Source organism: Lutjanus erythropterus, chromosome 9 (assembly GCF_056507025.1).
Source record: "Lutjanus erythropterus isolate fLutEry1 chromosome 9, fLutEry1.hap2, whole genome shotgun sequence".
Lineage (NCBI taxonomy): Eukaryota > Metazoa > Chordata > Actinopteri > Lutjaniformes > Lutjanidae > Lutjanus > Lutjanus erythropterus.
In genome coordinates, this window is record NC_139325.1 from 34028523 (window position 1) to 34086661 (window position 58139).

At 41.5% G+C, this 58139-nt stretch overlaps 3 protein-coding genes across 7 annotated transcripts; 1 reads left to right on the forward strand and 2 right to left on the reverse strand.

The window, feature by feature from the left end:
* Positions 1 to 1106: 1106 nt before the first annotated feature.
* chd4b (chromodomain helicase DNA binding protein 4b) lies at positions 1107 to 29585 on the reverse strand. 5 transcript variants are annotated; one of them, XM_084727265.1, is made up of 40 exons: positions 29337 to 29585; positions 28830 to 29041; positions 28238 to 28368; positions 26329 to 26583; positions 26098 to 26213; positions 25881 to 25980; positions 24779 to 24995; positions 24027 to 24148; positions 23334 to 23457; positions 23040 to 23212; positions 22263 to 22508; positions 20543 to 20746; positions 20202 to 20413; positions 19455 to 19586; positions 19254 to 19353; positions 18843 to 19034; positions 17703 to 17903; positions 17265 to 17402; positions 16950 to 17071; positions 16662 to 16835; positions 15303 to 15444; positions 14920 to 15169; positions 14536 to 14660; positions 14344 to 14436; positions 14097 to 14238; positions 12821 to 12990; positions 12451 to 12640; positions 10659 to 10745; positions 9585 to 9676; positions 9304 to 9437; positions 8923 to 9067; positions 8647 to 8803; positions 7283 to 7365; positions 6904 to 7162; positions 6764 to 6820; positions 5385 to 5555; positions 5167 to 5275; positions 4516 to 4648; positions 4209 to 4404; positions 1107 to 2351 (listed from the first exon to the last, which is right to left on the reverse strand). In XM_084727265.1, the coding sequence occupies exons 2-40, from the start codon at positions 28891 to 28893 to the stop codon at positions 2149 to 2151; spliced, it is 5961 nt and encodes a 1986-aa protein (XP_084583391.1). In that variant the 5' UTR covers positions 28894 to 29041; positions 29337 to 29585; the 3' UTR covers positions 1107 to 2148. The 5 variants fall into 5 exon arrangements, with proteins under 5 accessions (XP_084583391.1, XP_084583392.1, XP_084583390.1 ...); XM_084727266.1 differs by having other exon boundaries at positions 12463 to 12640; positions 28238 to 28371; XM_084727264.1 differs by having other exon boundaries at positions 28238 to 28371.
* Positions 29586 to 39570: 9985 nt separating this feature from the next.
* On the forward strand, positions 39571 to 46548 carry wnt4b (wingless-type MMTV integration site family, member 4b). The gene is made up of 9 exons (XM_084727269.1): positions 39571 to 40815; positions 40954 to 41199; positions 41597 to 41750; positions 43198 to 43282; positions 43382 to 43513; positions 44719 to 44861; positions 44947 to 45087; positions 45428 to 45590; positions 45685 to 46548. Exons 2-9 carry the CDS (start codon positions 41111 to 41113, stop codon positions 45852 to 45854), a joined length of 1077 nt encoding a protein of 358 aa, XP_084583395.1. The 5' UTR covers positions 39571 to 40815; positions 40954 to 41110; the 3' UTR covers positions 45855 to 46548.
* Positions 46549 to 49843: 3295 nt separating this feature from the next.
* Positions 49844 to 55973, reverse strand: cdc42l (cell division cycle 42, like). Its single transcript, XM_084727270.1, has 6 exons — positions 55859 to 55973; positions 53549 to 53653; positions 53311 to 53383; positions 53097 to 53206; positions 51676 to 51873; positions 49844 to 50894 (listed from the first exon to the last, which is right to left on the reverse strand). Exons 2-6 carry the CDS (start codon positions 53651 to 53653, stop codon positions 50805 to 50807), a joined length of 576 nt encoding a protein of 191 aa, XP_084583396.1. The 5' UTR covers positions 55859 to 55973; the 3' UTR covers positions 49844 to 50804.
* Between the last annotated feature and the right edge of the window lie 2166 nt (positions 55974 to 58139).

Here is a 58139-nt window from a genome sequence, read left to right on the forward strand (position 1 = left end):
GTTTAGCACTGTTGACGCATGATAGCATGCTGACCTTTGCTAATCTGCAAGTACAGCTGGGGCTGATTGGACTGAAATTATTTTTAAAGATGTTTGATCATAAACTTAACTTTAATAAACTTAAGTAGCATAGACTGCATAAATCAAGTAGGTTTAAGCACCTAAATTACTTGGAAAAAGTGCTAGGAAAAGAAGTGAAGTGGGCGTGTCATGTCATAAAGTGGGTCTGTGAGACTGCAGATGGACCCTTCTTGTACAGATGGGGGCATTGCTGCTCAGCCTTGCCTCCAATTTTTCCCAGTGTCAAAAAAATTCAACCCCAAAAGCCCACATATCCCCATACTTTTCAACTGTTTTGCAATTGTAAAACATTCCTTAAGCAAAGAAAAGCAACTGGACAGTCAGTGGCGTCATAACTGTCATGTAAAACTTGTGGGAACTCACGGTTAGGGCCAGCAGGAGAAACACTACTGTGCATATTAAGCCTGAAAACTTTTTTAGCATACTGAATGGTCCAGATCATAACAATAGATCCACGAGCCAATGCCTTCAACCTGCTTTATTTCTAATGGCCAGCAGGGGGGTCTCCACTGTTTGCAAAAAGTTGCATGCAATCCTATGAGAAAATGACCAAACTTCTCAGTTGATTTATGACCTCAGCAAACAGTTCTCCAATTAATTTATTTGATAACCATCAAATCTGCATTTATTTTTAAGCGTGTAGTATAGCCAAACTTTTTAACATTTTGGTGACATCTTGGCACACAGGACTTCACTATGACACACACCGTGTGGGTTGCAGCTGCTGTGGTAGGGGGCCAATCAGATGTTGCATTAAACGGACGAACGCTGGCAGCGTTTGGCTGCAAGCAAAACCATATGAATACTAATTTTTTTTCTGGATTGGGATACAAAAGGATCCAGTTCAGTTTGGGAATAATTGACAGGACTGGTCTGGGGTTTTTTTGGTTGATACCTTTAAGGTATCGATTACCAATATCCAGCCCTAGTCTGGACCAAAGTGGTGGGCTACCTGATTGAAACTGCTGCTAGCCTGACTGAGTATAGATTCAGAATTCCTTAATAAATTTACAAAAGTCTTGAAAAACTGTTGACTTTTTATTGTAGTCCATAAAAACAAACAGCCATGATAAAAACAACAAGGTGGTAACCATAATAATAATATTCAATAATGCAAAACAACATAACAATAGACAGTAAGAAATTAAATTAACTTAAGATTGCCATCGTTCTAAAAACCATCCCATGTACCTAAGAGCTGTGGAGCTATTGCATGTCCGTATTCTGGGAGAGTTTCCAGGGATCAAATCTGTGGCGCGGTCAGGAATGTCGAGGTGCTGGTTGGGGCGTGAGCACAGACAGCCGATCCTGGATGAGGTCACCTGACGAGAGAGGCGGAGGTTTGGGATGGAGAGCGAGGACGCAGGAGGAGGTAACAGATCTGACTGACTGATAGAAAAGTGACAGTAACAGTCTCTCAGTGTCAGGGGCCTTCTGCAGTAGAGGTGCACATTAATATGCCCTATTTTATACATACTTACCCACACACACACTCTCTCTCTCTCTCTCTACACACACACAGACATACAGGTGAGGACATTAGAGTTGAATGACTTTTAAAAAAAAGTTTCACAAGTTTCTAAAGGTGAAAATGAGCACAATAAAATCCCTTGAATTCTTTAATAATCCAAAAGTTACTACAAAGCACCAGTAAACTCCAAACATGCTGCTTCTTCTCCTCCTTCTTGTTACATATAGTTACACACACACGTTTGATCCTGCTGCAGAGACAGGAACAGGACAGGTCAGTGGAGCTTCGCGCAGGTCGACAGTGCTCAGGTTAAACGAGTTAAAACTGAATCCCAGTGGAGGAGAACGACTCCTCTCTGGTCTGATCCTTCCATTGACTCCCATCGATCCTACATCTACAGTTCCAGTTCAAATCAAAGTCCAGCAGCACAGCTGATGCTCTTCTGGGTCCGGAGATGGGTTGTGGGTGCAGAACGAGGAGGACTAACCTGACTGTGCTGTACATGGTGGTTGAGGGGGGAGGACGTCTGCTACATGGCGGTGAGGTGACAGCGACTGGCCTCAGTCAGTGACAGTGAAAATGTGCGAGGTGATCGGTCAGCGCGGCACCTGCATCTGCTGTGAGGTCTGTGACTGGTTCTGAGAGGTGACCTCGGGGCCCCGGCTGGCCAATCGGCTGAGGATGTTCCTCTCGGACATTTGCAGCCGCACGGCGACAGGGGGTATCCTGGCGATGGTTGCCGGGAGACGGGTGACGTCAGCCTTCATGTCGCTCAGCAGTTCCTCGAGCTGTTTGAGAACTGGAAATACAACACATAAATAAACCATGAGCACCACAGTGATAATCTAAATGAAGCACTGTTTTAGTTTTTTAGTCAGTTTTGTGTCTGGTGAAATTAAAAGATTCAAAATTACCATATTTTAACAGTAAGTTGCAGTCAGAATGGTTTCAAATGTGTTTTAAAAGTGTTAGAAGTGTTTTGCGATGAGTTAACAAGGCACTTAAACTCTTTTTAATTTAGAAAAACACAGAAACCTGAATTCAGAATGTGTATTTTTATGATTAATAAGGTAAATTGGTGTAAGAATATTTCCTTTCTTGACACTATAAGAGTTTATTTTGTTTATTGGATGTAGCAAATGTAGCATACATAACACAACAAACATGCTAACTTGTACAGATCCTCCAGCTGAAGCTCAGAAGGACGTGCGGTGGGACACACACACACACACACACACACACACACACACACACACACACACACACACACTGTGTGAATATATGTGGCTAACAGGCCAACAACAGCAGGCCACAAAGCTGTAAAAGATACAACTACTACTATCAACTGCCATTTTACTGGTATTACTAGTATTGTCATTGTCCATTAACTACAGCTAAGCAGCATCTCTCCTTCTCTACAGCTTGTAAACTAGTTATTAACTGGCACCTATTTTGACCATTGATTAATCGTTTGAGTCACAAAAATACCAAATATTTAGTGGTTTCAGCTTTTCAGATGTGCTCTGACAAAGCTAAACATCTGAAAGTGTTAGTGATGTGTGGACTGCAGTGCCTGTGGATAATTGCACATGAGGCACAGCAGTTTAACGTCTAACAAGATTTAGTGTTAATTAATGTTCTGTATTCTATACATCCAAAAGGTCACACAAACAGTCCGTGTTCACACAGTGAAATCATTTGGTGTAAAGCAGGCATCCTGATAAATACTTCATTTCAGAAACTGAAACTTTACATCTGTACCCTCTGGAGTTTCCTCTGTCCTGTCAAGTTTGTAACTACAGTTTTTAGTTTTGCTGCAGTGATATTATCGTGAGAATGTTAACATTTAAAATTACTGACATCAGCCTCTCTAATTATGAAAGTAAATTCTTAAAAAACACTCATACATCAACACAACACATAATAAAGACATTAACTGGAATGCTTGACATAACTTAAAAGGCAATAAATCCTACAGGGATCAAAAGAGGAGTGGGTGCAGGTCTCTAAATCAGAGAAAGTAATACATTTGAGTGGGTGGCAGGTGGACGGTTTATGCATATATGCACATTCAGATGAACTCAGAGCTCATCCACACATCACTTTTACTATTTTCTGACACTTTATAGGTTACAAGGTCATTAGATGTATTGTGAAAGTAAGGAGCAGATTAATTTGTAATTACAGAAATAGCTACTTGCATTTGTAGTGACAGCAGTCAACTCTACAGAACTACCCGGTGGTTTTACTGTTTATTTCCTGATGAGGTAATGAAAAGCTGTCTTTGTTCAAACATGGAAGTTGGTGTATTTCTAACCACAGGGCTTCACCCAATGTTTGTTGCTGGTTACGTTAGCAGCTATTATTAGGGGCTACAACATTTAAATACTCGTGTTTACATATTAGCTCTGACTTCTGATAATATCACAATGACGCGATAGTCAGTGATGTTCTGTCTCGGCCTCACAAACACAAGCTCCTCCTCTTACAGAAGCTATTCACAGCAAAGCAAACTGTTGCCTCAGATAAAATACATTAAGTCAAGCTAAAGGAATATTATAGTGAGACAACAGCACAGAATATTTAAAACAAGTGGGACAAAGACCTATTTTTTCCAGGTCACTGTACGTATTGCTTTGAATCCTCCATGTTTTACCTTTATGCAGAACTGCGTTGGCAGGCTTGTTTCCAGACATGGACTCCTTGCTGAGGTGCTGGTGGGACTCGGCGAGACACTCCACCTCACTGAAGCGAGTGTTGAGGGCCATGGAGGGGTGGGCCGGGTCCTCTGTCATGTTCAGGTAGGCCGCCCTGCGCAACTGCTCCTCGATCACCAGCGCCTGCTCCAATAACTGTACAGCAAAGAAACACATGTCCAGTGAGGTCTGACTGGCAGAAACACAGACAGAGAGAAACACACACACACAGGGGAAACACGTTAACAGTGAGCACGCTCTGTTCACCTTGAACCTGCGGGCCAGAAACTTGTTCTTGATCTCCAGGAAGTTTCCTCTGCTCATCTCCCCTTTGAAGGGCTCGTTGAGGATGGCGAACCTCACATCATTCTGCACATCCTGCCACCGTGCGTAGCCGTGTCTGAGAGACGCTGAGGTCAAGCCTAACAACAATACTGTCCTGGGAGAGTCTCATGAGGATTACAGTATGTCATGCTGATTATTGTACATGGACAACTTTACAGTTGGACTGTAAAAACAGATATTTTATTTATTTTACCGATTTTGCAAATAAACTACTAAAATATTCCTAAACATAAAAATTTAAATTAATTTTATTCTCTTCTTTTGAGAAGATTACTCAGTGCACAACCTGACTTCAATACTTGGTCCGTCAAATTTTGAAAGGACCAAAATAAACATACCAAAACACATACAGACCCCTTCAAATACATGTTTGGTCCAGCTAACAGTAAATATTTTCTACTTTTTATTATTATGGCCTAACAAAGTCAGCAAATACAAATAATTGCAAGGAACAGTTGCCAATGAACCAACTAATCAACTGGTCAACTTCATAATTTCAGCTCTCCTGTGATGAGAAAACAGCAATCACACATGAGAATTTAACAGGATCTGTGTGTTTGCTTCAAAGGATACTGTATGATTCCAGCCAGCAGCCAGTAGTCATGGCGACGGTGCCAAATCTCAAAGGTCTTCTTGGTGACGGTGGCGGCCCTCTCTTCATTCTGCCACAGAGAGTGAAGCTCTGGAAACGAGGACAGAAAGGTCAACAGAGAGAAACTAAAAAGCGAAAAGAGAAGAGAAAGAGAGTGGGGAAAAAAAATGTGTGTGTGTGTGTGTGTGTGTGTGTCCACCTGTGAATCCTCCGTCAGCAATGTTGAACATGAACCTCTGCTTGGTGGCTTTTTTCTTCTCTTCGCTGACGTTAACCACCGGCGCAGCTGTTGCTCCTTCTTTGGTGTTCTCCCCGTTCTGCAGTTTGCCAGACTCGTCTGTTTTCACACCATCTTTCTCCTCTTTTTGTTCTGAGAGCAAACGACAGAATCACGTCAGCAACAAAGTTTAAACTCAAGCCATCCTCTCAGTAAGGAGACATGGGTAAAATTTAACTGAATTTGTATTAAATCAAGTCTGTTAACATTTATACATTTAGCTTTATCTTATTAAATGGGGAGATATGATTATCTGAAGTGGGATTATATGAAGTACTTCTCAATAGTCAGAAGCACTTTTTACACAGAGATCCTGCAATATCGCTCTAACGAAAGCTCGCCTCTACACCACCTTTGTGTATTTACACTGAACCAAGCAGCACCGGCATAAAGCTGTCACAGCCCAATTTACACTGTCAGCACTGGAGAAAGTGTCCTCTTGTCTCTGTCCCCCTCTCTCTGCATAAACACAGGTGACAAATACGTGGAATAAATTTGTAATTTAACACAAACAGCAGTGAATGTGCCACTCAAAGGCGTCCTGTCCCACCGAGCAGGCTTACCCTTTTACACAGACCTCAACTCTGCTGTTATGGATGGACAACGAGGCGGAATAAAGATGTCACGAGATTTGATTGACAGAAACACAGACAGACAGGAAGACACACACATGCAGGGGAAACATGTTAACAGTGAGCACGCTCAGTTCACCTTGAACCTACAGGCCAGAAGCTTGTTCTTGATCTCCAGGAAGTTTCTTCTGCTCATCTCCCCTTTGAAGGGTTTGTTGAGGATGGCGAACCTCACATCGTTCTGCACATCCTGCCACCGTGCGCAGCCGTGTCTGAGAGACACTGAGGTCAAGTCTACAGTAGATGGTGGCCGACATGCAGCTAGCTTGGAGAAGCAGCAGGAGTGCCAGTGTAGGAAGCTAAAAAATGCACTGCTGTGGAGGCGGTCAATTAAGTCTGGTTGAGCAGGAAAGAGTGATATTTGGCTCACATAACAGTGTTTTCACTTAAACCTTTCTCTGCCTTTTTTATGTGGCTAAAATATGTTTTACTGCTGCTTAGCTTCTGTGCTGGTTTTCCTCTCTGCTTCTCCAAACTGCGGGCATGTTGACCACCATCTACTGTAGGTAACAATCTGACTCGGGAAGGTACCTCATACAACCCCACTTCAAATAATCCTAGATTGCTCTTTAATTAATTGAGGATGTCTCCATGTCTCAACATTTTGAAAAGTGTCCAATGAAATGTATTTTCATTGCAAAGTGTGTGTGAATGTTGACATGGACACACCTTTCTTCTCCTCTGTTGGTGAACTGGTGTCCATCTTCTCATCTTTTCCCTCCTCGCCTGAAACAAGAGAAGCACTGTGAGGATGACAGAAAACAAGGGAAACAAGACACAATTGAAAAGAGCTTGAACACCTGCCTCACCTTTAGACTTGTCCTCTTCTGAATCTGTCTTGCCCTCAGAACCTTCACCCTTGACCTCAGCAGGGCTGTCCTTCTCTGTCTCTGAAGCCTTGTCCTTCTCTTCTCTCTCCTTGTTTGCGTCTTCAGCCTCCTTCTCCTTGACATCATCTCCATTTCCTGCCTCCTTCTCTTTCTCCTCCTTCCCCACAGCAGAGTCTAATTCTCCTTCTTTCTTTTCAAGGGCGGGGGACTTTTCAGACTCATCTGGGATTTCAATAATCTGGAGGAGAGAGAGGATAGCCAGTTTGAAATCTAAAAAAAATCTGCAAATACAAGCTCAAAACTTATCAGACTGTACTGACAACAGAAGTGTGTGAGATGGATAAAAAGCAGAATTTACCTCATCATCTGCCCTCTTGGCTCCTTTGCCATCCTCACCCTCCTTCTTCATGTCTTCCTTGTCCTCGGATTTAGACAAATCTTCTGATAAAACAGAAAACACATGTAAACAACAGGTATGCAAAGAGAGAATTTGTACAATGCCTCTGTTCTAGCTGTCACAAAAAAAACAAATCAAACTTTTGAAGCTTCATAGCTGAATAATCCAGGAAACTGTGTCTCATGGACAGGTGTTAGTTGTTTCATGTTTTTTTGACCTGCAAACAAGCTGGTGGTTGATGTATTTGGGCCCAAACAAATGTTCTCACCGCTTCCAGGGTTATTTCATCGTTACGATGATTATGATTTAAACTTATAGTTTGAGTTCAGCATGTGGTGGTAGGGTGGAGAAGAAAAGGAAATACGTGTCATTTGTCAAAGGATACCCTTAAGGACAGTGTTGCAACATACAGTATACAGTATGCGTCTATGAAAGTCGTCATTGCAAAAGACTTCTCCATTTTTGAGTCGTGAGCGTGCAGGGGTTTCACAAGGTAGTCCACTATCAAGGCCGCTAGCAGACACTGCGCATCACTGGCGAAAACTGTTCATCTGTGGTCAGTAATAGGGCAGTGTCAATGCCTCTACACCGGATGTGTAGAATCTGTCACAGGGCACTAAAGCAGCAGACACGAGTCAAGAACAAGAGATGGACAAGAAACATGGTGACCAAAGATAGACATAACTTTGGTTGTTGTTTGTCCATCATTTTCTACATTATGCCATGTTTAATAAACAGAATTTATGTTTTTTAAAGAGGGAAAGACTCCAACTATCCCTGCAAGAAAGCAACAGTATTGGCAGCTGAGGAGTTGAGGATCACAGCGCTTTTGTAAACAGCCTCTCAGAGCCAATCGAGGACCCTATTTCACCTACTCCCAGGTTTAGGGCTGGTTATCACTAAAAACCCAGTACTAAAACTAGTACCATTAAAGTGATACCAATACTGATGGAGTACTTCATTCAATACCTTTTTCTGAAGGTGATTGCAGTGACTGACTGCGAGCAAAACCATAATGAATAGTAATTTTTTCTAGATCTTGGTGCTAAAATTATTGACTGCAGGTATCGTTTGACTGGACTGGTCTTGGTACTTTCAATCGATACCTGAAGGGTATTGAGTACCAATAATCTGCCCTACCCTGGTTGGTCCCACCCACATTAGTTAACCCTGTACTGTATTGTATTTTAGACCTTTTTGACAAGTATTAATCACTGTTATTGGGTGAAAAAAGTATATATCTCCCGCTACTAGTTGACTACTTTTTGAGAGTAGCTGATGAAAACTAAAATGCAATAGTTGTGAATGCCCTTGTGTATTTGTACCTGGCACAGGAGTGTTGGGCTGCGTGTCAGCAGGGGTCCCAGTAGAAGGAGTTTTAGGGTCTTCACCTGCAGCCAGAGCTGCAGCCCTTTTGTTCTCCTCCAGCTCTGCCATCCAGGGCATCGACCACTGACCATTCACATGCTCAAACTCCTGCACCTGTTAATCACCATGTCCACATGTAACCCGAACCGATCAGCCATAACTCAGTGAGTCCTTGTATTATCTCAACATGCAGTAATTTGTAAGATTTCTTTTCTAACTGGTCGAAAGCATACCTTTTTCCTTATAAGTGACATCACACCAATACGGGTGAGCACGTGTTGCCTCGACAGACCTTCGCGAGGGACGCCATCTGCAAAGGTCTCAGCTCCATCAGCCCCCGGCTCACAGAGGTGACGCATGAACAGAGAAACATAGGCCCTGCAAACACATGAAGAAGAAGGTGGAGGAGGAATATCACCATAAATACATTTAGAAAATGTCAAAAATCTCTGTGAGACACAAAAAAAGAACTGCAAATCAAACAAGTGAAGACTATACCATATTTATAACTGCTAATAAATAAATAAATTGTTTAAACTGGCAGAATTTAGATTTAAATCAGGAACTCGCTAACTGAATCCAAGCAAGCAGAAAGATATCACACTAAGACTCACTTGAATTCTTTCTCAGATTTCCCTCGGAGGTCCCTGACCAGCCACTGGTTGGTGAAAGCATCCTGAGGAGGCATCCCATAACGCATCACTGCATTCAGGAAAGCCTTCCTTTGTCGTGCATTGAATCCCAAAACCTGACAGGTGAAAAAACACAAAGGACAAGATGTTTGCAAATCAAGAACAAGTACAAGAAAGGGGATATTGGGTAAGAAGTCACTATCAAGGCATTTATCCTTGTTTCTCTTTTTGTACCAACTCATTTTTCATCTGCAGGAACTCACCTCGATGTTCCCGCCCACTCTGGCCAACAGCGGAGGCAGAGGTTTGTCCCGGTCGTTCCTCAGCCCTTTGCGGTTTGGTCTGCGGGCATTGGCTAAAAACAAGATGATCAAAGTTAGCTTATCTGAGATTCAGTGCACATTTCAAACTCTAACGTTTCACTGAAGCCATAAAAGCTAAAAGTAAAAAAAACTGAACTCAAACTGAATTTTGATGTAATGTCATGTGTGTTCTGAAACGTCCAAAAGTCGCTCCACTTACGGCTCATCATGGCTGAAGCTGTCCCTCCTCACAATCTCTCTTCACTTTTAAATTTTAATACTTTCAGAACATTTACAACTGAAAGCAGTGCTGTGGTTTACTTCATATACATACTTTAATGAAACTCAATTAACAAAACCATAATTAAATGAAACCAAAATACAATCAATACAAAATATTCACTTAGTACTGCACTTGCAAATTAATTGCAGTATAAAAAAATATATATCAACTTATAGAAATTGTATAAATACAAGAGAACAATTCAGTCTGAAACAATCCTGAAATAAACATTTTAAAGTGCATTTCAAAACAACTTGATTAACAGTTTATATGAACACAGAGAATCTCTTTAAAGTGCAAGTTCAGCTGGCTGAGAAACCATTCATTTCATTTTCATTCTCTTTTTCTGTTTCTTTGCCTTTTCCCTTCTCTTTTCTTCCTTTCTCTTTCTGTCCTTTCTTGCCTCCCTACGCTCAAGGCAGACGATGCAGGGGCAGGGGCCGTTTCGTAAGTTGAGGTTGTCAATGATGACATCATAGCTGTCGTCTGAATCTGAATCTGAACAAACATCTGCAGAGGCGGTTTGAAGGATGTTAGTGGACGGAAAGAGCTGGGGCTCAAACAGAAGAGATTCCTCGTTAACAGGAAAGTCTCAATCATCGCTGGGGGCAAATACACCTTAACTTCAAACAACTTATATGGAACGTTTGTATCTTCACAGGAGTGGATGAGTTCACAGTCAAGCACTCTCACACACACCTCTTCTCTTAACTGCAGATGATGAGACGAGAGATGAAAACACTGAATCTTACCTTCACTCCGTTCATCAAAGTCTTCATCGCCTTCCTCCGAGGCCACCGAGTAGTCAGACTGGTTATCAGACTGATCCTCCTGCCAGTCTAAAGAGACCACACACAGAGGATTGTTAATAAAAAAGGACAAAACTCTTCACTGCCCGGCCACAATTCAATTGATAGATGAGATAAAGTAAATCCAAGCTCCTTGTGGAGCTGCACTGCAGTCCAATTAAATTAATGTCAGCTATGCTTTTGGCCAGCAGGGGGAGCCGCTGCTCAAGAACCACATTTTCACTAAATATTCTCAAATCAACAAGGGAATAGTTTAATCATTTCATTAACTCTACACTAGAAAGGCAGAACTTCAATTACACCGGTTGTTTGTCTCATGTGGTTCAAACCACAGTGATTCTTTTGTTTCAGTGCCCAATTAAAAATAAACCACAGAACGAAAACAAATCTACAAAGTCACAACATTCAACTTAACACACATAACAAACAGTGCTTTCCTTATAGCTAATAATTTAATCTTTTTGATTAATGACCTTTTAAATAAACTTTCCATAAACACATTTTTTTGTAAATGTCTTGTAATAGTCTGCAGCAGCAGCTGCTGCCCATGTAATCCTGTATTCACTTTGATCAAATGAGTCTGTATCTGTCGGGGGATTATGAAGGGGAAAGAATCCTGTTTTATTTAATTTTGGGCTTTTATCAGTTAAATGTATCATGCATAGGTTTACTTTACTGCTCTAGTATTGGTGCAAATATAAACATGCTGCAGTACTGCCTCTGTTTGTGCAGAGTTATTGAATCTTTACATAATTTCACATGGAGGTATAGTCATTAGATCCACAAATGCAGTGGCTGGTTGTTTTAGACAAAGAAAAATGTCCCTTTTTTGGGGCTTTTATGCCTTAAATTTCTAGGACCGTTGATGATATGAGAGGAGGGGTTGAGAATAACATGCATAACTGTGGATTAATTCCAAAATTTAACCATCATAGTGTGAAATAAATTATTACTTCCACTGTTTTCAGTTCTATAACAGGGAAGCTAGCCATGCTTGTCATGACAGGAATAGATTTTATTTTTTATAGATGTTTTTATACAGTCTATGATGACTACAGACAGACAGAGCCAAAGCAGCACATTTTAAAATTAATTTAACCCTAGCCTTTTTATTTTCTTTTTGGCTGATCCAAAAAATGATCCGATTCGTGACTCAAAACCATGATACGATCTGAACTTGATGCTAGCCTCCTTTACACCCTGCAAAATGTGTTACTACTCCCTAATGTTCTTAATAGTTAAACAGACTAAGTTAACCGTTGTATTTTACTATAAACACCTCTTAGGGGCCATTTTCTGTAATTAGTTTGGTTTGTGTTTCGAATAGCACAGTCTTATTCTGGTGATTTAGTGAGCATCCCTCTCATAAAGCAGCATTACAAAGTTATCTGGATAACTGCACTGAGGAGAAGTTCAAACAGCTCTGTACACCATTATACGCTCCAGACTGGACAGGAATCTGGGTTTGTTCAGCAAAATTCATCCGGACAACTTTGTAATGGTCTTTTATGAGACTGTCCAGTGGGCTCGAATTATTTTAAACCTACTCAGTCTGAGAAAAAATAAAATATAAAATCCCAAATAAGAGACAACAAACACGTTTCTACAACACAGAAATATAACTTCATGCCATGCACTCACCGGCACTCCTACCACGTGACATCAACACCACACAATCACAACAGCACAGCACATACACACACGAGAAGAGGTTGCATTATATATTGTTCTGTACCCTGTCTAATACCTCGGTCCTCCTGGGAGCCGTCATTGTAGTTGACTGGCTTTCGAGTTCTTTTGCCTTTGCCCAAATTTCGGGCGAGATCCTCTTGCTGCTGCTCGTAGTGGTGACGAAGCAGTTTCTCCCAGTAATCGGGATCAACGCTCTCCTCCTGCTTGATCACCTCTCTTTCCACCTCCTCCTCCTTAAACAAAGGAAACAGTCACTGATGATATATTTATTAAGTGAAAAAATAAAAGCGGATCTAGAAGCTCTGTCTGAAGTTTGAAGGAATTTTTTAAACATACTTTACTACCTAGTTTTCAAAACCTTTAAACAACATAATTATATTCCAACAGGCACATTTTGCAGACGCGCCCCGTACCTCATCGTCTTCATCTTTGACCACATACTGGGCCACTTTAAAGGAGCTGAGGTACTCGTTCATGCTCTGGAGCTCAGTGTCATCTGTGGCGTCCTGGTTCCTGTCTAGCAAACGGTCAATTGCCTGGTCGTCGTAGTGGATCACACTGCTGTCATCCTCCTTGTTGTCCCCTGGAAGCAGGAGGTGTCAAATAAAAAAGAAGGAAGCAGAAACTACATTTACTCCCTGTAACATCTGACAGATCAGACATCAGGTATCCCAGTGGTGAAGTGATCTTTCCATCTCACATTTTCAGCCTCCATCTGCACCTCTGAGTGCAGTACATTTAAGTTAATAAAACCTAGATTTTCAGTAATGACTTTCCTTTCTTTTTAAATAAAAACAAGCAAACAATATAAATATTTAATTACTTTTAGAAATAGGTTGCAGCTAGTTATGGACAATATTAGTGTACAGCTGATATGACAGCTCCTGTGTTATTATTCTCCTTATTATGAGCACTGCTGCTAAACTTTCACACAATCCTTAATGTCAATAGCCTACTAATGCACACTGTGTGAGCATGATAACGCCCTTCAGTTGGCTTGCTCCCTCTCCTCGTTCTTCAAAGGACAGGTGAAGGGCGTTAACCATCACAAACATCCCCTCTGTGCTCCTGACTACGGCCTGGAAGCTGAGCTGGAAAGGATAGCAGTAAGTTGTTTTTTTTTTGATATGCTGTTATATAAATTTATAGGATGTAACTTTAATTACTTGACTTAACTGCATGTCAGACCCAGTGTTTAAACTTAACACATTTCACTTCCTGTCAATAGATGGTGTAAGTAATTTTCTGTGTTGTGGCATTTAATTTTTTATGTTAATTTCTACAATGAAAGTCAAAAGAAATAACATAATGCACAAGAGGCAAACATTAATAATCATATCTATGATTCTGATTCTGAGTTTCCTGTTCAGTTATAAGGCTTAGGTGCAGTGTCCAAGCAGGAAGGACTCCAAAAACCTTCCACCAAACATGTGCACCTAACTCATGGCCATATGACAAGCATAAGAGCACCACTGCCGAAAAATATGGTATAGAGGGATCAGACTGGTGAAAAATAGCCACCGTTTAACTTAATATGGCCAAAACCAATTATAATTTCCCTTGATCTGATCTGAAATGCTGAGCTGCCTTTTAAACACTTGAAAAGGTTAACAGAAGATAAAGCAGATAAATACAAAAAGTAAATGATTAAAAATAGTTGCATGTGGCTGTAGGTTAAAGTCGACTCACCTTCTCCGACTTCATCCTTGAACAACTCTTCAGTTCCAAACTTGAGGATGTCATCGAGCTCCTGTTTGGACATGGAGCCTGTCTTCGAGCCGAGACCGGGTCGCACCACCAGATGGGTAAGCATCATCTTCTTCTTTGCCACCTGGTAGAGGGAAGAAGTAGGAAGACAAACAAACAGTGAGCAGGTGATCACAGAATCACAGACAGGATCCATGTGTAATTTTTTGCAGTTTTCCTCTTCGCAGACCTGTGTGATTCTCTCCTCCACAGAGGCTTTGGTAACGAAGCGATAAATCATCACTTTCCTGTTTTGGCCGATACGGTGAGCTCTGCTGAACGCCTACGAGGCACACACATGAAACAAACAACATAATCACCTATCATCCAAATAAACAAACATACCGACGAGCATGTGAGGTTTCACCCGGGGTTTGCATACCTGGATGTCGTTGTGGGGGTTCCAGTCAGAGTCGTAGATGATGACGGTGTCAGCAGAGGCCAGATTGATGCCCAAACCACCAGCTCTTGTAGAGAGGAGGAACGCAAACTGGGGCGCACCAGGAGCTGAGATAAACAACAAAAAAAGAACCAAAGAGAGACTGAAAGTTACAACGCTGACAACATGACCCAGCAGCTGATTAAGGCAATACAAACAGTGTATGTATATATCTGATGGCTCATTACAGAAATATCTTATCTTATCTCATAACATTTAGTAAAAAGGTGGGGATTCCCTCTACCAACATGATTAACACCTCTGACTCTCGAGGCTAAAATTGCAGCAGTTATGATATTTTTTCTGTAATGAGGCCCCTGGTCTCACCATTGAAGCGGTCGATGGCCTCCTGTCTCAAGTTGCCAGTAACTCCTCCATCAATTCTCTCATATTTGTATCCCTCGTTCTCCAGGAAGTCCTCCAACAGGTCCAGCATTTTGGTCATCTGAGAGAAGACCAGAACCCTGTGGCCTCCCTCCTTCAGCTTCCGCATCATCTTCTGCAGCAGCATCAGTTTTCCTGAAGACTTGGTCAGAGCGTTGCCCTCGTACATCCCATTTGGAAGTTTTGGTGCTTCCTACAATCCAGAGAAGAAACCTGGATAAACTGATTGCATTTAACAAGTTTCACACACACAGAGACATAGTTCAGAGCCATGACACAACACACACCCCCCAAATATAAATATGTGAAAAAGACTTGGATCGTACTGTGGCGGCTGCAGGAAAGAGGTAGGGGTGATTGCAGCACTTTTTCAGGTCCATCACCACGTTCAGTAGAGATACTTGGTTTCCTCCTCCACGAGTGTTCAGGGCCTCAAAGTTACGAGTGAGGATGAACTTGTAGTATTTCCTGGGTTACACAAAGAACCAATGTCACATTAAAATAAGAATAAGAGACAACAGAGACCAAAGGAAAATGAACAAATTAGGCGATAGTGCTTTTCCCTGTCTGTCTAAATCAAATGCAGGCTGTCATTGGATTTTTTTGCCACCGATGTTGCTGACAAAAACATAGGCCTAAAGGCTTTTTTTTTTTTTTTTTTGTCATTTATCAAAAACTGCTTTGGTGCACTTATACCAAGTGTGCACACATTACATGTGAAACTCACACATTCATAACTTCAGCAAGATTAAGGTAAATGAATGTGTGTTTGCAATGAAAGCTAAGTTAGTTTATACTACAGAACAGGACTGAATATCGAACCTCAGCAGCCACTTTTTTGAGCGCTGATACTTTACAGATCATTTAGAAAACACATACTTACGTGAGCACAGATATTTTCTCTGATTAACAGGTCAAAAGCTGTTCAAACTGCTGTGCTTGTATCCTACACTGTGTACTTTGTCAGTTCATTAAGTCCATTAAAAAGTGTGTAACAGTGATCCCACAGTAATAAGCTCTGAATCATTACTGTAGGAGACGCCTCAGTTCACTTAGGGACCGTCGATAAATTTCCATTTGAACGACACACGCTGACTTTCTCATGTCAGTGAAAATTATGATAAATAAAATTAACAATATTGGTCTCGTGTAATTAATTTATTTTACATAAATTGAACAGAAAATAATTGCAGTTTTTTTCAACAGCTTCCATGTCATGTGACCCATGTGATTCTTAATCATTAGTGAACTGTATGACTACACTGGATGAATAGGACGCAACTCTTTTTATTGAACTGTAGTGCTTCTTCTTTTTTAAAGTTTAATATAGTTATGGAAATTCCATGGTTTTATTTCAATATCAGGCTCTGACAATTTGTCTCTTTTCTCTCCAGTTGTTTTGCCCACCCTTAAGTTGCTAAGCAAAAAGTAAAAGTTGGATTTTTCTGACAGAAGTGCTGGCTTGTAACCAAACTGCACATCTGCACATTCTCCAGCCTTTGTCTCAAAAAAATCCAGGGAAAACCCCATATTCAATAAACAGAATTCAAACTTTACACCCTACACTATCCAGAATTTTTAACATAACAAAACACAGATTCATATCCTTCAATATGTAGCCTGCTTTAATTTCCATGGGTGCATACTTAACATAACAACTGACAAAATATCATCTCTTAACTTACTTCTGCATGGGGCTCAGCTCCACTCTGACAATGAGCTCAGTCTTTGAAGGCATGTGTTTGAAAACATCAGCCTTCAGCCTCCTGAGCATGTGTGGTCCCAACATGTCATGGAGCTTCTTGATCTGGTCCTCTTTGGCGATGTCTGCAAACTCCTCCAGAAATCCTTCCAGGTTGCTACAGAGAAATATAAAAGGAGAAAAGAATATATAAACATAGGGCACGTGTGGGTGTTTTCATTGCATCTGCAACACAGCCATATATACTGTCGCCACATATGGACCAACTGACTTGAATCTCTCTGGGGTCAGGAAGTTCAGCAGGTGGAAGAGCTCCTCCAGGTTGTTCTGAAGAGGAGTGCCGGTTAGCAGCAGCTTGTGTTGCAGCGGGTAGTTGTTCAACACTCTGAAGAACTAAAAACAGGCAGACAAAGAAAAAATATTAGACTTTGATGATTAGATTTAATTATAAAAACATGACAACACACAGTAGTTAGCATTATAGCATGTGCAACACGGTACATCCACGAATAAATCTTAGATAATTAGAATTTAATTTGAGAGACAGGGTGCACTTCACCTCTACTAAAGTATTCCATGTTATTACCTTGGACTGATTGTTTTTGAGCCTGTGAGCCTCGTCCACAACCAGACAAGCCCACTCAATGGAGCCGAGCACAGCCTGGTCAATGGTAATCAACTCATAGGATGTCAGCAGGACATGGAACTTGACTGGTGAGTCTTTCTGTGAAGCACAGAGAGACAGAGAGGAGAGAAGTAGAAACACAGTTATTAGGGCTGTAAGTATTTGTTTCCACTGGTAATAAAGTGCCACCAACTAAAACTGGTGTCTGAACCTTTATATACTTTGGCAGCATTCATATATTTGTTATGTACATTACAACCAGAGTAGCTATTTATACTAAACTGAACAGCAAGTGCTAGTATGCAGGACAGTAATTCAAACTGACTGCACCTTTTTTTTTATCACCATTTCCCTTCAAAGATCTTTAATACTTTCATCATCACTCTGTTCTTCCTTTACCTTCATCTTGGATGCTTTCTTCCCGCCTCGGATGGCATTCCCCTCAAAGGAGAACTCGTTCTCTCTGATGACAGCCCTGCTGTCTTTGTCCCCTACGTAGGTCACCACGTACATGTCAGGGGCCCACATCTCAAACTCTCTCTCCCAGTTTATGATGGTGGACAAGGGAGCACTAACCAGGAAGGGACCTTTGGAGTGACCCTGTAATAGTGGAGGACAAAGTCAGCATTAACTGGAAAGATGCTATTTATAGAGCTGCATTTATACAGCACTCTTATCATAGTTTTTGCAGGTTTCAGCAAGTTAAATTTAAGACTTTTAAGACATTTTTAAAACTATTATAAATGCAATTTAAGACCTATTTAAAGTACAAACATTTTAGCAATGTCAGAATCAAGGAACACAGTTTGAAACAGCTCACCTATGACTTCATTCCTTTTATTTAAGGCTGCAACTAACAATTATTTTCATTTTCGATTAATCTGTTGGTTATTTTCTCGATTGATCGATTGTCTATAAAAGGTCAGAAAAAGGTGAAAAATGCTGTCTGGAGGTCACTTATGGAAGTCGCAGGAGAATACATTACTAGTGCGGGCGTGACGCTGAGGGCGTGACGCTGAGGCCGAACTTTGATGACGCTCCTGACGTGAATGAATGAAATTATTAGATGATACCTGGCGTTTGCTGGTGGCTTTACAGGTGCTGCCCTCACCATCAAGAGCAATTTGGGGTTCAGTGTCTTGCACAAAGACACCACTAACCCTGTGATCAGCAGATGACCCAGACTACCTCCTGAGCCACAGCCAGAGTTTATCAAGTTGTATTTGTCTTGCCCTGCCTTTAGGATACAGTTCCTTACTTAGAACTCATCCCCTTTAATGGACAGAGTTACTGTGTGTCACATGTCTGAAACCCCGCCCACTAACACCGACTGACAGGGGAGGGCAGACAGGACAAAACAACACCAGGAACTTGGTGGAAACACATTTCACTTCACTTTATATTTAACAATAGTTTAGCATTAGTAAGCTTAAAGTAAGCCTAAGCCTTACAAATGATATTAAACTGTCTGAAGAATTCAAAACTGGCCTATAAATATTCTTAAAATGATTGCACTACAGTCATAACCACTGTTCTTACCTCCTTGTACAATGAGTACAGGAAGACAGCAGTCTGCACGGTCTTGCCTAAACCCATCTCATCAGCCAGGATTGTGTCGGTGGCCTGAGCCCAAGAAAACCTCAGCCAGTTCAGCCCCTCCAGCTGGTAGGGATGCAGAGTGCCTCCTGTGCTGTCCAGATAGTCGGGCTGCCGATCAAACTTGATGGTGGGCTGAAAGGAAGGAACCAAGAAGAATATCAATTCCACATCTGTCTTGATTCAAGCTGCTATTATCCTGCCAGAGGAAAACGCTTGACAGCAACGCTTCAATTTATCATTAATAATCTATTTCTCCATCGCAAAAACTACTGTATATGTGGCAGGATCAGTTTCACAATAACCAAGGCTGTGTTTGGAAAGTTTTTTTTTTGCTCAAAGTTAAATACTTACATCTACTACAGGATTAGCAGGCGGTCGCTCTGTCTTCTTGACTTTGACAGCCTTCTTCAGCTTCTTTCCAGGTCTCCCTTCTTCACCCACCATCAACTCCCTTAAAGAAAATTACAGTTTGCGAGATAAAACTTACTTTCAATCTTTTTTACGCTCACCATGAGAGAGGAATTATCTGACATTCTGTAAATCTCTGCGTACCTGTGATTCCAGTATGTCTGTTTGTAGGTGTCAAACTCGGGGATGTCCATGTCTTCGCTCTCCCAGGTTGACTGGTCATAGGGCAGATCTCTCCATTTGATCAAGTAATGCACATTGTTCTTTTTATCGACACTGACATGAAATAAAAAAAACAAACAGGAAAAATGGAGTTATGATAAAACACTTTTACAGTGTTTTCTCTCCACATGTGAACAGTATATGTAGTATACAGTAGACAATAATAGTTTTTGACATAAAATGCTGTCTTTGTACAATTAAACGTTAAATTATTTCTCACTCAGCTTATTAGAAAGTTAAATTACATTGCAATTATTTGTTTTTTGTACTCTCGCTTACTCTTCTATATTATTTCAGTTTCTCATTTTTGTGAGTTATTAGCAATATTAACTAAAAATACAGTCTTGGAGGTAGTAACTACACCGATGCACATCAAAACCACATATAGTTTGTATTAAAACAGCCATTTTAAGACTAAAATATGTAGGTCTAACAGCTCCATACCTTCAGAAACGTTGGTAGTAATGATCAGGATGATGGCTCTAAAGCTGTTGTGGTGTTGTAGGAATGTTAATTTGCAAACATTGCAAATTGCAACTTTGCAACTTCATCGGCCAATACGATAACATGTGGATATTATCATACATGTCTACTTCAGAGCAAAATAAATTTAATTTATGCTACTTTTTAAGGTGAACTGTGTATTTCACAGGAGATTGTATGTCATACCTGTGGTTGAGGATGCGGTGGATCATTAGCCACTCCATCTTGACTCCATAGCGGTAAAACTCCTCCTCCATATGGACGAAGAGAGGATCCTTGTTCTTCCTCTTCGTGCTTTTGTCATCGTCGCCCTCACCTCCAAAATCAACAGGTGGAGGTTCGTCCATGTCGGTCTTCCTCTGGTAGTTACGGAACATCACTTGGCAGTTCAGCTCCAACTGAGGACGAGCAGCAGAGAGGCAGTTAAAGGAAAAGTGGGTTTGAGTGTGCGTATGTGAGGAAAGTGCACAGAAAAATCCACATTCTCAACTACAGGCGGACACAGATTCAGAGAGTGTGTGTGGTACCTGTAGCTCCAGCACCCAGGAGCAGTGCCAGTAGGACATATTGCACCATTTGACAAAGAACTCCCTCTCCCTGCGGCCCACCAGCGGCGGGGGATCAGGAGCATCAGCAGGAAGGTCAGCAGGCCGCGGGACAGGCGTGGAGGCTGGCGGCTCCCCCCATCGCCATGTTAAAACCTTCTGGACTTTGCCCTTCATCGGTGGACACTGTCAGGAAGCAGGAAATAAGAGGAAATAATTTAGGACGGGGATACTCAACTTGCTTTGGCTGGGAGCCACTTCTGAAAAACGACAGGAAGCCAGAAGGCCAGTTAACAAAAGGACGAAATGAATAAAATAAAAGGCCAGTAACTCATCTTTCTTTGAAATTCTTTGTCTTTAAATTTACTGACTTATTTATTCACAAAATTAACTTCGTACAAGGATTGACACTGGGCCTCTATGAATGACAAATATACATAAAATTTTACTGCATTTAATAGCTGCAACTGTAGGTTACATTTGAAAGACTTAAAAAACATATAGAGCACAACTGATACTGGATTCTTTGGGCTTGATGGAGTCTGATATTGATATATTCTTTATTTATAAGGCTGTGGCTATAAGTAAAAACACAATGACAGTACAACTTGAATAAAGAAAAATTATTATATTATTTTCAGTAAAAAAAATATATACACGATACCTCTGTAGAATAATATAATTGTGCGAGGCCACTGTCTGGTTCTGATAACATTAAACACAGCTGCAACTTCTTCATCATGCTGTCACTCAAATGTTGGATTTCTAAATGTAAACCATAAACTGCTCCTGCAGGGACAGGACCAACAGCAGGTTTAAGCTCTTTTAGAGTGTGTAGCCTAATATACACCTGCCTGAGTAACAGCCACAGAACATCATGAACATTTACTTTACTTCATTGTGAATTAGAAAGTTGAGTATCCCTTTTTGGAAGTGTTGGAAGGGTTTATTAGGAGTTCCTTCAACCATAATATTAAAAAAGGTTCTCGGGAGAACCCCCGGGTGGGTTGTAGATAAAGCCCTTGGAAAATAAAAGGGTTCTCGGGAGAACCTGCTGGCTGGGTACTAGATAAAAACCCTTTGAATTAAAAGGGCTCTCTGTAGAACATCCTGGGTGGGTTCCAGCTAAAACCCTTGGAATGTAACAAGGTTCTCAGTAGAACTGCCTAGGTGGGATTTTGTTATCACCCTGAGAGGATGGAAAGGTCTGGAAAGAACCCCAGAGATGGTTCTGGGTGGGCCATAAAGGGGTTCTCTATAACACATCTCATACAGGGTTCTGGGTAAAAACCTTTCACAGAGGGCTGTGGGTACAACAGTTTATATTTTGTTCTAGGTAGAACTCTCTGTATGGGATCCAAGTGAAAGCTTTATAAAAGGTTCTACCAGGAACAAAAAAGGGTTCTTCTATGGGGACAAGCCGAAGAACCCCTTATGGTTCTGGTTAGTACTAGATTTCTAAGTGTGTAAGATGCTTGTTAATGAACAGAAGCAATTTGCCACTGATAAGAAATTCTGTCTTAAAAATTTAAATGAATGGTGACTTTTTAGAACAGAAGAAATCAGCACAATAAAAACTAAAAGACTGCCCTGCTTTATCTGAAACACTGTAGGTGTCTACAAGATGGAATCTGCATCCCCACGCACGCCCACGTGAGCACATGCACGCACGGGCTCGTGTGCACCAGTGCGCGGCGCTCACCTTGCAGCGGGGGCAGATCCACTCTCCGTTGGGGATTTCAGGCAGAGGAGGGTTGAGGCAGTGGATGTGGTAGGAGGAGGGGCAGGTGTCACAGCAAAGCAGCTCCCCTCCGTCCTTGCACACCCGGCAGAACTCGATGTGGTGGTCGTCTTCTTCCTCCACTCCTTCATCCCGCCTGTCGTCCTCATCCTCGCCTTCAGCCTCAGAGAGATCATCCCTGGCCTCCCACTGGATCCCCTCCTTCTCCTGGTGGTAGAATTACAGGCGGAGGGAGGGAGGGAGGTGGTATGAGGATGGGGGAGGAGGGTGGGGGGCAGACAGGCAGGCAGGGAAGGTATGCGGAACGGAGTGAAAGGAAAAAAGGGGAGGGGTGTGGGGTGATTTTCAAGAGGAGTGGGGGGGGGGAGTGTGCATTGCGTGCGTGTGCATGTTCCAGTGTGGAGGCATAGTGGAGGGAGTGAGAGTGGGAGGGGAGGGACGAGAAGAGGAAATGGGGGATGGGGGGGTGGTGAGATGTGTGGTGGGGAATATGAGAGGATAGACGGGAACATGAGCAAAGGGGTGCGGGGGGGGGCAGAGGACAAAGAGAACATAAAGATGTGTTAAAATCACCATTAACAAAGTCCATTTACCAACAATCAACCCTCCTGTCAGTGCAACTTTCCAGTAATAGACTTTATTCCACAGACATGTGCAATTTTTGCCCTGGTGTCTCATACTGCAGAAATCAGACTCAATCTTCTCTAACACACAACAGCAGTACACTGAAGCACTCACACAGTGTGGGCAGCTCCACTTGCCCTCAGGTGCTTTCTCCATGTCAGGGTCCAGACAGACCATGTGATAGGCTCTGGGACAGGTGTCACACAAAATGATCTCTCCTCCCTGCTGGCACACCTCACAGTAGTCCTGGTGGTCTGTCTCGTAGCCGTCGCCGTCCTCCGTCTCCACTGAGAGAACACGTCCACAGGAAAAATAAAATTAGTTTCAAACGCTTCGTTTTGCATTGACTCTGATTGTATCTGACAAAACACAGAAGACTTTTTATTTTAGTAACATTTCCATGCCAACCTTTCTTCTTTTTCTTCGCACACTTGGTTTTTTTCTTAGGACGGCTGCTGCGGCTGGAGCCATCTGACACGGAGAAACTGCCGTCGTCAAAGTCACTGTCACCATCAGGTTCATCTTCATCACTCTGAGAGAGAAAACAGTGAGAACAAGAGAAATACCTGGTTACAATATAGTGCATTTTCAATATTCTGATTTAAAAAGCATTAAATTCTTAATGGCAGAACAGGTCTCTAATCAATTGAATATGGCCCTTTGATCATTTATAGATATGAAACAGAGTATATCACTGATTTTATTTTAAATCCCATCGTTTCATTAGCAGGTTAATTAGCCCCTTCATCAGATATTTATTTTATTAAAAAGTTTAAACTCGGCCTGTTTAAGCAAAGGAAATTTAGAAGAGTCAAACTGAATCTAAAAAGATGTCAAATTACGAAGGCGTATTGTTTTTTGTTGTACTTTTTATGCCTCTTTTCCAATTGTGAAAACTAATACAGTGGAGAAAAAACAAATGGTGCATTGTTTTACAGATTAAATTCCTAACTTTACACGCCAGACACAGGAAATGTAAACATCCTGCCCTCCCGGCAATTTACTCAAAAAAAAAAAAAAAAAAAGCGACCGAATATGTCTGTTGTAGAGAAACCAAAAACGTGAACACAGAACAATAAGGTGGCTTATAAAGTAACTTACAGAGGAGCGCTTCCTCTTGCTGTTGAGGCCCCCTAGTTTGATCTTGAGTGGAGCCACCTTCTTAGGTTTGGGTTTCGGCGGAGGCTTAGCCGTGGACTTCGACTTCTTGCGAGCATTTGGACCTGAAAAGACAGAGATGAAAATTTAAAACCATTTAAAGCTACGATATATAACATTTCCGCATTAAAATGTCTAAAAAAAAACTCTTAATCTTGCATAGCCAGACCGATTTCCACAGTGCTCAACACATTCAGCTGTACAGGAAAAAAACACCCTGCCTTGTTTGAATTTCTCTAAACCAATCAGAATCGTCTTGGGCAGAGCTTAGCCTGGGATGCAGCAACGGTTCCCCTGCAAAAAAAGGGTCAGGGACAAACTTGTTTTGGTGGAAGATTTGCATGTCGGGAGCTGAGCTCTAGCATTAAAATGACTACATCACTGCAAAGGAAAAGGTAACAGCTGGTAGCTTGTTTACATTTGTACTATTAGCGTCCAGGCGCTATTTGCCATTTTCAGCATGTAGGTTGTTATCTCTGAGGCTGTTTTTAATTCCTGGGGACTTGCAACAATGCCGACTGAAACAAAATGCTCAATGGTAGCTTATACCCACAGAGCGCGTCTGGTGAGTTGGACTTAAAAAACATTAGACCTACTCTATATATGTTGTTGTTGTAAATAACAAACCACCTTTATCCTCACTGTAATTATCATGTTAAGTCGAATAGTCATGTTCCACATTTGTCCTACGTTACCTTTGCCCTCTTTGGTCTTGGCCTTGCGGAGTGGAGGTGCCGGGGCTGCCGGGGCTGCAGCAGGTGTCGGCGCAGCGGCTGGAGCGGGAGCAGGTGCAGGTGAGGCAGCAGCAGCAGCACCGGTCTCTGCCCCACCGTCTGTCCCCGCCGCCACCATGTTCTCCACAGCTGCAGCCACATTGGCCGCTGCCAGAGCTGCATTGGCAGTGGCACAGCCCTACGAGGGGAACACGGCGCAAAGTGAGAAGCTCTGCTCGCTACTGTCAAACTCACACGAGGGCGGCAACCATGAGTGACACGTCTCATTCATTATAAGTCAGACTTCCAACCTTGTTCAGAACTGACAGACATTTATTATCTCAGAAAAAAACCCTTGAGATGTATCATCTCGTTTTCAAGGGGGTCCTCAACAGACACTCGACCAGAGAACAGAACAGTAAAGTACAAGACACAATCTACAACACAACAATGAAAAACAAACAACAAACAACCACAGAGCATCAGGCAGGCAATAAACCGAAGGTCAGTTTTAATTGGTAATATAAGCTGTGTCACAGGTCTCTTTTATATTTCACATTAAAAGTAAAACAATGCCTGGAGCAACACAGAACATCAACACCAAAAATAACTTTTTAATGATGTGATCAATGTGTGTTTTCAAAGTAAGTTCTGAGTCATTTCACACACACAGATATTTTTTTTTCCATTTTCCCAAGAGGTCTGCCATCATTACAATTTAAAACTAAAGAACTGGATTTGGAGTTGAGGTTCCACAGCACACCAAAAAACACTGAGTAGGTTTTTGTTTCCTTAATAAAAATCTGTCAGCTGATGGCCAAGTTTGTAGAACATCAAAATCAGACTGCAGGGCCTCTTGAATTTGTGATATAGATGGTTTTGTTGTATATAAAATGGTAGAATTACCACATAGTTCTGTACAACAATCAGGAAAAAAATGAGGGGCAGATCAATAATAAAAATCGAGACAAGAAGTGGTCTCGAGCTAGAACCTTGAGGCAGACCCCTCTGTTGTGAAGATGAGAATTAAACCTCAGCAATGCATGATGGGAAAGACCAGTAGCATGAAGCATAATTGCAATACCTTCAGAGGGTTGTTGGTGCTGAATTCTCTCCACTTAGCCATCATTAAAGTCATCATCTTGGACACGGCAATTTTGGGGTTCTTAGCTGCAATTAACGGCCTGAGGACAGAAAATTTACAGAAATCTAGCAATTATTTTTGTTTTGCTGCACATATAGTTCCTTCATAATGAGGCAAACAACAGTACCAACTCTTAATACAGAAGTGGTTTCCTCACCTGACAAACTGGCTAAAGGCCTTGTAGTTAGTGAGGGAGCTGTAGTCTTCCTGAGTAAAGACGTGGTCAATGTCTTTCATGCCCCAGGCCTCCAGCAGCTGGGCGGAGCTTTTAGGCTGAGGCAGGAGGAGAGAGGTTGAGAGAAGCACAGCCAGGAGGAGGTTAGTCTGTCATGTTAGCCCTGAAGGAATTAACTATCCCACCTGCAGCTGAGTCTGAGTGAATCTTTACCTGGCAGTCATCGTCATCATCCTCATCATCTTCTGGTTCTGGTTCTTTGCGTTTGCTCTTGGAGCTGGATGAGCCTCCTTTCTCGGCCGCCGCGCCTCCCTTCTTCTTATCTTTGGCAGAGCTGGAGCGTTTCTTCTTTTTCCTCCCGGGGGCATAATCACTTCCTTCACTCTCTGACCGCACACCTCCCTCGTCTGCATCTCTCTCTGCTGCTTCTACACCAATCAGGTGCTCTGGGGAGCTGACTGGCAACTCCTGCAAGACATACAGCCACTTTAAACATTACCAGGAAGTGCTTATGTACTTTTTATATATGTATCATATAAATTATAAATGAAAGTGTCATCCTTTTTGTTCGATTCCTACTGATAATTATGCCACTATATTGGGATGGGGAAGTCATCCATGGAGCTACATTGGTCTGTGCATGTTCACTATTAATCTTTTTTGTCACTGATTAAGCAAAAATGTAATTGACTGTCATCAACTATGGAAACCCATACGAAAATCTCGTTTGAGAAGCAACATGTTGAAAGAGCTCATAATTAATGTTTTTCTGTTGATCAACTAATCAACTAATTGTTGCAGCACTATATCGCATCATATTATTATGTTACTCTGATTATATTTGGATTTTGGACTGCCAGATAAAACACAGACTTTGAAAGTCTCATCTTAGCTCTGGGAAATTATACTAAGCATTATGGATTACTGACAGATAATACATATATTGCACTGAATATTTTCATATCTTCTCTTGTTTGCTTGCATGGCTAATGTTAGCTGCGTTAGCCTCACCTTCTACACTGTCGCCAGTGGGATAATAATACAGCTAATTGGCTGATATGTTCAATAATATGTAGCTAGCTTCCTATAGATGGATAGTTATTGATAGGTGTGGCACAGTGATTTAGTAGGTTAGCTACAATGCTACCCAGACATATTTTTTGAAAAAAGAAACTTTCAAAAAATATTAAACAATAATTTGGTGGTCCTCCAGCAGTAACTCTAAGAACCCCCTAGGGGCCCATGATATAATCAAAAATGAAAGTAACTGTTAGTTGCAGCCCTCATTAGAAAATATATGCATCTCTCTTTTGTTTAACTCTAACCCTTTATATCACCTATACCATATATCCATAGACAATATGATTAATGCATCTTCTTAACCAGGGCACATAATTTGCACCAACCACCAGTCAAATGCTGGTAAATAAAATGCAAGTGCGTGGTAGATATGCTTCACTCACCAGCCAAAAAAACAATTGAATGGCTAGCAAATTTCAACATTAACTAGCAATTTGGCTGGTGGACAAAAAAAGGTTAATTTTGCACCCTGTTCTGCTTCACAATGAACCAGAGTATTAGCTCAATATTGGGCTGCAAAAAATCCGCCATTTTTGGATGTGTTATGCATGTCTAGGACCTGTGGATCCTAAAAAGGGTTGAAAGATTTTGAAAAAATATCTAACTGCAATTATTTTGCCTGATATTGCAATTGCTATGTCTTTTAAGTCTATAAAATCTCATTTGTAGGACAGGACATCTCTGCCTCAGACATTCATTAATTTAAATGTTTTTTAAAACACATATCGCCTTAAATAATTATTGCACCTCCTTCGATTTGAAAATTAGAGAAAGCCATACTGTGACTTTGTTAACATTTCCATTACTTGTGCAGCCCTAGTGTCTCACTTACAGAGATCCCTTGTTAATTGTTTAAGCGTGCACCATGAGGCAGGGAGTAAACACCACCCCACCCCCCAAAGTTGTGACCCCACCCCATCCCACCCCCCACGTGGTGAGTTGACAGCTGCAGGTCAAATCTGACAGAAATCTCACATGATGTAGTCACACCCACAGCATCTAGATTTTAGCAGGAAAAGTTTGTGAACCAGAGCACACTGACCTCTCTCATGGGTCTCTGCCTCTTGCTGCTCCTGCTCTCGCGGCTGCTCTTCTTGGCTTTCTTCTTCTTCTTCGACTTGGGTACCTCGTCTACGTCAGACACGCCAGCAGCATCCTCCGGCTCGTCCTCACCTGCTTTGGGTGACAGGCTTTAATTAGGCGAGAGCAGGAGACACGGGGACAGGAGAGACACGCTGCTGCAGGCCAGGAGGGAGCAGAGACACAGCACACGGACACGCGCACTGGCACGACTTGGCAAACGTACGCGCACGGACACACACACACACATATATCTATATACACGATGAATGCCACAACAGCACAGGTTGAAACTTGTCTTTGAAACTTTGACAGTTCACTCGAGAGGACACATGCGAGGTTTACGGTATGAAAGGGGTTAAAAAATACTGATAAAACTACCAACACTTGCTTGACAAGTTAGCTAACTAATCTGTTACGGCGAGTGACGGACGGCCCGACTACTCCTGGCCAGGCTAGCCGAAGCTAACGTTAGCCTCGGCGGGCTCAAGTGACAGAGAGAGATGGACCTTCTTCTTCTTCTTCAGCCTCACCGGGAAATAAAACGAGCTTACCGTGGAGAAGTGAGTGCTCGTCCGCGCCGCCAAAGTCTTCCCTCTCATCCTCGCTGCCCGACATTTTCCCACCGCTTCAATTTTTATTTCCTTCTGGTCGAATTAATCCCCCCGTAAACCTTGCTCCTCGGTCGGCGAGGGAGGAGGGAAAATGACGTGGGACCGTTGGAGAATGGACCGGGGGTGTCCAGGAAGGGAGGGGGCGGTGGGTGCTGCAAGAAAATAAATAAATAATAATAATAAATGGCACTGGTTGGCAGCTATATCTTGCTTGTTTCTTGTTATTATTTGCATATAATCTGATTAACCACCTGCAAACAAGTTGATAACTAGATTATCTATGCTTTGACATTATCTGTTGAAGGTATTTTTACACACAGCAGGAGTGAATGAAGTTCAAGTGTGGCATCCACCATTATTTGAAGTATGCACAGTCGAGTTAAAACAATGCATGAAAGAAAAAAAGTTGAAGCATTGAAACCCTACCTTCACACATTGGAAACTTACTGTAGTGTGTGTAATAGTCCCGGGTCGAGGTGTGCTCCCTCTCGGTGCGAGAATTAACACAAGAAGTCAGGCTGTTTGTGCGCCAGTTGTTGTCATTTAGTGTTCATTCATTAACCAGTGATGAGCGAAATTTAAAAAAAAACGAGCCGTCAATGACCCAAAACACGTTGCTCCGTCCCCCTCAACCTCACAGGCAGAGCTTAGCTAACATCCTCACAAACACACAAAGGGGGCAGACATCCCATAATAATCCCCCCCTCCCACACTCACACAGGACTCTGCATAGTTACCTCGCAACGGACAGACCATAATACTCAGCTCTGCCCCCACCCCCCCTCCTCCACCACGCGCGCACGCACGTACGCACGTACACTACCACCACTACTAGACATGCATGCACCAGGCTCATTGCATGCACACTCCTTCCCCTTTCCACTAGTAGTCCCAGCCCCCTTAGCAACCCCGTTGTCATGGTGACACCCCCCCTCCTCCCTCAGCGCTCCTCGACAGACCATAATACTCCAGCAGTAGCAGCATACATCCCATAATATACAACTCCTAAAAAGACAAGAAAGAAAAAAAAACACAGTCACATGGTCTCCAAGGGAGCTCAAGTCCACTGGTGACAGACCATAATACTCACAGAGCATCCACCTGGGAGTGAGCATGACTATGGCAAGAAGTCAAAGACTTTGGTTTCTGCACAGTCCACACACACACACACACACACACACACACACACACACACACACACAGGTGGACAACATGTCCACATGTGTTGCTGTGTGCAGGTCCAACAGGCCTGCTGAGGCTGGTGGTGTAACAGAACTGGATGCGTGTCAAGTACTTGGATGATGCCTCCAACTCTGCTCAGCATCCCTGACGTAGGCTGAGGCCTCCTGTCACTGTGGTGTTGTTACAGCAGCGCCGCACCGCATCTGTCTCATTGACCGAGAAGACCTGTCTGTCTCTGGTCGAGTCCTTCAAGAGCAACGAACACCAACAGGTGTGTGAAAAAGACAACAGAGCGATGGCATCGTACCAGCATCTTGTTCCGATCTTATGGGATGCGGGTCAAAGGTGAATAAATTGTTTAAATTAGATGCAGTTTGTAATGCAGTAAATAATACTGTCAAAACACAGGATGTGTCCGTGACAGTTTTTCAGTGTCACAAGAGCCGTCAAAATGTGACATTCAAGGATCTGGCCACACAGACGCCAAATCAACTACAGATGGCAATTAGAAAAGAAAAAGTGTCAAATAAATGAACTAAAAGATGCCTGTTCCTGCTGCACATTTCAAGTCCTGGAGCTGCAGCACACTGTGGCTTTATGCTGCTCAGTTTCTAAAACTGTTTTAAATGAAAGTGGCAGCTGAGATCGTTTAATGTTTGGTTGAGTCTTTCAAGTGCAACAAAGGCCAACAGGTGTGCAAAGACACGAGGGATGGTATCATACCAGTGTTTTGAGCAGATGCAGGTCAAAGGTGAATAAATTAGTTCATAAAAACACACAAAACCACATTTTGTAATGCTGTAAATAAGCACTATCTGTAAGTCTGCCTATGAAAGTTGGGTTTAGTATAATGTGACAGCAATTATATTGTAAATAAAAAAAAAAAAAGACGTCAAATAAATTAACAGAAACATCCATTACCTGCTTCAGCTGCACATTTATTTGCTTAAAGGTAGAAAGTTGGCTGAGCTGTTTGTAAACGCTCCAGGAAGATATCAGGACATCAAATACAGATGTTTTTGGCTATAAAAGCGTCCTGAGCACAGCAAAATAATGAGTTTATCCATTGTTTTTAGGGAATATGTTGCATGTTACACCTTTAATCCTGGTGCTGCAGCACAGTGTAGTTTTATGCTGCTCACTTTCTACAGAGTGCAGCATAAAAAATAAAAGTGGCCGCTAAATGGTCATCTTGGCTCAGCGAGGCCTGTTTTGTTCCCCATTTCAAAGTAAAAGCATTTGAATGTGCAACAAGTCGAAATAAGTTCAAAAGCAGCACTTGAATGCCACACTTGAGTCTGATCATTCTTCATACAGACTTATTGATTGATACACTGTGAGAGATACACTTTGATTTGCACTCCTTATCATACTTAATCGGATTTAGGTATGTGCAGTTATATGCTGACAACAGCCAGACTGCACCTCATCAGTCTCATTGACCAAGAAGACTGTGACCTGACTGTCTCTGGCGGTCTTTGGTCGAATCCTTCAAGCGTTACAAAGGCAGAGAGGTGTGCAAAGACACAAGAGTGATGGCATCATACCAGTATCTTGCTATGATATAATGAGATGCAGGTATAAATTGAATAAATCTACTCATAAAACACACAAAATGTTGCCTTGAATACAGTAAATGTGAAAGTTTTCAGTTTAACTAGAACTGCCAAAATGTGACGTTGTCCCCTTGTCTGAGCACACTGACACCGCATCAACCACAGATGGCAATTAGAAAAGAAAAAATGTCACATAAATTAACTAAAACATCAATTACATGCCCACTCCTGCTGCACATTTCTCTGCTCAGTTCTGATGCTGCAGTAGCTCTGTGATGCTGCTCACTTTCTAAAATCTTTTAAAAAATAAAAGTGGGCATTTGGGCTCAGCGGGGACTGTTTTGTTCACCATTTCAAAGTAAAACCACTTTAATGTGCAGCAAGTCGAAAATTAGAGCGCAGTGGTTGCTAAATTGTCATTCTGGTTGTTTTGTTCATACCGCAGTTTCAAAGTAAAAGTACTTGGATGTGCAACAAGTCAAAATAAGCACCTCGAGGCAACACTTCAAAGCCACATGTGAGTCCAATCACTCTGAATACAGACTTATTGATGCACTCATTTTCCCTTTTCTCCACTTCTTTATCACACTTGATCAGATTCAGGTATGTGCAATAATGATGCTTACAGCCCTGCTCAGCATCTCTGAAGTAGGCCGAGGCCTCCTGTCACAGTGGTGTTATTACAGATAGACTGCACCACAGCTGTCTCATTGCCCACAGTCTGTGATCAGGCTCATCAATCAAGCGCAACAAAAGCCAACAGATGTGCAAAGACACAAGAGTGATGGCACCAAACCGCTTTCTTGGTCTGATGTTGTGGGATAAGGGTAAAGGTAAATTGATTTATAATAACACACAAAATGTTGTCTTCAAGTCCAATTTGTAATGCGGTGGATAAATACTGTCAAAACAGTAAAACAAGTCCGTTAAAGTTCGGGTTTTCAGTGGTATGTGACATTCAGGGATCCAAGCACACAGACACCACATCAGCTACAGATGGCAAAAGAAAAAGTGTCAAATGAATTAACTACAACATCCATTACATGCCCACTCCTGCTGCATGTTTCTCCGCTTAGTCCCAGTGCCTGTGTCACAATGGTGTTATTTCAGTTAGACTGCACGACATCTGTCTTATTGATCACAAAGACGATGATCTGACGAGTCCTTCAACTGCAACAAAGGCCTACAGGTGTGCAAACACATGAGCGACGGTATCATACCAGTGTCTTGGTCTGACGTTACGGGACGCAGGACAAAGGTGAATAAATTGATTTATAAAAAATACAAATGCTGCCTTTAAGTTCAATTTGTAATGCAGTAAATAAATACTGTCAAAACAGTAAATATGTCTGTGAAAGTTAGGGTTTTCAGCAGTATGAGAACTGCCAGAATGTGACATTCAAGGATCTGATCTGATTGATCCCACTTCAACTACAGATGGCCATTATACTGTACAAAATAAAATGTGTCAAATAAATTAACTAAAACGTCAGTTACATGCCTGTCATAGCTGCATATTGATCTGGTGCTGCAGTACAGCACTTTAAAAAATCTTTTAAAGAATAAAAGTGGCTGCTAAATTGTCATTTTGGCACAGCAGGGTCTGTTTTGTTCATTCCAGCATTTCAAAGTAAAAGCCCTTGAATGTGCAACAATTCGAAATAAGAGTGCAGAGGCAGCACTTCAACACCAAATGTGAGTCTAATCATTCTGCACAGACTTATTGATAGACCGTGAGGGAGGCATTTGTACTTCTTTATCACACTGAATCAGATTAAGGAACGTGCAATAATGATGGTTACAACCCTGCTCAGTATCCCTGAAGTAGGCTGAGGCGTCCTAGACGTAGACTGCACTGCGTCTGTCTCATTGATCAAGAAGATCTGACCGTCTTTGTTTGGACAAGTCCTTCAAGTGCAATAAAGGCCAACATGTGTGCAAAGAGAATAGTTAATGGCAGGTTTGCATCATACCAGTATCTTGGTCTGATGTTGTGGAATGCAAAATGTTGCCTTCGAGTGCAGTTTGTAATGCAGCAAATTAGAATTGAGATGCTTCACACGAGAGGCATATCAACACAGTAAATATGAAAGTGTTCTTATGCGTCTGTGCTGACGACAGCCGTGGCTGCGATATCTTGAGAACGCTCGGATAGAATTTCTTCAAACTTGGCACAAAAATCCAATTGGACTCGAGGATGAGCTGATTAGATTTTGGTGGTCAAAGGTAAAAGCATGTTTGTAGCCACAGCTCGAGAACTCACGTGCTAATTCTGACAAAATTTTACAGAAATGTCTGATAGGTAAAATTAGCTTTTACATCTGCAAGGTCAAAGGTCAACATTGAGCCATACAGCCGTGAGGTGATTAATTCTTGTTTTTAAAGTAGCAGAATTATCAAAATGTGGCATTCGAGACACTGATAGCAGAGAATGTGAGTGGCAAAATTAACATATCCTGTACAAAAAACAAGCGTCAAATGGATCAATGAAACATCCAAAACATCAAAAGTTTCTCTAAAGTGCTTCTTTCAGTTTTGTTTGGAGAACAGTAATTAAGACTTGAGTTGTAGCACATTAAATAATATTATTATAATATGACTGTGATTAGTTTTTCAGTGGTACTAGAATTGCCAAGATGTGACATACTTGCAGAAGCCGTGTCAACTAAATGAATCAAAACATCTATTACATGCATACTGCAGCATTTCTACTTGGTTCTGGTGTGGCCGCACACTAAAGCTTAATGCTGCTTGATTTCTAGAAATCTTTAACTGAAACAAAATAAAAATGGCCACAATAGGATGCTTCAGGCTTTGCAGGGTTTTGTTTTATTCTTATCAGTGTCTTAAAGTGAAACCACTTGAATGTTCAACAAGTAGGCTCAGCATTTGAAATGTTCAGACTCTAACACGAGCTTAGAAGGAGCAGTTGAAGGCCACACGTGAGGCTAATTACGCTGCCACTTGTTATACAATAATATAGTGTGAGAGGCATTCAGACATTTATGCCTCTTTGAATTGCACTTGTTAATCACACTGAATCTGCTGAATCTGATTTGGACGTGTATGTGGACAGTATGAGCATCAAGCTCCTTTCTTTCTCTCTTTCTCATACATGCACATTTTGGCTACTATCAGAAAACATCTCCCAAAAAAATGGGAAAGACTTAACCCCATACTTATTTCATATTTTATTAATATTAAATACCAATGCTCAGTTTGTTTCATGGCAACATATTTTTTTTAATTAAATGTACTGCACATCCTTTTATAAATATCTACTCAAATTTACCCTGACATATTTGGTATGTGAGGAAATTTGGTGATTTAATTTCAGTTGTGCTGGATTGAACGGTGTTTGGCTGCACATCAAGAGTTTTGTATTGACTTACTGACCCGCTGGCAGGCTGCTGCTTGTTAAGACATAAGTAAGACAAGTTACCACTGAGACTGACAACCACGATACTGTAATTACACACTGCATTTTAATTAGATTCCCAACGTTTTAAATAATAAATTGAATGGGTATTTTAGTTTCTGAAGATGCTTATGTGCTGTAATTTTTGGATGATAAAACAGTTTGCAGAAGGGTGCGGAAAGGAGAACAGTCCACACACTGTTAGGCTCAAAATAGGTATTTTAATTCTCCTTTTTAGAACATTCACTTAAAAGGCAACAATGCAATCTACCTCCAGATCTTCCTTGAGGAGAATCTACCACATCTTGTTGTAGATAGAAATGTGTTTTAAGAGAATGTAAAACAGAATTAAACACCTATTTAGAGCCTAACTGTGCAAACGTTCCTCCTTTGCACCCTTAAGTGATATTTTTTGTCTTGCACCTGAATATTTTTGGCTGGGTGTGTGCACACTTGGTCCCTTTACAGCAGCGACAATATTTTTAATATAGATAGACAATATTAATAGACAATATTTTTTTAAAAACAGGGATGTGATCCATATCTTCTTAGCTAATACATCTTGACTTGTAGGTCTGTGTTTTGCTCCCCGAAGGCCAGAAATGCATTTGTGGACCATGAAACTGAAAACACTTTTTCATGCATAAGCTGCATTATTTCTGGTCATTTCAAGATTGTAGTAACAAAGATGTCTCTTGTGTCAGAGATGGTGTTCTCTGCATGTTGGTTTCAGTAGGTATGATAAGAGAAGAGGGCAGGAGCAGTCAAAATGTGAGCCTGGAGGCCTTTGACTGCTCCCTCTGCTATACGGCCACTCTGCAATATTCCCTACTATGCAGTACATGCAGATCGCATAGCAACAAAGGCCTATGTCTGGCCGTTGTCTGTTACTATCGCTTGAATGCCCCTTACACATGCATGTACGCGCGTGCACGGGCACTCACGTGCAACACCGTCACCAACACCTCCTCCTATTCCCTCTATCCCATATGCACAGCTATCTCTCCACCTAACATGCACGCCCCCCCCCCCCAGCACCACCATCATTCCATAATATTCATGGGTCGTCCATTCCTCTGCCCCCTCCCCCCATGTGCACGCAGCTCACCGCCCACTCTGCCACCCCCACTTCCCTGCCTGACAACACCACCGTCCGCCATCCCATAATATTCATGCACACGCTCCACACACATTCATGCACAGCAGTGCATTCAGCTCTTTGTTGGCAGGGATGCCTGAGCACCGTGAGCGTGCTCATGCACAGCAGTCATGTTCCTGCCTGCTATGATTATTCCATCTGCACTCACACTGCTGAGGCGGGCCAGGTAGCCCTCAAGAGCAGGGAAGTAACAAAGCAGACGAAGGAGAGAGCAAGAGGGCGTGGGTCACATTTCTATATCACAATGACCTTGGGTGGGAGTATGTTCATGAAGTCCAGAGTCACCGTCTCTGAGTGAGGCCTATTATCCAGTAGGTTATTTTTTAATTGTCAACACGGGGAGGTGCACCTCGTTCCTTTCGTTCACCTGTGACGAGTGAACTGACTCATAAACAAGTCAAAAGTCACGATTATAAATCAGTCTGCTACCCAGCATCACAAACAGCACCATTGATTTATCAATGCACAGCACATATTAAACCTGTATTAACAGTGCAGGAATTCTGCTGAGCCTCCTCAGTTTGGCCTTATGCCCTCCAAAAAATTACCTGCCCTGAGGCCACAGTGGCCTTGATGCCCCACATTCACTGGTCCAGCTGATTTAGACAGCTTTTCCTTTGCCTCTTTCCTTTCATCACGGTTTTCAGACACCAGTGTCTTGGACTGAGATTCTGAATTCTTACTGGGAAACATCAAGTGAGTCACTGCAGATAACCAGTGGTGGGTTAGATTTCGAGCCTGTTATTAACCACTAGAAAAGAGCTGGGCTATTTATGATGACAGGTTGATAAATTAGTGAATGAACAGGACAAGAAACTCAGCATATAATGTTACACATTGCTTGTACATCGCTGTGTTGGCTTACCTATCCCAGGGGCCGAAGAAGTGTTACCCCCTAAAACAAAAATCCGGGTGTATGGATTAAACCTGGATTATATTTTCCTTATCTGCAAGCGCGGGATGGTCCAGGGGTTGATGTAATGTAAACACTGCATACTTCCAGTTTGGTGAGTCTGCGCGGCCACTGTGCATGTGTGGAACACGTCCTCCAAGTGAACTCCAGAAAGCAGAAACAGAAACAGAACTACTACGTGTCCACGGTGTCTGCAGGTGTTGGTGTTCTCATCCATTTGGGAGTATAATCCAAGCCTTATGCTTAACATTTTCACGAGTTTGTGAGGGTCCGCTAGGGTTCACACAACATAAATATCACCATCAGAGGGAGTACATGTAGGCTCTGTGTGGACATCTTTGTCTAAGGATTGGACACTGTCACTAAGCTAATCCTCTACAGCTGATGTGTGGAACACGTCATGCAAACAGACGACTGATAATTCAGGGTCGGGGTCATAGATTCTAACTTGCACAAACCTCAGTCAGATAAATGATTAGTGTGTCAGGCAATATATCTAACTAAACAAACTCTCTGCCCCTGCACTCTCTCCGCTACTAGGAGGGTTGCCAGTTAACAAGGCGGATGCATTTTGGTCATTTTCCTAACAAGGGGGACAGCATCCACCCTCATATTGCCTACTGCTACTTGCTACTGCAAGCATTAGAGGACAAAGTAAAAATGGTTTAGAGTTGCCTCACAGCAGAGTGTCTCAAAGTCTGCTGCTGCCTCCCACTATAACAGAGAGAATGCAAGTCATCTCAACATATATGTCATGCTGAAGCTTTAACAAGCATCTCTTTAGGCTCTGCAACCAGGCTACAGTCAATCAGTACTGGACCATTTCAGCATGATAAAATGTCCACAAAATGGGGGAAAGATAAAGATAAAAAAAAAAGCGGGCAAGTTATTTACGAGAGAGGGGTGAAGGGATGAGCATAACAGAGGCGCCGGACATGACAGTGGCCAGCTCATCACCATGGCGTTGCTGTGGGAGACAGCGGAAGACGTCACTTGGAGAAACAGGGGACACAAAGGAGGAATACGACATGAACAGGACAAAAAAAAAGGAGGGAAGGGGGCCTACAAGAAACCTGTCTTTGCAGATATAGACAGTGGAGTGTGTGTGTGTGTGGATGGGGTGACCATTTACTCAGGAACTGGGTGTCAGAGGGTTCAGGTGCATGGGCCACCAAATCCTGGACACGGACTGCGACAGACAAATGTTTGGTGTCAGTGCCACACTGACTCATCCAATTCAACAAATGAGCCCTTAAGAGCAGTAAATAAGTTTCATCAGGTGTGACAAGGCTGCAGCAAAACCTGTTTTATTATATCATATTTGTATTATATCTGGGATTAAAAATAAATGTCTTTTAGGTTTAATTTATTCATGAATAAAATTAAGGAAATTACAGCCAACAATGAGTATAGAAGAAAATAAATACCCATATCTATAAAACAATTTAGGCTACAGCTAGCAAAACCAAAATGTAGTGGGCTAACTACAGTTTGATAAAAAAAAAAAAAAAAGACTAATCTAAATATAACATAGGTCTAAAACATTATACCATTAGATTAAAACATGCCATTCTTTAAAAAAGCATGTAAAATGTGAAACAAAGTTTGTTTTTTACTATACTGCATCTGTACTGTACTAGCATCATGGCTAGCTGAAGCTTTGGTAAGCTAGCCAAAGCTAGCCCTGAAGCTAAAGCTAATTTGGCCATTTTTTCCTACCTGTCTCATGTAACTGAAAAATTTATTTTGACACTTCAACAAAAACGAAAAAAGAAAAAGAAACAGCAGATTTTGCTAACTATCTTGCTAGAAGCTAACTAACCTAGTTTAGCAGATTAGTCAAAGCCTCTACAGTGGTGGTATCCAGGCCTCTATGATTTGGCGTCATTAAGTGAGATTTAAAACACATATTAAACTGTTTTAAATAATAGATTTAGTGTACTGTGTTTGTTTTACAGATTTTGTCTTTCTTTTTGGGGCAAAGTTGGTGATAATCAGTCTAAAAAGGCATGAAATTAAGAGTTTACAATTCATGGCAGACCTCAGGGGTATATTCAGGAGCATAAAAGTAGGATTAAAGAAAAATTAGTTTACATAATCAGAAATTTCATGTGAAATAAAAAGAAAAAAGCCCAATGCTCTTTTACAACTCTTATAGCTAAAAGAAACACAAAGTGACAGAAAATTAAAGGCACTGCAACACTGCTTTTATCTACAGATAACATTATATAATGTATTATGTATTTCTCTTCCTGTAATTAGAGGAGTGAGATTCACTGTAACATTGCATCCCCTGCTAAACAGAAAGAAACAAAAAGAGGGAAAACTACTAAAAAACTGTAAAAAGTGCACTTAAACTGAATTACTAAAATCACATATTGCAAATGATTTGCAGTAAACAAAGTTTAATCATGCAATATACTTCATATTGTGTGTTTCTCAGTGTCAGCATAAATTAATAAAGCATTGTATTTTCCCTTACTGACTATTAAATCCACACACATAATGTCATTGATTTTTTTCTCACATGTCACAAACCTGCGTTGTTATTCTTTACTGCTTTTTCCTAACCCCAGTGTAACACTCTCTCCGTATGCCCTCCTTCCCCTCCTATCTCGTGATTTATTTGCCTCAGTTCCAATATTTGTCGGCAGTGTGTTTTCTTCCCCTTGTCTAAATGTCACCCCTTCTTCTAAGACAATATAGGGAGTGGGAGAGAGGGAGAACGAGAGGGCAAATGCGGGGGAGATTGAGGAAGGGGAGGGGGGGGAACTCGTAAAATGAGCAACAAAGTTTGGGAAAATTAAACATTAGGTAAGACACTTTTTCACACGCATATACACGTATACGTGGAAACAGAAGTGCTGTGTCACAGGTTTTGATGTCGGGATTTTGCAGGACATCTGATGGATCAATATTCCTGCAGAGTATTTCTAAAGAGGAAACAAAAGGCTTCAGTTTGTGCTGTCATTAAGTGTTTCTCAGCAGCAAACACACTCCTGCACACGCATTAACATGCATGAATAAAAAAAAACACCTTCACACATACTTATAAGTGATAATCATTAAAAGGGTGCACATAAAGGACAGATTTGAGGTTTCAGACCAAACAAACACAACAGAAAGCATACTTACTCTCTTAATACCTACGCAGTACAACTATTATCCTTCCCAAACCCTCCTCCTCCTCCTCCTCCTCCTCCTCTTCCTCTTCCTCCCCTCCCACGGCATCACTCCACACGCTGGATCCAGCCTGTCCTCTTTCTCCCACCCTCATTCTCTACCTCCTTTATAACCCATCACTCCCATCTCAGTACTCTCACTCATTCTCGCTGGTTCAACCTGGAATGGACACATTTGTTTTCTTGGGAACAAAAGCGAACACTTGCTGACAATGCTATTCCACTTAAATTAGAATTTTACCAGCAGTTCTGGATGTTAAGTTTTGATTTTTGGGGGGTAGATTTTACTAAAAATGTTGAATTAAATTGGGACACGTGGACTAATTTTTGCGTCTAAAGGATGAGTTTTGCTCGCAGTTTGTAAAACAGTCCTGTGAGCATGCTTTTGCTGTCACTGACAGCACAAGTGAAGAAGCTGATGAACAACTTTATTGATTGAAATTTGGATTAAATTTCAATTTGATCAACTCAGTATCAAAAAAGAAGGATAACTGGATATCGCAGGACTATGAACTGGTAAGAATCAGTGTAACTTTTGCAAAATAATGTGTAAAGTGGCATGAAATTAAAGTGTTATTGAAGGTGAAATGATGAATTATCAACTCCTCCAGCTGTCTTTTTGTCTCTGATCTGTTGACTTTGTCATTTGAACAGATATGCGGGGATCATCCCCAGACTCTGCACCAGAAACATAAACCGACACCACGACAAACAGACAGACAGACACATCACTTCAACTGTGGAGACGGGCAGCGTGCTGTCCAAAGACCCAGCCTGACGCACGGAGACGGACAGACAGACGGACAGTCTGATGCCAACTGTCTCCACTGTCAATCTCACGGCACCACTCCTCCTCCTGTTGCTATGGGCAACCCACCCCACCATGGCAACCAACTGGCTGTAAGTCTAGCGTGCGAGGGAGGAAGAGAAAGAGGGAGTTTGTTTGTCATGCTATAACTTTTAAAAGATGGTGACATGTCTCTAAATCTCTTTCAGTCGCTCCCCTCTCTTTTCTTTGTCTCACTCCTGGTGACCTTTTCTCTTTTCTTTCTCCCGGCCTTCACTGTGTGACTTCTCTGTCCTCTCTGCCTGCTCTTCCTCTTGTTTCCATCCGCTCTAAAACTCTGCCAGGTCGTTACTTCTTCATCTTCTTTTCCTGTTCTTCATGTGCTCTTCCTCTTATGCTCCCTCTTCCTTTCCTTCATTACGCGTCCTCTCCTTGTTTTTTGGTCTCCCTTCCAATAATTTCCTGCTCTGAGTCACTATACCACTCCCCACCCTGCCTTCTGTTTCCCAGCTCCCTGGCGAGACTGCCTCGCTCCAGGCCCGTGTCCGGTGCTGCCCCATGTGCGCGGCTGAGGGGGCTGACCCCGGGGCAGGTGGGGGTGTGCAGGGCGCGAGGGGAGGTCATGGAGTCCGTACGCAAGGCGGCCGAGATGGTCATAGAAGAGGTATGGTCAGAGGGCAGAAAGTGTCAGGGTCGTGACCTGCAGGCATCAACACTATTTGCCTCAAAACTAGGGCTGGGTGTCATCCAGAAATTTTTGATACCAGTACAGATACCTTGGCTTTGATCCACATTCCCCAACAATACTTTCCCAAATCAATTATCATTTTAACAAAAAGAAAATTATATCACACATTGTGGTACAACTATTCTCTTTAAAGGAAGAAGCTGTTCAAAGATCTGTTGTTAAAAGAACCAAACAATGATCCCGTCTCTGGGTGTAGCAGAGTGTTTTCCTGCATGCCTCTGAGGCACATCACCACACTCTTAGAAATAAAGGTTCCAGAAGGGTTCTTCCTGAAGGGCCAACTCTCCCCTGGAAACATTTGCTTTCGAGGAACCTTTTTTTTTTTTTTTTAAAGAAATAGTTTGTTGTAAGACATTGGGCTCCATTAAGAATTTTTTTTTCATTGTTGAAATCCTTGAAGAACTCTTTCATTAAGGGTTTGTCAATTTTTTATAGCATATAACAAAAGGGCTCTCAGTAGAACCCCTTGGGTGAGTTCTAGATAAAACCCTTGAAATATAAAAAAAAAAGTTGTGCATAGAACTCCCTGGATGTGTTCTTGATAAAACCCTTGAAATATAAAAAGGTTCTCAGTACAACTCCCTGGGTGGGTTCTAGATTAAACCCATGAAATATAAAAAAGTTTTTGGTGGAACCCCCTGAGTGTGTTCTAGATAAAACCCTTGAAATATAAAAAGGTTTTCAATAGAACCCCCTGGGTGTGTTCTAGAGTCAATCCTTGAAATATAAAAAGGTTCTCAGTTGAAAACCGTGGGTGTGTTCTTAATAAATCCATGGAATATAAAAAGGTTCTTGGTAGAAGCCCCTTCTTTTTGGCACCCTTAGAAGGTGGAAAGGTTCTGGATAGAAGTTCCAGAGAGGATCTGTGTGGAACCATTACACAATAGAAGGGTTCTCTCTGGAACCTCTCATAGGGTTTTCTAGGTGGAACCTTAAACAGCCTTTACGTTGGGTTTTACGTGGTACTCTCTGAAATGGTTCCAAGTGGAACCTTTATAAGAGGTTCTAACATGAACCAGAAAGGATTCTCCTATGGGGACAAGCCAAAAGACCCTTTATGGTTCTAGTTAGGACCCTTATATCTAAGAGTACGGCGTTATTAGATCTTGGTACAAATGTTCTTAATGGCTCACTGACACTAATGAGATTTACTCCTTAGTTACTGAAATTTGGTATCGAATGACGAGTCATTTTTTTAAGACTCGATAGTATTGAAGCGGTCAGTGCCATTAAATTGTGTTGTAGCTGCAGTTTGGTACTCAGCCCTTCTCAAAACAGACTAATTTCATAATGCTGTCATTATCGGAATTATCAGTGTGTGTTGGACCTGATCAATTTTACATCATCTCACTGTCAAACTCAGTGCCAGCACCAGTTCAGGAATCGCCGCTGGAACTGTTCCACCACCCCACGTGGGATCAATGTATTTGGCAGAGTCATGAACCAAGGTATGCTCTTATCCTCATGGAGAATTACCCGCTAATGAACCCACGCATCTCATACGCAAGCTCAAAATAAGAATTTCCGCACCTCTGTTTTGGATTCAGGGACTCGTGAGGCGGCCTTCGTGCACGCTCTGTCCTCAGCGGCCGTGGCGGTGGCTGTGACCCGGGCCTGCACCCGCGGGGAGCTGGAGAGGTGTGGCTGTGACAGGAAGGTCAGGGGGGTCAGCCCCGAGGGTGAGCCTGGATTCTATTGCATGAAAATGTAACGGTGCATCCACACTGAGTCATACAGACACAAAACATAAAAAAAAACAAAACTGCTGCTACACTGTTTTCTGTCTGTTAAAACTTTTAAAATATGAAGAACTCAAGTCCACTTCCTGTCATCTCATGGCAGGTAAAACACCTGTGCTATGACATTACTGATTAGATCAGGGGTGGGAAATTAGTTTTCATGGGGAGCCACGTGAGAAATTGATCGGGCTGCTGTGGGCCAGACACAAAAGTGATTTAAGGACCTAATAATGGTCGAATCTCTAATGATGAAGTAGACAGAAGTGTTCTGTATAGGGCACAATGGCACAAACATGTCTATGAGCTAATATATCGCTAACACGGTAATGAACTTCTACTGGTGGTCATCTTTTCCAAATAGTGATGTGATGTGATGGAATTGTGAACTCTTATTTTTTAGTTGGCAGGTTCCAAAACTTTGAATTTTACAGTAGGCCATGCATGCTGGATACAAGTTGCAAAAACAGTGAGAGCAACAGCAGAATAATGCAAACAACAGTTGCACAGGACTGAGTGCATAAAATTTAATAGTAAAGTTAATTAGCGTTAGCACATTAGCAATGATCACAGCACAGTCCCTTTTCAGGATAAAGGCCCCATAACGGTTTAACGGTATGACAGATTATAGCTCTTATATTTGTTATATTTTAATTCCAATATTTCCAGGTGTTCATGATGGCCTTGCGTGAAACATCACATCAGTGGTCCGAATCAGGACCCCAGGCTTAATTTTACCCAGGTTTGGATTAGATTGTGGTCATTATGTATAAAAGATTGACAGACAGCAATGTAGCAGCAGCTGTTTTTTTTCATTGTGTGACACATTGTTGGATTTAGATTTAACAGCCATCTTAATCAGCCATCTTACCCTTCCTATGTCCTGCCCCTTTTCGCTCTGTGTTCCAAGAACATTTGAGCAAATCTGGTGTGCCAATATGAACTTATTTAAGATGGGAGCATATCACTTTTCCAGATCCACCAACAGTGTCTTTCAACTGTCTTCCTGAGTTTTCTAAGTACAGGAAACAGCAAAGCAAGCTAGTACCAAGCTTGCTCAACTGTGCAGAGTGAAAAGGAGCGGGACTCGGGAAAGATCAATTGTTTCAAGGGTTCAGTGATCCACTGTACTTTCTCTCCAACCATAGGTTTCCAGTGGTCAGGGTGCAGCGACAACCTCTCCTATGGTGTGGCTTTCTCCCAAACATTTGTGGACGAACCAGAACGAGCCAAGGGGCTGTCAGCAGGGCGACCGCTCATGAACCTCCATAACAACGAGGCCGGCCGAAAGGTTGGTGGTGGCGCTCTTTGACGACGTCTCACTTCGTTTCCAGCTTTGTCGTCTTCTGTTGCATTCATCATCCTCTCATCCTCAGGCCATCCTCCACAACATGCAGGTGGAGTGTAAGTGTCACGGCGTCTCTGGCTCCTGTGAGTTGAGGACCTGCTGGAAGGTTATGCCTCCATTCAGACGTGTCGGCGTTGTGCTCAAGGAACGCTTTGATGGAGCCACAGAGGTATCAGCATGTGCCACAACTTCCTATGAAACCTTGAAAGTTCCCAGTCTCTCTCAAGGAAACTAAAAAAGAAAGAAGGGTCATGATATCATTAACCAAATTCTATGCTTTGATTGGTGCCTTTTCTGTTGAAGTTTATGGGAGATTCATGGAAAAACCCAACATATCTGTCGTATGACTGTTGATGAATTACCAAGTAGCCTGATTGACATTGCATCTCCCATAACAGAACTGACACCAAAGTCTGGAGCAATGAATGTTGGTTGATGATTTAAAGACCCTTCCTTCTTTTTTAGTTTTCTCTGTCTATCTAGCTCTCTCAACATCCTCCTCCGCTTAGGTTCGTCTGACTCGTATAGGATCTAGGACAGCCCTGCTCCCCCGTGACCCACAGGTCAAACCCCCTGCTGCCAGAGACCTTCTGTACCTTGCGCCCTCACCAGATTTCTGCCATCTCGACCCTGACAACGGTATCCCCGGGACTGCTGGTAGGAGATGTAACGGTAAGCTCGACGGCAAGACAATCCTGATAATCTTATCGTGAAAATCTAAACGATCACACAAAAACGATGTCACTCTCTTCTAAAACACACCCAGGAACCTCTCGGTTGGCGCCAGATGGCTGTGAGCTGGTGTGCTGCGGGCCGGGGTACAGAGCGGGCCGGGCTGAGGTGGTGCAGCGGTGCTCCTGCAAGTTTTCCTGGTGCTGCTCGGTCCGCTGCCAGCAGTGCAAGAACACGGTCACGATTCACACCTGCAGAGTCTAAACAAGACCAAACCGCCTGAGCAGAAAGACCCGAACAAACCACTAGACAGACACTCTTGAACACAAGACAGCGTAGACAATAATTAATTCACACCTTTAGCAAATGATCTTAAAAGCAGTCTTAATTTAACTCATTTTTGGCTGAAGGAGTGAGGCCGGAGTTAAGTTTGTAAAATCAGCAAAGTTAGAACACATGTAAAAACAAAGAACCATGACAGAGCATCAACTGTAGAGAAACAAACAAAAATCACCTTCAGAGACAGAAAGGTGGGCAAGCACAGACATGCATGCACACGAATACACATGAACACACTCAGCAGTTAATCTCACACTGAACTGACAAAGCTTTTAAAGCTGAACTTAACCAGAACTAACAGGGAAACATCAATGCACTGTTTTTATTTTACGCAAAACTATTCACATTGTGTCCTAGACTAGCAGGTCTTTGAATGTTGACTGTATTTATGTCTTCCTCTTGATTTTCTGGTTTATTTATTTATATATCCGAGTCTTTGCTTCACATCAGCCTCCAGCAGCGACATCTTTAATAGCAAGAATAACTTCTACTTACATCAGTGTCTGTCTTGTGTTTTGTCCCTCACCTTCATGTGAAACTCTTCTGTATGTTCCTGCACAAGCAGTGCTTTTAGGGCTGTTCAAAAAAAATCTAATAAATACAGTAGTTTTATCCAAAATATGTGTTTCTTGAATTTCTTTTGACCAGACGTGTAAAATATCGTCATTGGTGAAAGTCCTGAATAAGGCACATGTAGGTTACCTGCAAAGTTAAAGGTCCCCCATGGAGTTTTTGACCGCTGGAGGCACTACGAAGCAATGTTCTGATGAGCGAGTCCCTGTTTTAAGGATGGAACAAACAACCCTGATTCCTGTAAATAAAAACAGAATGCAAAGATTTGAAAATCCTTTTGCACCTATATTCAGCTGCAAACAGTACAACTGCAAGATATTTGATGCTCAAACTGATTTTCTTTTCAAATATACATTTATTCTGAATTTGATGCATGCAGCATGTTCCAAAAAGAGGAGCAACAAGAGACTGAGAAAGTTGTGGAATGCGCAAAAAACCCTGGTAAACGATATTGCTGCATGGGAGCTGGAAAACTTTGGATAACCGTCAGTAAACAGTTCGTTGCTGCATCTACAAATGCAAGTTAAGACGCTACCATGCAAAGACAAAACCATATATCAACAATGTCCAGAAGCGCTGTGGACACACTGACGCAAAGTGGAATAGTCTGCTGTGATTTAACTTCAAAAGCCAACATCTGTGATGGCATGGGGGTGTGTTAGTGCCCATGGCATCATGGGTAGCTGTCACTTTTGTGAAGGCTGAAAGGTACATACAGGTTTTGGAGCGACATATGCTGCCATCCAGACGGTGCCTTTTTCAGAGACATCTCTGCTTATTTCAGCAAGACAATGCCAAACCACATTCTGCATGTGTTAAAGCAGAATGGCTTCTCACTAAAACAGTTCAGGTACAAGAAAGGCCTTCATTGTGTCCAGGCCAGTCTTCCACTGAAAATGTGTGGTGCGTTATGACGCACAAAATACGACAACTGAGATATCTGACTGTTGAGTCATACATCAAGCAAGAATGAGAAAGGATTTCAGTGTCCTCAGTTCCCCAACACTTACTGAGTGTTATAAAAAGAAAAGGTTATTTAGCACAGTGATAAAAATACTCATGTCTCAACTTTCTTGGAGGCATATAATTCAGAATGAGCGTATATCTACAAAAAGCTATTATTTACATTTCCCACAGCATCCCAACTTTTTGCACATGAGTGAACATGCACAGCTGTAGTTCAGAGGCGTTCACGGGCTGTTTCTTGTATATATATGTGCAGGTTTTTGTATTACGTTTGTGTGTTTTTTTTCTTTTCACCACCATCCACTTGAGTAACATGATGCACATTTCTGTCGACTGCAGAGCGTGGCAAAGCAAGTATGTGGTGTGTGCAGGCCGTAAACCACAGATTGACGTGCAATCTTGCAATGCATCAGCAAAAGGCAAGGAAGAGAAGTGCCAGCTGATGTGAACAATGTCGGTTTCAAAATATTCAAAGAGTCTGTTTACACCTGGTATTAAAACAGCTGGAGGGACAGGTGTGAATGCGCCCGTGACACATTATTAAGGATGCACTTGAGATCGGATCACACAGGCCACATTCAGAGTCTGAGCCACAGGTGACCACATTCTTTTTCCGCAGTGTGTAGACAGTGTGTCCCGGGCAACACTGAAGGACCGCCTACTCAGCTGACGTCTTCTAAGTCCATTATTTGATTCCCTGTAATAAAAACTACTGAGCTCTCTTACCTGTCGGGACAAGCAGCGGATGTTTGTGAGCGCCACACAATTTTGAGAGTTGTTGAGTGAGAAAAACACATAAACACTGTCTATGACAAATTCTTAAAGGTATAATCTGCAATATTTCCCTAAAACACATTGTATAGACTCATAATACACAATCCCTTTCAATCATCACTCGTGATCCACTAGAAGTGTGTGGTGGTGGTGGCTGTATCTACACCTAGACCTGCCCTCTGCCTTTATTTCCTTATTTCTTTTCATTATTTTGCTTTGCTCAGGATGTTTTACCCACCTAAAATGTTAGTATTTGACATCATGATTTGTTTAGGAACAGCTCCGACAAATCCTGCTGACTCCACCTTTAATATTTAGGCCTTCTTGCAATGTTATACATCAAAAGTTATTTCTTTCTTTGAGGAAAAAAACATTGTGCCTGTTTGTCCCAGTGTGTTGGCCACAACTGCTGCCCTGCCAGTTAAAAATAACACATTTAGAGCTGGGAAATGAAATTGCTATGGCATATTCTTAACCAGTTGTGCCTTTTTGTAAATTCAGCATTAAATGCAATACATTACATTGTTTCTTTCCTTGTAAAAAAAACACTGAGTTGCAATGCATTGTGTCTTTCCCCGACTGTCATTAATTCCTTTCTTCATCATCCGTCACTGCATGTCCACTGTAGGAGCTAATACCAGGGAGTAGGAACCTTTTGGAGGAACTTGGCGCGTTTCCATCGCAGAGACCAGGGTCTAAATTAAGTTCTGGGAACATTATTTTACCCCCTAAAAAGTCCCTGCTTGGTGGGTAGTACTTTCCAAAACTTTGGGTTAAGACTTGCAACACTGAGGAAAGCAGGAGACAGATGGACGGATTATTAAGTCCAGGCCTTATTTAGCATTTATGCTGACTGGGAACAATGCACAAATAATCATACCTGTCAATTACAACGGTTACTACATCGTCCATGGCATCATGATTGTGTGTCGCGCCCAAGACAGCCATTGCTTTTTCACAGGTCAGTGGTATAATTTGTCTAATCTTTGTGGGTCTTTAGGCTGCCCAGGAAACACATAGACAACAACAGGCTGAAAGAACTTTTCAGTCCCGTGAAAAGTAGCTCCTGGGACTAAAATATCTGGATAGTTTGGTTGGAAATGCAGCTTGTGATACGAAAACATCAGAAGCATCCACAAGGTCAAAGAAAGTGTGCAGGTAAAATACGAGGCTCATCGGGGCTGACAGGGGAGTTTAGGGTGGCACTGAAATTTAAACAAAAGGAATTAAAAGTTAAATCTTCCTATTAAGTGACCAAATTAACATTCAACTGTCTCGTGTTCGAACATATAGAGCAGGGAGGTGAGACCTGATCACAAGTGATCCCTCAAGAAGCATTTGTAGATGCATTGTAATGCAAGGTGTGAACTTACATGCTCAGAGTTGTGATTGAATCACCCAAGACACATGTTAATACCAAGTATGAAGAGCCTCAGAGGTGACACCTTTGGTCTGCCTCAAGGACACATGACAAACACAGACTACAGACACTTCATGAGAAAAACTCCACACCTCTACTGTGGCTAGCGAGAATTATCTCTCACGATTTGTCAGACATGCAGCATTCTCCCTCGAACAAAAAAAACAATGGCTACTATCCATGTCATTAAACCATTTTATTAAAAATATCCTGCGATTACAAACACCCAGAAATTTACTAGCAAAGGTTATCCTCTCAATCTCTATCAAGATTAAGAACTATCAAAAAATATTACAACTTAATTTGTTATATTATCAATCGCTCAAAGTTGGTAGTCAAGCAATAAAAAAAAAAATCTTGATAAAATAAAAACTCAAGTTTCAAAATGAATAACCGCTAAAAAAATTTTTTCCCAAAACAGAGTCACAGAATTAATACAATATACACAAAATAGGAATAAAATAGAAATTCTTAAGTCAACTGAAGATGGGAAATGTGTAAAAATGCACTTGGCCTCCCCAGAAAGTCTCGGGGAATTGGAAGAACGTAACGAAAACAGACATCTACCTTTAGTTTGGAGTGACAAAAAAAAAAACCTCTTTCATTATTCAATCCAAAAGGAAAGCAAGAGTAGAGTACCACTTAACATTAAGTTGCCCCTTTTGAATGAACTAGTTCACTGATAAACTCAATGTTAAAAGTGTTTCCCGTTTATATTTCCCAACACTGGCTTTATAAGCCCAAACAGGCCACAATACGTAAAACACAGAGGAGGCTGAAGGCAAACAGAATCTTTTTTTGGAGCAACAGTGACAGGCAGGGGGGGCCCGCCCCACCTGAATATTTGTAGAGAAAACACTGCAATTTTAAAAGCTTTAAGAAAAGGAGATAGTTGACACTTACTGCATTAACTGCATGCTGAAGTTTGGCTCCCTCAGCCTCTTTCAAAGTTTATTTTGAAGGCACAATCAGTGTACACGTGTATTAGAATAAGTCTCAATGGCATCTCTGTACCTCCCTTCCCCATTTGTTTTGTCCTTTTTTTTTTTTTTTTTTCATAATGGCCATTGATCTTTCCTGATGCTTTGATTCACCCCGCCTACATGTCTCACACCGTCACATCTCTCGCTGTCGTTGTTCATCTATAGCAGCACACACTTTCTCTTGGTTTTGGTCTCGGGAGGCTCCAGGGCTGCCAGGATGGCCTCGTCAAACACATTCTTAAGCCCTCGCTGGTTGAAAAGAAGCGAAAACAAGACAAAAAGAGAGCAAAAATTAGAAGGATGTTTGTTATTACTGCCCGATTTTAACATATGTCATGTTGTTTTCACTTTAAAGTGATAGTTTGGATAGTTTGCCAGATGTTGTTAGGCACCATAGAATAATAAAAATAATGCAATATTTGCAATAGTTTAAGACATACCACATTGTGGTAAAAGGAATTTACAAAACAGTTTAACAACTTGAGCAGATAAAATACAATAGCAGATGATACAGGGTCTGTCTGAGTACAGCCTTTTCCAAACCAACCAAACTTCATTCACGAAATCGGTAATTTTACTCCGCAAAAGGCAGGAGTGTTCTGGGATACCACTGCCTGTTATTGTGTGACTGCAATGTTTTAAAAGGTTAGTTTGGATTCACCAGAGTCACATTATAACACAGATGAACTAATGGATCGAGGCAGCGGTAGAACAGAAACTCCCATGTTCTGCCAGATAAAATGAATGTTATTGCAGAAAGATGCTGGTTGAGTTACAAAAAGCCATATTTTGCTCATATAAGGGTGGTTTCCTGTCAGAAAAGTGGTGTAAATTCTCTAAATGTAGCATAAGCTTAAACAGATATTGATTTTTTTTTTGTTGGGACTTTTTGAAGTGGTACATTTTGCTCCCGACCCTGTCCACAGCAGGACATTACTTAGCTTCCTATACCAGTACTCCCGCTGCTTCTACAAACCGGGGGTCTGCTGACCGCCGTCTACTGTAGGTAATACAGAACAATGGCCCGTACCTGCGTCAGAGCAGAGCACTCCACGTATTTGACAGCCTTCAGCTCACGGGCCAGCTTCTCTCCGCTCTCAGGATATAGGGGGCGCTGTTTGTTCTTGGCCAGCTTCTCGATCGTGTTGCTGTCTTCCCGCAGGTCCACTTGTGTGCCCACTAACAGGAAGGGTGTGCGTGGGCAATGGTGAGAAATCTCAGGAACCCACTGGGGGAAAAAAGAAAATATAAAGATTAAATTCACACTCTCTTTCTTCCTGACTAGGACCAGAGGTCTCAGTACTTTTCTGGTGCTGAACGAAATATGCTTGTCGCTCTGAATACTGAAAACTGTTTGAGAGCTGACACTGAATGTCTGGTCAGATTTCTTAGCCCTGTTTGTTTATTCTTTGTTCAGATCATTCTTGATTTAAATTAAAATTCTGAAATGATTAGTAGATTAATCAAATAGTCTATATCTAATCTATAACTATTTTGATAATATATTAATTGTTTAAAGGTCCAGAGATTCAAGATGTTTACTGTCACACTGCTGATAAAAGTAAAATGCTGCATTACAAAAATAAGAGTTAGTTAAGTTATAAAAGCCAGAACAATAATAATGAAAATAAAAGTACACAGTAATAGAATAAAATGTGCATTTACAAAATAAAATGTGATTTTAAAATAAAATATTCAGTACAAAGACATATACACACAAACACAAATGTAGAATGAACAAATATAGAAAGCAAAGGCTGCATAGGTTTTGAAATATAAAATGTAAAATTTATTCATTTTTTTAAATTAATAAAGAAGGGGGGTCAACTGGAGAATATGGCAAGTCTTTTTTTTTTTTTAAATGGAGGCTGCTTTGTTGAGCTACCATGTTTCTTTAGTGGTCAAACCAAACACTGGCCCTAGATCCGGCCTGCTGCATTTTTCATGAGCTTTGTGGCCACCATAGTTTCTCCTGCACACTTGTACTGGGAGGGTGAGGCGAGGGGTATTCATCTCACTGCTAATCTCACTGCTACATGCCACTAAATCCTTCACACTCAACCTTTAAGTATTCTTAAAAAAAAAAAAAAAAGCCAAACATTTCCTTGGTCCAGCTGCTCAAATGAAAGGATTTGTCACCTTTTTCATGTGAAATGTCAGTAAACTGATTATCTTTGGATTTTGGATTGTTGGTCGGCCAAAATCTGACATCACCTTAGGTAATAAATAAATTGTGGTGGGCATTTTTCACCATTTTATTACAGAATATATACCTAATGATCATCCAGTTAATTGAGAAAATAATCTGCCCATTTATCTATAATGAAAATAATCCTAACTATTCCTGTCTGTCAGACACATTCTGCAAACCAGCATTTTTAACAACAATAGCTCAAGGTTATGTGTCTCTTCAATGAGTGAAAAAAAAAAGAAAAAAAAAGAAAAACTGACCTTCTCTTTGACGTTTTCAAATGACGAGGGGGAGACGACCGAGAAACATACGAGGAACACGTCTGTCTGTGGATAGCTGAGAGGACGCAGCCTGTCGTAATCCTCCTGACCTGAGAACAGCAATCACAAGAGACACAGACAAGTTCTCCTATTTGTTTTCAGAGTGAGACAAATAAGAGAAAAAAGACATTCAGTTCAAAGACATTCATGTTACCTGCTGTGTCAAATAAGCCGAGTGTGTAGGGCTCTCCCCCAATCATCACTGTCACTGCATAATTGTCAAAAACCTTTGAAAAAAGACAAATAATTTGATGAAAACAAAAGGCAGCATGATTAATTCCATTGTATTTTGGCCACGGAAAAATACTGAATGGAAAACGTGGTTCTAAGTCAATGCCTTTATGACATACAGTACTTTTTAACATGACTCGATGTTTACTACATCTTCTTACCGTAGGCACATATTCTGAGGGGAACTTGTTAGTTGTGTAGGAGATCAGTAAGCAGGTCTTTCCTACTGCACCGTCCCCGACCACTACACATTTTATAGTCTGCATCTGCAGGGAAACAACACAACCGTGTCAGCAAATACAGGATACCACACATTCAGCCAGACACCGAGAGAGGAAATAATACACAGGGAGTCTAAGTATTATCTTCACCAGGACAAAGTGAAGTCAAATCACATAGAGAATGGCGACATGTTTACATCAACAGGTCAGGCAACGTGTCAAGTGACAGACTGACAAGAGCTACTATGTGTAATTATTTATAACCATTTAGTATGGGACAGTGGTGAACAGTAACTAAGTACAGTTACTCAAATAATGTACTGCACTTCAATACAGTTTTGAGGTACTTGAGTATTTTTTATTGCTTTTTCTCTGTTACCAGAGGGATATGTTGTTTTTTTTTTTTTTACTCCAACTTAACTTAACCAGGCAGCTACAACTAGAGCTGCAAGAATCAATTAATCAATTACTAATCAACTACTACATTACCTGCCAGCGATTTTGATAATCAGTTAATCATTTTGAGTGATTCTTTATTTTTAAAAATGTCCAAATTCTCTCATTTCAGCTTCTCAAACATGAATATTGTTTGGTTTATTTAGTCCTGTTTATCAGTAATGTATCAGTAATAATAATCCAATAATGTAATATAACACTTTAAAAGGGCCAGTTCTGCTGCCTAATGCACGTCTGCTCTGCTAACATTATCCAGTGGGTACAAGAGATTGAGATTGTACGAACAAAACATATTGATAGCTGTGTTAAGTATGATGCATTTGTACAAAATAAACTGTCCTGCATTATTTGAAGTATGCTCATTAACATTAGCTCAACTGAACTTGACCAGCTCTTACGTTATTATGCATTAGTATTGATAACTATATCTGCAACAATTAGCCGATTGAATAAAATTAGTTGCCAACTATTTTGTTAATAAATAAATTGTTTCAGTAATTTTTTAAATTAAAAATGTCAAGTATTTGCAGAGTTCAGCTTCCTAAATGTAAGGATTTGCAGCTTTTCACTGTAATTAATGACAGTAAATGAAAGAGTGTTGGCTGGGCAAAGGAAGCAATTTGTAGATGTCATTTTGAGCTCTGTGAAATTATGAGCTTTAATGAGCCTGGTGGGCCACTGGGCTGCAATACACTTGGGGAAAGCCTGTATAAATGGGGTGAACAAAATAATAGAAATACCTGTCAGTAGTAAGAGTTTAAGAAAGAAGTAAGATTTAAATCTTTGTGTGAGCTGTCACTTGAAAGACAATCAGAGTCTAATGAATTCTAATGATTCTAATGCTTTCTTACATGCAGGTGTGATGGAAAGACCAACGATTTACCAAAAACACACAGACAGAGATGATATCAACTGTGAAACCATCCAGATTATCCGCTACAGAGTGGAATCTGACTGATGATGTTCTACTCAATTTTTAATAAAGACAAAAAAAATGTAGACATAAGTGGAAAGGAAACTATAATTTCTCAATTAGCTGACTACTTTATTGACTACTATTGTTCCCATTTTGTGTTGTTATTTTCTTTGGCAACTAGAGTGCTCATAGATTGAGAAATAATAACAGTAGAGAAGATATTAAAAAAAAGCTATGCCTGTTAATACATGTGCATGGCAAATATTATTGATGGCAGTGAATCACTTCCGCATAGGCAACATACCAGAGATGCTGAAGAAGAAAAAAAAAAGGACGGCCTATTAGTTCAATGTGATTTAGAAGGAGATACTGCCCAACACTTCCGCTAAATAACCAATTCGTCGGATTAACTGGGGGCTGAAAAGTGCCGCTCAAACTTTAATTAAACACTTAAAATTTAGAAGCAATAAACACCATGAACCACGATCAGTTAAAGTCGAGCCTGATTGTAGCTATTAGTTAGTTATTGAGTGACTGCTCAGATTGATAAAGTGAGAAAATGAAAATGAAAACTGTCACATTGTTACACCGGTTAGTTAACTCACTACAATAATAACAGCTCACTTTTAAACGACAGACACAAAAGAATAACCGTACAGCCAGAGGTGACAACTTCATTAACCTGACTGATGTTAGCCAACACTAAATTAAGCTTGAAGGCTAGGAAACTTTAACACACCGTGAGTTTAAAACAATTAATAAACAAGCGTTTCCTCTCGGTAGACACTTTATACTGTTCCTGTTACTCTGCTACACGTGTCCCATAGTGTAATTAAACACACGTAGTTATTTCAGACAGTTTTTCTAACTCTACTCACCGTTTTTCTTCAGACAGGTTAGGCGTTGGTTACATCCGGGTTTGAGGGTCGAGTTACTTTTTTGCGCAGGCGCACATCAGGTGAGCCGCAGTCATAGCTGTAGAATAGAAACACCGCCACCTGCTGGACAGAACCGCACACAGCAGGTGTGCTATCTATCTATCTATCTATCTATCTATCTATCTATCTATCTATCTATCATATATGTTTTAAAAAAATCTGACAATTGAATTTTCTAAAACCCAAAGACTCTTCATTTACTATCATAAATAATGATAATAATAATAATAATAATAATAATTAAAGCTGCAAGCAGCGTTTTACGGGCCCTCGCACCCCCGCGCCACTCGGGGGGGCCGGCGGCCGCGGCCTCGTGGCAGGATTCGCCCCGGGCGAAGAGGCTCTGTGATTGTCACGGCCTTTTGACGTCCCCTTAAGGAATTCCACGTCGCTTCCTGACGCCGCTAGGTGGCGCTGTGAGTATGTCTCCTGCTTGTCACGTGGATGTGTTCAGACCAGGACTTCTATGACACTTGTGAAGTTTAGTGGGGATCGGACCATGTCCGCCCAAGTTATGGCAATTTCGTGTTTCATGGCGAGACATCAAACTTCGCCGCCACCTGACGGCCACACCCTTCAAAGGGGGCGTAAATCTTTAATACCTTTTGATCACAATGTTGTCTAGATGGTACACAGTGATTTTGAACCCGTTCTGATCAATCCTGTAGTAGGAGTTCGTTAAAATACGACACGTGAGAAACGCCAAAAATGGACGCAAAATTCAAAATGGCTGACTTCCTGTTGGGTTTGGGCAATGGGTCCAAGAGGCTTTTTTGTGCGTCTGGGTGTGATACATATGTGTACCAAGTTTCGTGCATGTCGGTGAAACATGCCGCAGGGGCTGATGTTTAAGGGGCGTGGCCAAACTATTTGGCCACGCCCATTAACGAAACTCATATCACATGTTCAGGCCTGGACCGTTAACGCACATGTCAAGTTTCAGGCAGATTCGAATAAGTATAGTGAAGTTAATGCTAATTTTTCATTTTTGGCGAAACATCAACTTCGCCGCTCCGTCACGGAAAGACAGTGTGACATCATGGCACGATTTTCATAATACACGATTATCAACATGTTAAAGACGGTTTGACCAGATTTGAGTTGGATATGGTCAACGTGCTTGGAGCAGGACCTCAAAGAGTAAAACATGTCATTTCCTGTCGCCACCAGGGGGCGCTATGACAATTACAGAATATTGTGACATAGATGTGTTCAGGGCGGGACTATTATCCATCACAGCAAGTTTGGTGCAGATCGAACCATTTATGCTAAAGTTATAGCAATTTCGTGGTTTTTGATGTGGGTGTTGCGAGATATCAAAATTCGCCCTTCCGCAGCGACCGCGCCCTTCAACGATACGAAGATCTTTTAATAACTTTTGATCACACAGTTGTGGAGCTCACACAAACCGATTTTGAAGTCATTTCAATGAAATCTGTAGGAGGAGTTCGTTAAAGTATGACGTGTGAAAATGGCCAAAAATGACCTTATTTTGAAAATACAATTCAAAATGGCCGATTTCCTGTTGGGTTTAGGGGGTTGCTCCAAGAGGCTTTTTTGTCTGTCCCGGCATGATACATATGTGTACCAAATTTCGTACGCCTAGGTCAAAGTTAAAGCAGGGGGCTTCAATTTTGAAAACTGTTAGGGGGCGCCATTGAGCCATTTTGCCACGCCCCTTTGTAACGACCATAAAATATCGAATTTTTCGCAAGACCTGATGAGTGTGCAAAAATCTGGGACTTTTTGAGCCTGTTTAGGCCCTCAAAAATGCGATCTTAGGGGAAAAAGATAAATAATAAGAAGAAGAATAATTCCTTCAGTTTCAATAGGGCCTCGCACCGCCTTCGGTGCTCGGGCCCTAATAATAATAATAATAATATACACTAATGGTTAAGATATGCTGATGGTGGTTAAATGCTCATAATTTATGAACAAATATCTGATGAAGCTGACATGTATAAACGCTCTCTGATGGAGAAGACATAGTAAGCTTCAAGTGATGAGATCTGAGGCTTGACAGTACAGACAAATGTGGGGTCAGTATTTGGCCAGAAAAAGGTCACTGTGTCCTTTCTTGTCTAATATGTTGTGCCAAACAGCTTATTAATTATTTATAAAGTGTTTGCCACCTAATTAATAACACCATTAGAAGCCATTTATGCGTCATACTGTGAAGTGGTACTAAGAAAGAAAAAACTAAATAAAAAGTTTAAAGAAT

Coding starts and splice junctions, on each gene's coding strand:
- chd4b (XM_084727264.1), bottom strand. CDS start 28,893: ATGTCGGGCAGCGAGGATGAGAGGGAAGACTTTGGCGGCGCGGACGAG. Junction 22,509..23,039: donor AGTGGAGCTGCCCACACTGT/GTGAGTGCTTCA, acceptor TTCTACCACCAG/GAGAAGGAGGGGATCCAGTG. Junction 10,746..12,450: donor GGACCGAGGTATTAGACAGG/GTACAGAACAAT, acceptor TGGTCTCTTTAG/ACTGGCAGGAGGATCAGTCT.
- wnt4b (XM_084727269.1), top strand. CDS start 41,111: ATGCCAACTGTCTCCACTGTCAATCTCACGGCACCACTCCTCCTCCTG. Junction 41,200..41,596: donor ACCATGGCAACCAACTGGCT/GTAAGTCTAGCG, acceptor TCTGTTTCCCAG/CTCCCTGGCGAGACTGCCTC. Junction 45,088..45,427: donor GCTTTGATGGAGCCACAGAG/GTATCAGCATGT, acceptor TCCTCCGCTTAG/GTTCGTCTGACTCGTATAGG.
- cdc42l (XM_084727270.1), bottom strand. CDS start 53,653: ATGCAGACTATAAAATGTGTAGTGGTCGGGGACGGTGCAGTAGGAAAG. Junction 53,384..53,548: donor CCTCAGAATATGTGCCTACG/GTAAGAAGATGT, acceptor CTTTTTTCAAAG/GTTTTTGACAATTATGCAGT. Junction 53,207..53,310: donor CGGCTTATTTGACACAGCAG/GTAACATGAATG, acceptor TGCTGTTCTCAG/GTCAGGAGGATTACGACAGG.